This window comes from Vidua macroura, chromosome 3 (genome assembly GCF_024509145.1).
Source record: "Vidua macroura isolate BioBank_ID:100142 chromosome 3, ASM2450914v1, whole genome shotgun sequence".
NCBI lineage: Eukaryota > Metazoa > Chordata > Aves > Passeriformes > Viduidae > Vidua > Vidua macroura.
In genome coordinates this window covers 100,000,171-100,053,107 of record NC_071573.1, presented here as the reverse complement: position 1 = coordinate 100,053,107, position 52,937 = coordinate 100,000,171, and the positions used below count along the sequence as shown (strand labels likewise).

At 45.9% G+C, this 52,937-nt stretch overlaps 1 protein-coding gene across 3 annotated transcripts; it reads right to left on the bottom strand.

The window, feature by feature from the left end:
- Positions 1-11,761: 11,761 nt before the first annotated feature.
- Positions 11,762-52,101, bottom strand: GRHL1 (grainyhead like transcription factor 1). 3 transcript variants are annotated; one of them, XM_053974435.1, is made up of 16 exons: positions 52,018-52,101; positions 48,324-48,510; positions 45,249-45,319; positions 43,356-43,746; positions 42,508-42,584; positions 41,522-41,678; positions 40,945-41,056; positions 39,902-39,996; positions 27,430-27,588; positions 22,946-23,033; positions 20,602-20,741; positions 19,689-19,726; positions 19,501-19,589; positions 17,656-17,741; positions 16,026-16,090; positions 11,762-14,887 (listed from the first exon to the last, which is right to left on the bottom strand). In XM_053974435.1, the coding sequence occupies exons 1-16, from the start codon at positions 52,035-52,037 to the stop codon at positions 14,773-14,775; spliced, it is 1,890 nt and encodes a 629-aa protein (XP_053830410.1). In that variant the 5' UTR covers positions 52,038-52,101; the 3' UTR covers positions 11,762-14,772. The 3 variants fall into 3 exon arrangements, with proteins under 3 accessions (XP_053830410.1, XP_053830408.1, XP_053830409.1); XM_053974433.1 differs by lacking the exon at positions 52,018-52,101 and adding an exon at positions 51,508-51,580; XM_053974434.1 differs by lacking the exon at positions 52,018-52,101 and adding an exon at positions 51,508-51,580 and having other exon boundaries at positions 43,356-43,740.
- Between the last annotated feature and the right edge of the window lie 836 nt (positions 52,102-52,937).

Below are 52,937 nucleotides of genomic sequence, written 5' to 3'. Positions count from 1 at the left end.
GCCCGGCCACGGCACTGCTTTGCCGGATGAAGGATTTGGGATTACAAATAGCCCTAAACGCCCTCCCAAAATCCGTGAAGGGTAAGTGTTATGGATCATTGGATCCGTTGATTTTGGAAGGCCTCCCCTGGGCCAACCCAGCATGTAGCTCTTAAAAGCCTTCAAGTCACAACATATATTCTATTAAAAATGTGTGTTCTTCGGTTTTTCCTGTCCCCAGCCCTTGTTTTCATTTTCCAGTGGCAGCCGAAGTGTATTGGCCCTGTGATTCCCAGCAGGATTTGTGGTTGTACTGAGCAGCACCAAGAGCTGGCAGTGGCACCGAGCACAGCTAGGGCAGCTCTGCATCTCCGAGCCTGCGCTGGGACAGGAAGGACCTGGGTCCGCAGGGAGGGGTCAGACCTGTGTCCCCGGGGACAGGACAGGACAGGACGTGGGTCCTGCAGGCCTCCGGTGGCTGCTGGCTTTGCCAGCACTATCCCAACCCACTCTGCCCCTTCCCTTAGGCCTCCTTGACAGAGAATGAGGACAGCAAAAAGCATTTTATCCTGCTGAATTATCTCTATTTGTTCCTTCCCTGGTTTCTCAAGACGTTACAACCTCAAGTGTCCACACAGAGAATCGTCTTGAATCTCTGGGCACCTTCTGCTGTCAGCTTCATTTTGCCACTGGGGTTTATTTTTTCCATTATAGCTGTTCCAAATCCCCATCCTTCTCTGCTGTCCATGTAGTTTCTAAGCTTCAGTGCACTGTGCTCATCCCTGCTCTCCATTACTGCACATTACAGATCCTTCAGCTTTCCCAGCACTAGCACATCCCAGCCCATCAAAAAACAAGTTAAAAGGGTCTCCCTGGCCAGCTCTTTGTGCAATGCATAGGTTACCAGCAGTTTTCTCTCCGTATTTACGTGAGACTTGCTGTGCTGGAGCCCTGGCCTCTGCTGTGTGATGGTGAGGAAAATGCTGGTATTTTAAACTGCAAATCGAGTTCTAACATTAAAGAGTTTTGTTTGCAAAAGGGAATCAGTTGTGTGACAGAGAATGAAAAAAGTTTGTGAAAATGCCATTGGTGTCTAAAAAGCACAGTTGAGGCAGCACGGTGGGGACACGGGGTTTGTGCCTCTCAATTGCATGGATCCTTTTCAAGAAAAACCTTTAGGGAATTGTAAAACTAGGAAAATACTGTTCTATTTTGCATGTTTTCCAGTTCTGCTGTAGTTGGGAAGTGACTTGTGGTTTTCTCCTTACTGCTTGTTGTAACACATGCAGTTCCTGCTCAAAGCACTCGCACAGCCTTAGTCATTGACAGCAGAGACTTTTAATTGAGTAACAGCATCTGAAGGCAGCGCAGCAGCCTTGCCAGGGAAGAAGCAGTCACAGGGAACTAGAGTGGAATAATTTCTCCTGACTCCCAACAGGGTGTTTCCCATGTCACACACCACAGACTCTGCCTACGTGTTCCAAGTTCCCCTGGAGTCCTCGCTACAGCTCGGGGATGCAAGACCAGTTAAAGGAAGTGATGTTACAGGTCTGTACTCTGACTTGTGCTACAGGGAAAATGTGCTTGATTATGTTCGCCTTGCTGAGCTAAAAATGCCAACCAAAGTTTTTTAAATAAATCCGTGGAACGCTTACCAAAGTCACCTAGTTTGCCTTTCTGTGCTGCTGCCAGCTCAGCTGAGGCAGAGTTAGATGAGGAAGGAGCACTTTCATCCTCATGTAGAATATCAGGGGTCTGAACCCCACAGAGCCTGAGCTCCCAGCCCTGGCAGCCTTAGAGCTTCTCCCTCTCTCCCGACTCCTACTTCTCCCTGCTTTCTTTCCCTTCCCAAGGCTGCACCAAGATGAATAATAAAACAGTTAACATTATCCCGCTTCTTTATACTTGTACCTACACCCACTGATTCCCCATGTGTTTCACCCAGCAGTGCAGCTTCCTGAGCAACGCACAGGCGAGATCCTTGGAAACTGCTGGCTGCAGTTTCCCTCCTTGGAGGTAATAACCTGGAACAAAGCCCAGGTATCCTCAGTACTCCATTCCAAAGAGCTCAGAGCAGCCTACCCATGTCAGTGACTGTGGGATGCCAGCGTCCCTGCCCTGCCTGGCTGTGGCAAGGTGGTCTCCCTCCCAGCAGAGCCTTCCTGCAGCAGCGCCCCTCCTCCAGTGCTGCTGCTGCTGCTGCTGTATTCTCTGGATCGGGCTCTCCGAGGACCCTGTGGTTTTATAAAGGCCTGTTTAACTCAAATCCCTGGCAAACACTTCAGAGAAAAGCTTTCTTTGTTAGAGATAGACAATGCCTTTGTTCTGAGGTAGAATGGAGCAGATGTAAGTGGCTGCAGTGGAGGGTTCAGAAGGCTCTGCCTTTTGGCTGGGATGACAAGAAGGAGTCAAACATCCTGTGTGAGTAGCAGGGAAAATAATACTGGAGACAGAAAACAACAAAAGGTCATGCAGGCAGCTCTCCCCCATTCCCTTTTTGTAGCTAATTATGCCATAAACCGTTCAAAAGAGACTGAAGGGAGAATATTATGGGCTCAGACAGTTTTCCTAATATTTACCAGTAGTTAAAAATAGACCAAAGCAGTTGTCTGGGGTGCAGCTCTACAGTTACTGCATTTTGGCAGCAGCATCTGGTCTGGCTGCATACAGCAGCAGGCTACTTTAGCAAACACGCAGAGCCTAGCAAATGGCTAAATAAATATAGATATCTGTCTAAATAAATATAGATAATTACAATCAGAGCTGCCGTGCAGGGGCCGTGAGAAGATACATGGGAAGAAGTGAAAGACTGCAATAGGGTGCGTGTGGTGAGACATGTAAGGATGCATCTCTGTCCCCTCTCCCTCCTGTGTTGTGAAGGACAGAGCAGTCAGAGCTGCCACAACCCCAGATTGTCCCAAGCCACACTTGCTGGGCAAGGAGGAGAAATGGCACAGCAGGGTGGAAACTAAGGAGCTCTGCCAGGTGGTGTCCGTCACCAGCTGATGGAAACGACTGCAGCAGCCCCTGGCCAAGGGCAGGAGCAGGACATGGACCAGAGAGATTCATTCACCCAGGGGAACAGCAGAGATACAGAAGGTATTTATAGTCAGAGTTATATACAGAATATCTCTGAGAAATAGTGGGGCAAAGGGATATAAGGGGTAACTAGGAAGGATAGAGATGGGAAGAAAAAGAGAATAAAAGAAAGCAGGCCACCAACAAGGAATATTTATTGGTAGAATAATTTCAGAATGTAGAAGCGATGATAAATCCACGGGCTTTTACAAAGACCGGCCCAGCTGACATGCAGTGTGTGTGAGGGACGTTTTTGGGAGTTGCCTCTGCTGTGGAGCGGGCGGCTCCCGCCGGACGGGCCGGGCCGGGCCGGGCCGCTCGGGCCGCTCGGGCTCGGGCTGCTGGCGCTGTCCCGGTGCCCGGCGGCCCCGCGGGGCTGAAGGGACGGGGACACGCTCCCGACGTGCGGCGAGCCAAGGGCAGTGCCGGGCAGCGAGTCAGGGCCAAGGGCGGTGCAGACGTGCCGTCCCGCAGCCTGTCCCGCTGCGTGCGGGCCAGCTGCCCGAGGGACAGCTCGTCTGTGGCCGCGGGTATCGGGTAGCGCAGCGAGTCCCGCCGTCCGCCCGGCGAGCTGCCTACGTGTCTGCCAGCAGGGACAGCCTGCGCCGGCAGCCTCTGCCCAAAGGGAGGACAAAACCGCGGCCCTCACGTGCTGTCCCCCAGCTGGTTTGAGTCAAAAATCACATTCTTCCTCGCCTGCATCTTTCGGATTCGCTTTCAGAAGCAGATTGAGCTTCTGGTGCACGGGTAAGCATCCAAGCAGTGGGGAAGCAGCCAGCACAGCGTATGGAAACATAGCCGGGTCACAGCAAAAGGAAAAGCTTTAAGAGAAGAGCCACAAAAACTGTTTCCTGCTCTATTTTAGACCCCGTGTGCTGATAAGCACACGCTGCCATTTTTTTCTTCACTCCCAAAAATATGTTTCTACACACACACACACAAAAAAAAAAAAAAAAAAAAAAAAAAAAAAAAAAAAAAAAAAACCACAACAACAAAAACAAAAAAAACTACATCAAAGACTTTGTGAGCCCTGGCAGTACTACAGGGAGAAATCACCTCTCAAACAGATTTGTTATGCGTATGTGAAACATAGTGTTTACTGAACTAAAATAATCCAATCCACCAATATCGATTACAGGTGTGGACTGTCCACAGGTTCACTGTAATAGAAATAAAAAAGTGACAGTGATAAGTGTGACATACTACTGCACCATCTGCTTTTTCTACTGCTGCTATTTTGCCCTGATCTTATTTTAGTGGCACCAGAAGATGGATTAAAAAACCAGCAAAAATTAAAATTACATGCTATTTATTTATTTAATTGTTCTTATTGCTTAAGAGGATGTCTTCACTGTTTTCACTGTTCCCTTGACCTCAGCATTACTGTTAGCTAAGCCTACGCATATTTTCTGACACACAGTATATTAAAGCATGAGCAGTGCTGATGGATGTTCCCCTCTTTTGGTCATCTCAGGACTTGCTGGGGCAGGTATCAAGCCTATATGCAAACATGTGTTTCATCCTGAGTTGTCTTAACAGCCCTGCAGTGTTTTCAAGCAGCACTCAGGTGCTGGAAGACATCCTGTGTGACCAGAGACTGACTTCTGGACCATGGACATTGTTCCTGGGGGAGGGATTGGTACCACAGGGGCAGCAGTGGCCTGACATTGGCTCCCCAGTACCAGCACAGGCATCTCCCCTGGGACATTGTCCATGCCACCCAAGTGTTGTGCAGCACCAAGTACAGAATGGTGCTAAGCTCCAGGGAGGGCTCTCGGTGGTGGTGGGGATTGTGGCTGATCACAGGTGTCCTGCTGTCTGGTCATGTGTGTCACCTTTTTTGACATCAGATGGGGCTTGTTTAAGATCCTGCTTTTCCCCATTCATCACACTGGCTCTGGATAACCCAGCTGATATCAGAGGGGCTCTCTGCATGGCTCAGATGTACAACCTCTTGTTTGATAATGTGAGACACTACATCACTACTGAGCACCTTCAAAAGCTTCCCCCAACACCCCTTTCTGGGAATGGGCCCTTCTTATGTGCCTGGGAACGACTGAGACATCCCAGACCTGGTTGTCTGATGAAAGGTTGCTGCTGCTTGAGGTCACATCTCTAAGCAGACCCTAAAATAAGTCCATGTTCCTTCTGGTCTAGTGCCTTATCTGTATCCCTGCCACCATCCCCCTGCCCACTTCCAGGGTGACTCCTGACCCTGCACTTCCTGGGGAATTAATCACTCACATACCCCTGCTCCACATCATCCACTCTGCAGGTTTTCCATCTTGTCCTCCCTGGAGCTGCATCTCCTATGCTTTCCTATCCCAGCCCTGCAGAACAAGCCTCTCCCCCTCCCTTCTTGGCCTTCTCCTGGTAAAATATTAAGAATAAGGAACATCCCTGTAAAAATGTCACTATCAGGGGTTGCAGTTATTGACCATCACTGAAAGTCAGACAAATGACGGGACTGAGCAGGGGCAGGGGACCAGCCAGGGCTACCCTGAACAGAAGTAAACAAAAAGCTTGTGTGGAAGAGAATGAGACAGATGAGAAGGTGACTTTCAAACTACTGTCCTTGGCACCAAACATGCCTCTACTGCTGCTCTCCTGCATGTGGATGTCCTCATGGACACCAAGGCTCATCCCTGCTTGCCCCTGGATGTGTTCTAGCCAGGGGTGAAGAACCTGGCTATGGGGCCACCAGTGCAGTGGGAGCGTGGTCCACCCCTGCTTGCTGCCCACAGCTGCACAGGATCTGCAAGAGACGAGCAGGAGACAGAAGCAGAGGTGCCCCTGCTCTGCACGCTCAGCTTTGCTTGCTGCTTCCTACAACAGCGTACACAAATGCAATAATGTCAGAGCAAGTGCACTGTGAATTTTGCTGCACAAGGTGCTCCCCGTGTCAGCCAGCTGTCACACCACACACAAGTAAACAGAGATGTGATTGCTAACCCATCAGCAGGTTTATAAATAAACTCACCAGCCACTCTGGCTACCCCATCGCCTTCTTCCAGTTTCCTTGGGCTGGAGTGGGCTGTGCCCACTCCCATCTCTGCTCCTGGTTGCAGGGTCTGCATCCTGCTCACCTGACACCTTCCTTTGCCTCCCCAAACACTCCCAGTGGGCAGAACAGCTGTGCTCTTCCAGACGTGTTGTCTCCAGCTGAGTCAGCCTGTGCTCCCTCATGGGTGACAGGGTTTCTGTCTCCCTCTCCAATGCCACATCTGTCTCATTGGGCGTCACAATGCCACAGAAGAGCTGCAGCTGTCAGGACAGACACCAAATCTGGGGACAAGGACACGTCCCTGGTAAACAACAGCCAAAGCAAAGGAGGGCATGAGCTGAGGAGATGGCTTGTAAGGGTAATTTCCCCCCATAGTGCTTGCACTCAAACTATGTCATCAATGATTTTATACCCTGAGTAACCTCCTACATAAAATGCTGATTAACTATATATTGAAAGACACAGTCAAGAACAGGATTTTACTGCTGAAAAATACATTTTCCATTAATAGTTAAATAAATTAAAAAGACACGTTCCAAGCTGTTTTGGGGGGTAAGGTCAGTGGCAATTGAGTTGCTTAATAGTTTAAATCCCTATTCTAGTGTCTAAAGGGAGGTATCTCACCACAACAATGGCCACATCCCATCCCATCCCTGCCCCAGCTGAGGAGCTGGAAAACTGCAATCCCTGTTGTTGTGATACTTCCTTGGCAGCACTGCTAGTCATACATGACTCAGTCGGCTCCATTCACTCACTCATCCACAGAACAGACCCTGCCTGTTGTTTGGATCAAGTATCCAGCCAGCTTGATGCTTTTTCTCAGAACTAGTGCTTGCCTGGACTTACTCACTGCAACTCCCCTTGCACAGTGGAGATCCTAATACCTCCCTTCAAAAGCACTTTCCCACTTAGTTTTACACTATTTACTTAAAAAGGAAAAGGAGTCCCTAGTTTTTTTCCCAGCATGGGTAAATCCTTACATCAGCCTTGGCTGTGCACTTCCCCTTCACTACTGCAGTGCTTCAGGACATTAAGAGGTGCAACAAGATGACTAATGTGAAATAAACTCAGGTTCCAATTCTGTGCTACAGCTCTTCTGGTGCGTAGCCATGCTATTTCCCCTTCCTGAGTACAGGCAACACTGTTTGCACTCAGTTTCTTTCCCCTTGGGCATCCTTCCACAGTGCCAGCAGAGCAGAGAATTGAGCCAGCACCTCATCTTGCAGTGCTTTTCCAAGGGGTGGATATTGTCCAGGGATGCCCCCAACTGCACACCCCATTCTGGGCTGCTGCACTTCTCTTCCCCATGGCTGCAGCTCACCTGAAGCAGTCCCAAATCACCACTTCATCTCTGATCTTCTGGTATTATTTCCTCCAGGAGAGCCAGCACATACCTTCACAAGACAAAAGGCGTAAACCCAAACACAGGAGGAGTCTCAGAACATAAGGAAATACTTCACTGTGGGGGTAACCCACTAATGGGGTGCCCAGAAAGGCTGTGGAGTCTCTGTCCCTAGGGATATTGAAAAGCCCTCTGGACAGGGTGCTGGGCAGCTGACTGGGGGTGGCCCTGCTTGAGTAAAGGAGTAGGACCAGGTGCCCCCAGACATCTCTTTCAACCCCAACCATGCAGTGACCTGTGAAGAACAGTCTGAGGCTGATCATTCACAGTTCACAGTTCTGCTGGATGGGAAAAGCCCTGGACTAGGGAGAAACATTGCTTTTACCGCAAAACCTTCTTCACACAGCCAATACCTTCCAACCTTACAGTCAAGCTGAGCCCTGGCCACAGCTCCTTGTGCTCCACCACCCCTCCTTTCCTCCTGAGTGATTGACCCAAGTAAGCTGAGCTGTGAATACCCTGCCCGAATACCTTAAACTGACGGTTTGGGCTTCCATTCAGCGCCAAACACAGATTTGCCTGGCTGGCAGCTTACATTTTGCCCCAGCTCAGGGCAAGTCCTCCTTCTCCCTTCATCAGGGCATGAAATCCCAGTGCTACTGTGGCCAGCCAGGTCCCTGCTGGCCAGATTTCCACCTGCTATCTCTGCACTTTATGGCATTCACACGCTCTGTCACGCTGGATTACATCCGCCTGAGTGCTGTCATCAGGGAACTCAAATATGGTTCATAAAAGCCTCAAGATGTACCTTTAGAGCAAAATAACAGCAGGGTAATGGGTAGATGTAATGCAGCATGAAAAAAAAAAAAAAAGCCTTGAGGATCAGAGAGAGGTTTTCAAAGCAGGGTGATGGGGATAAATTCCTCCAAGAAATTAAATATTGCACAATTTGATGGTGTTGAAGAGCATCATTAACCCCCAGCGCTTAAGAACTGAAAGATGGACCTAAAGGAAAAAAAAAAAAAAAAAAAGCATGAAGGAAAGTGATTTAGGGTCAAAATAATCATAATTTTTCTTTCTCTTGAGGTATCTTTCAAATTTTCTTTTCAGTCCTGTAGGAGAGCTCAACATTTTCCTTTGAGAAAAACAGTGGAAGTCAGAACGGGGTCTTGGGGGTGCTGCTGGTCATTAATAGGGCAGTGTTGTGGTCTCTTGCCCTGCAGCATGTACAGAGGAGCAGGGACAAGCTGTGCCTCTACAGAGATGAGGTGGATTTGGGCCCTTCTCTCATCAAAACCCTCACCCTTGCTGAGGCCGGGTAGCCCAAGGCATGGCAGCAGCCCCACAGGCAGAGCTCAGCTGGCCCCAAGGCTGGGCTGGGGGTCACTCACAGGCAAAGCTCTGGACAGGACTGCCATGAGGTGCCAGCTCATTTGGGAATGGCCATGTAACACAGCAGGGGGTGATTCAGGCAGCAATGGATTTTTTTTTAGCTTGCCATCACTGATTTTATAACTGTCTCCTTCTGTCTCAGGCATTACCCTGACCTGAGGCTTTGTAGACAGCAAGTCTCAACCAGCCTCTTTGCCTGCAGCCTGAGCTCTTTTTTAAGCACACAAAGCAGAGGCAAGTGGGAGGGCAAGGGCTGGTTTAGGGCCCTTTAGGATATCCACATAATGGGGGACCCAGCACTGCTGCTCCCCAAAAACACTTGGTCAGCACTGGCTGACAGCCTCAAAGCATTTCAAGTGAGAAGGAGCTGTGGGAACATGGCCTGTGAAGCTGACCACTGTGTGATCACTTTTCCTTTATTTACTTATTAATTGCTCATGTAATTATTTAGGGAAAAAAAAAAAATCAAGCAAGCCTTATCATGACAAGATTAGAAGAATCATCAAACTAAGCACTGGCAACAACCCCTCCCTATGCCAACTGGCACCACTGCCTGGCAGAGCCAGTGCCAATCCCTGCACTCGTGTGCCCTTATCCCAGACACCTGACACCCCCTGAGCAGGGCTCAGCATTGCTCCCAGTGGTCCCTGCAGACAGCAGCTGCTCCAGCTGTGTCTCTCCAGGCCAGGGACTGGGCTCTGTCCAGGCATGTTTCAATGGCTGAAGCAGGCAGGTTGGCCCAGTCCAAACTCCTGGGCAGTGGCAGCAGGACAGTGCCCTACTCAACCCAAACCAGCAAGCTCAGAAGTTGGAAGAGCAGACTCAACAGGTTGGCATGGCCAGCACTGCCTGTCTGGGGCTCCATCCAGCTCTCCTCTCCTGCTGGACACTGAGGAATCAAGGGACTTGATTTCCCTGGTGCTTAGGAACCACAGGACTCCATTTGCTTTTCCCCATGTCACTTAACCTTCTCCAAATTTCACTCCAATTCCCACCGTCTTTTTCAGCCTGGTGGCAGCAGCCACCTGCACAGCATGCTCCATCATCCCTCACTGCTATAAACCCTGAACCAGGGCTGTCTCTCCTCCAGCTATCAAATCCCCAAGACATCCAAACACTTTTCCACTGTGCTCCCACTGATCAGAGCTGCTGCCAGGCTCAGCCATGCACCTTTCCTCTGCCTGCTGCTTCCCAAACTGCAGTGGTGGTGAGTGGCCAGCAGGCCAGCTCTAGGCTCGGGATGCCACACGAGGTGACTGGTTCTGCAGCAGGGACACACAAATTCAGTGCTGGTCACTGGTCACCAGCTGCTATTGGCACATGCATCTGCAGCCTGCAGGGTGGCTATGCTGGAGGCGTGACAAAATAAATCCTGCTTGAGCCAGAGGGCACACCAGCCGTCCAGAGCTGCATGCACGGGCACACAGATGGATGGGGCAGGGCAGCACTGCCCTGTGGGAATAAGAACCTGTGGGATGTGCCAAAAATCCTGCAACCACCCCAGCCACAGCAGCTACTGACACTAGCCAAGAGGGGAAAAAAGCCAAATAGTCCTTCTGCAGCATTGTGAACTATGCAAAGGTTTCCAGTGGTGTGGCAGGATAGTCGAAGGACAAAGCAGCTAAGCAAGTTCTGAGAACTCATATATTAGATCAATCTAAATATTGTCTAATATTTAATAATTTAATTGCAATAATGGCTCCAGTGATCTAAAATACAAACCAACTAGAGGCGTATCGAAGCTCCGTGCTCTTGCAAACCCTTGTTTGACAAAGTTCCATGAAGAAGCTGGAGGCTAATGCAGAATTCAGCTTTCCCATACAAAAAGAGGTCAGATCTTAGAAGCCTAACTAAATGTTTTCACTATTAGAGCCCCTAGTCATGCCCTAGGAAGAAGCACAGAGTTCCATGTAAGGCTCCCTACCTTGGGAGCTCAGAGCTGCATCTTTGGGGATTCACCTTCACATCCTCTGAACTCACTTGAATAGAAAAGGGCTGAGGGGTGTCAGGAGGAGGAGGGAGTGCTGGCACAGACACACACACACACACCATGTGAAGGCTGAGGAAAATAGTGGTACCACACAGTCAGGGAAGAGGGAGAGCAGCTGTTTCTCAGAGAGTGCTGCAGCAGATTCCGTATCATGCTGAGGTTTGCTGTGAGATGGCCACACACCAATTGTGTGGTATGGGGGCAGAACCCTGCCCAGTCTTCCAGCAAGCACAGACTCAGATGGAGATGAGACAGGGCACCCCCCAGCACTGGTGCATCCTCCAGTCATGACACTCTGCAGCATCTTCCTGCATCTGGGACAAACCCTGTTAGCAGACCCTGCACAAGAACTACAATTAAATAAGGAAAGAAGTTTTCCTGGCCTTTTCCTAGCCCAGAAATCTTCTGCCACCCACACTTCTCCCCACCCAGCCCAGCATGTTGACACAAGCCCGGTGATTGGGAAGATGCTGGCACAGGAGCTGCTCCAGGACAGCAACTGCTGCAGGGGCTGGGAGCCAGCTACAGCAAAAGCTTGTTGAGACATTTTCTAAGAGTGAAAAAGAGGAGGTGAACACCACTCCAGAAACCATGGCGCTAGGATTATCCTGGAGATGTTAGCGTGAATTTTGTTTTCAGATTGGGCAAGTCAATGCCTGCAGCTTCACTAGTCTCTCTACACACCTGACCTTACCCATGGATGTTCTGCTCTCATGTCAAAGGAAAAGGTCCTATGGAAGCAAATGCTGCAGCTTCTCCACACACTGAACTGAATGAGGTCAGCTGGAATAAAGCAGGGAATGAGAATGGAGCTGGCCATTTCTTATGTGGGAATAACAACAGCAAGACTGGCACTGGGATTATTTTCTTCTGCAAGGAGAAACTAGGAAACAATCACCAGGGTTTTACAGATTCCATGTCAGAGGAAAATGGAATGGATAAAAGCAGACGCATTTGTTATACAGAAGACTCATCATTAGAAATGAACATATAAAATTTAATAGCTTGGTTTAAAATACATTTTCAATTAAAAAACAGCAGGCAAAACAAACAAACAAAAAAAAAAACTCAGTTTCATAAAACATACATGACATTGCTGCTACTGTTATAAGACCCGTGTCCCAGAATATCTTATAGTGGAAAACAATCATCAGATTTAGTTCACATACTTCATTAAGCAGTAAAAAGAAATAACATTCATGTCAATCTTACCTCTATGGAGATTCTAAATCTACTTCCCTGACCCTAGACCAAGTTTCCGTAATAAAACTTCCACTTTCAATAAAAATGTGTAAATATATATATATATATGTATTCTATATATCAGGTTTTTAAAAAAATTCCCTTGCCATAGTAAAATGATTCCTGTGACTGCCAAAGGGAAGCCCAAGCAGGAGGCTGGTGTAGGCTGGGTACGAGTCCCATGGCTGCTCTGCCAGTGATGGATTCCTGTACAGGGTGGCAGGTGTTGGCCAAGTCTCTTCAGCATCGTGCTGCACATCAGCCTCTCCCCTTCGGCCTCGAGCCCATGTGTGTGTTCTGGCCACATGCCCACAGTCACAGATGCATCTCTGTGCAGTTTGCTCAAGGGGAGCATGCAGTGTCCAGAGCATCACCAACCCTCTGCTGGGGCCCATCAACAAAAGAGAAGGAAGGAGGGGGGAATAGAGGGGGGAATGGAATGAACCAGCTCAGGATTGATCCAAATACAAATTCCAAAATACTGTATTTTATATAAATCATTAAAAAATAATGTGAGGAGGGACTTCAAACGGTCACCTGGACTCACCACCAAGGGAGAATCAATTACACCTGTGACAGTCCAAAGATACCTTTGCTCAGCCTGGCTCTGAAGACCTTTGATGTCAAACCACTGCCTCTATGGGCAACCTGCTCTTGCTAGAGAAAACTGCCTCAACACCCAGCCTAAAATTCTGTGATTTACACCCACTACTCCCTGTGCTTGCCATGCATAGAGAGGGCATGTCCATGGGTCAGGAGGCTGCTCCATCAATCATCCCATCTGAACATGACCCCTCACCAGCCAGATCATGCAGGCCTTTCTCCCAGAAGCCATGAGCTTTGGCCAAAGGACCACGTGGTCCGTGCTCCAGTGGAGGCCTCGGCGGTGCCAAGCAGAGCCACAGGGGGCAGGTCTCCTATTTCTTGTAGGTCATGCTCCTGTTGATCAACTCAACGTGGCATTTGCCTCCCTCTTCCAAACAGCACCATGACAGAGCTAAACAATAGCAGGTTACAGTTTGTTAACCATTAAGTAGAAACATTAATAATTAAAGTAAAATCATATGCTACTTTTCTGGACTAATTCTCCAGTCTTTCCAGGTTGACCTTCATGTCCTAAGTGAGGTATGTGCAGCTTCATACTGTCTGAAAATATTACAAACCTCTTTCATTACCCAGATCCCTAACTAAAGCTATGACACTGGAGCTGGCACTCACTTTCATCTGCTCACTATGTAACTGAGGTTTTTGCCTTAGTGCTGCCCTTTAAGTGCTCCTCTTTCATTTGCTATTAACCAAAGAGTGCCTTTCCTTCATAAGCACATGCACACGAAGCGTAAATAGCACAGGGCAGTACTCTTTGGAGGTGTCTGGCACTCCCAGCTGGGGCTCAGGATGCCTGCTGTGCCCATTGGGTCTCTCCAGCTCAGCAGCAGGTCCGTGGTATGTACAAACACCAAGAAAGCATAACCTACTTGGAGGCCTTACTCCCTGCTAACATTTGGCCTGCTGAGCCATTTTGGCACCTTCCTCTCTCAAAAGCCTTGCCTGTGCATTTCCTGTTGTCGACATCCTAGGCCTTGGCAAGCTGGCTCCTCTAGCCCATGGGTTCATCCAGCCTGAGCTGCTGGTGTGGGCAGCATCCAGCTGAGCCTTAAGTACACTGGTACAGAAAAAACCTCACCCTCCAGGAGACCTCCTTCCTACCCCCAAACACGAGTCTGCAAGAGAACTGCATCGGCCCTGCTCCTCCTGTGAACCAGCTCTCAGACTTGGCTCTAATCAACTCCCACAACAGCAGTACCCAGCTGTTTAGTGGCAGTTCATGACAGAAACCAGGACTTGCATCACCTGCCTGTGCATGAGGATTTAGGAGAGAGCTGGTATCTTCTTCCTTCTATGTAGGAAGACCCATGTTTAACAAGCAGGTCTCTTGTGCCTTCTATGAATGTACAAATGTGTGCTCACCTTTGGTGCATGATAAGGGTTTGTCCATTTTTAAATATCTATGTTAAATATGTTTTCTCTGTATATGGCATCCTTTTAGATGGGCTTCATTGCATATATTCATGGTATATACAGAACACCATCTTTTATATATATTATATATTGCTTATATGTACACATTTACAAACCTTCAAAAAGATATTGCACTTATATACAATATAGCTTCATCTGATGAGAGTTCACACAGTTTTACTAAGGCGAGTTCTTCATAAGCTAGGCAGTTTTACATTCCCCCCAAATGACACAAGTGATTTCAACAGTCTGCCCTGGTCACAAGTAAACATTATAGACTTTTCTCCAACCTGCATGCAACTCCTACTAGTATCCATTAGTAGTTCTGCAGCTCTCCCTAGCAGAAAACAGTCCAGTAAAATGGTATTAGCTGATAACAGGCTCAAACATGGTTACTGAATAGATAAATAAGACATCACCAGTCTAAAAGGCCACCTTCCAGGAGATTTCCCCTCAAATACCTACTAGTGGTTTACACACTAGTAAAAATATATACATGCTCTCCACTTAATTGCCAATATCTTTGCTTGCCCATTTCAAGTGCAAATAAGATCATGAGCAAGAACACAAATACAAATGTATTAAGCAAAACCACTGCTCTGCTCCCCAGAACAAGTCAAACATCTGGCTTTCTTCTGGAGGTGATTAGTGTTTTGCTCAACATACTGAATAATGGGAAAAAGTTCACTTGAGACCTTTGTTTAAAATCTACAGTGATCTGTGACCTTAGATCTCAGTCAAAGTCAGCTTGTAAGATCCTCCAACCTCTTCAATCTGCAGCTGGAAGGTATCTTCATTAGAATAGTGTTTCACAATGTTATCATCCATGTTGACCAGAATTCTGGAAAAACAAAACAGATCAGGTATTTTACAGTTCTAAATGCCAAAGGCACTCTCAAACCTAAAAAAGCCTGGACTACCCAAGGGTAACACAAGATCCTGCTCATCTCTCTCTGATTTATTGCTTCCCATAGCAGGTCTGGCTGTTCATAGCCATCATGGCTGGCAGCCACACTTCTCAGGGTCTGAATGGAAGGATTAAATGTGGCTCCTAGACCAGGGAGGGAGAGAGCTCTTGGAACCAGGAGAACCCAGAAGCTGCAGGCACCTGGGGGTCTGAATAGGTTTGCTTGGCAGTTACAGACTATCAGCACAAAACCCTACAGAGCTTGCAGGGAAGAAACCACCCACACTTGGCCACTTCTTTCATTTGCCAGAAAGGTCAATACCTGTGTGTTTGTGTGCACACATGCACACAAAGCTCTGCTTAGCAGTGGTTTAGATAGCACAGATTTTAAACTTTTTGCAGCTGTTCTGGTGGGGTAATTCTGCTATGAAAGCACAACCCTGGAAGGATGTAATTTTCTGTCTAGAAGGAGAAGGGGCTGAGACACCAAACTGACAACCACTTATAGACAATCCAAGAAAATTACTGAGAAATTAAAATATAAAACAAAACCAGACAATGTTCAGAAACTCACTTATGCTACAAAATAAAAAGATGATGAAGTATGGCCTCTGGGAGAAACAGACACTTCACAACTAAGTTCTCTTCAATTTAGCCCACAAAAATGCAATCAGGGTTCAGTAATTGTAGCCAAATGCAGATATAGTGAGCTCAATCACCACTGGAACAATTTAACATGGGTTGAAGGAGATTCTTCATCATTGGGAGTCTTTTAACAAACTGAACTCTTCTTCCTCTGACATGATCAACTCTGGTTCAAATACCAATTAGCTCAGAGAGGTTCAGTGACTTGTATTTACCCAAAGAAGCCAGACTACATATTTCTATAGGACCCTTCCTATAGTCTTCAGCTCTGTGGATGATGTTGAAATGTGTGTACTTGTGTGCACACACACGTAACAGCAAATGGCATTCACATATCTGCAGTGCATGGAGGAATTCTACAGCAGATCTGCTGGTTTGAAAAAGGTGTTCATATTCTTAGGCTGTTACTGCACAGGTACATACTCACCCTTTTTTACATTTTTTGAAGATTTTTCCTATTTTATCAAAAGGAACATCATACTTGTCAGATATCTAGAACAAAAGAAAGCAATGATTGGTGAAGCAAGGAGACTACTGTCATTGTCTTTCACTTTCTATTTTACAAAAAGGAACAACCACAACACAAAGCCTGCAAATGAGGACAACTGCTCTGCCCTATAAAGGCAACACTAAATCCCAAACTGTAAGGTATACCTACAGATCAGAGCCCCTTCTCTGCATTTAGCTAACTTCTGTGCAAAATATTTAATCATGTTTGAATCTGGATACTTACTTCTCATAGAGCAACCTCCTGCCCCTACACTCAGAAGCCCACCCACTTAAAGCCCATGCCCTGACTCGCATTCTCTCTTGGCTCTCTGTTCTCTTAGCATACTGAAAACCATTTTTAAATTTAGTGTCAGAGGGATCAAGTGAAAACTAGTCATGACAGTGACTGAAAGAAGAAAATAGCAACAGAGAGAGGACCTCTGCTGCTAAGGGCATGACATGACCAGAAACATTCTCCTTCCCCAGCAGGGTGACATCAGTGTGGAGCCACAGCCACTGACCATGGCACTTCACTGCACAACCTCCAGAAAGTCATGAGGTCAGTAACCTAAGCCTGGTTTACTTTGGTAAACTGCTCTATCACACCGACAGTAAGTACCAAACCAATACACTGCTTTGACATGCAAATGTACAGGGAGTTTCCCCCAAGCTACAGCTGTGAGCACTTGGTTCCTTGCTTTAAGAAATCGAATGAAACAACAGAGGTGCAGGTTCACTTCAGGACCATGGGGTAAGGGAGGACTTCACAGCCTTCAATCCCTCTTCTCCATTAGACCTCTCCCTCCAGCTATCAAAGCCTCACAGCCAGGAAGAGAGAAAGATTCTGGTTACAGAGCTATCTCTGCAACCAAAAGTTAATGGCCAGACCTGCCTGTACATCTCCAAAGCCCCTGTTCTCTGAGCAGAAGTATTAGTCACAGAAAGAGACAGACAAATGTCAGTTCAGAGCTCATGCCAAACATTACACCATTCCTTGGACTTAGGCTCTGTACTTCCCTTGCTCTGCAGCAGCAGGCATAGTGGAAGGCTATTTTTGAAGTCAAGCAGCAGAGAGCAATTTCACACATGTGTGCTCAGATATATAAAAGTGTTCAGTAACACACAGAAGCTGGGACTTGGAGCTCTGCATTGCCAGCTTCTGAAAGGGCAGTGGTGGGCCCTAAACGTGGCTTTGAAAGGTTGAAACAAACCCAAGTCACTGGACACATTCTGAAAATCACTCCATCTCCTAACAGAAGTACCCTCTCTGACAAGAGGAACATCCAATCATCAAGTTTGACAGACCTGGATCTTCAGGAAGGCTTCTTACACCCAGGCCCCACAGGTGTGGGGTAAGTTACTTGAAAGACAAGCTTCCTGAATTCCCTTAACAATAAATTAAAGCATTATTTGTATTCATTTCCATGTTATTGAAAGGAAATCTTCCTTATTCTTCTTATCCAGAAGAGCAGAAACATGTGGACACAAGCTGTGACTGAAAGTCTGACTCCTGTGACTGGGTAGCCAGGGCTTTTTCTCAAGGACTACAAACCAACCTCATTACTTACCGCTTCCATTAGGCCTTTCAGAGATGGTGTCTTCAACATTAGTGCATCAAAGACTTCCTCTGACTCTTTTCGGACATACAGCAACACTGGAAAGCAATTTGGAGAGGAATTAACTGTGCAATTGCTCCTCAGGAAAAATTTGTATCCCGCAGTGGCTAAGCACACAGGGACATCCACTGAGGATCTTAAGAAATAGAGACACATACATTCAATATACACTTTAGACTGTAGCACAAACACCCACTGCTGGGTTAGCTCACAACTTCTTGCACATAGAACCACTGTATGCTCAAGCATCTTTATTGTCAAAATACTTCTATATTTTCTTTATTTTCTCTATTATTAGGAAAAAAGGTCATATTTTAAACAAATAAAGGAGGAACACAAAACACAAATCTTTGAGACTCTTGGGTTCCTCTATATCTTACAGTCATTTGCCATAAGACTTTCCACAATCAAATGCTTTGACAGATGCTATCACAGCAGGTGAAGCCATCCTGGCTACCTCATAATTTTTAAATAATTTATTTGTACAGTTCTGTGCTCTTCCTACGCTGTCTCATTTTTCTTCCTGCCCCTTGCTGTGTTTCAGTAATACACTTACCACCAGAGCTGACATACAATGCAGGCTTGGTCTCCTGCTAGCAGGGGAATGAAAGAGCAAGAACACCAATTAGGTGAGCATCCCCAGCATTCTCAAGCTAGCACAGATTCATTGCATGTAACATCAGCCTCATTAAAAACTGCATTAAGGCTGAGGAATAAACCAGGAGAGCAAGAAAGCTTGGACAACAGCTTTGCTGTCTTTAATCTGTCTTCTAATGATTAGGTATTGCAGCCTGAATTGTTTGCAAGGGTTCATCAGCCACAGCTTTGACACACCTGCAACATGAAACAATTACTGGCATTTCTGATGGAACAAAGTGAACTTAGGACAGCACAGCACCTTGACGCATTTCCCAATTTGCCTGTTAAAGGCAGTTTTAAAAACAGAGTGTAGCTTTGAAAAAGGAAGACAGGACGCACTCTCAGTTACAGCACAGGTCAGATGAGAGTCAGCCAAAGGAGAGAGAATCTCATAGGGCTTGTTTTATGGCATACAGCAACAAGGAAAAAAAAAAAAAAGTTTGATTTCCTTCTATAAAATTCATCCTTCTTTACTAGTTTATCCAGACTGCAGAAGTGCAGACCCGTTATGGTCAGGCTTGCTAGACTTAGCATTTGCTTCTTCATAGGTTTAATATTTCAAGCTTTGTTGCAGTCCTTCCAAACACAATTATTATCAATCAGGTACACCACACCTCCAACACCCCAAAGGAACCTCTCATCTCCTTCCACAACACCACAGCAACATGAAATTGCAAAGACTGAAACTCAGTTAAAAATCAGCAGAATATTCTCTTAGCTTGGATTTCAGAGGTGAACATCCCATTTCCTGGCACCATGAAAGATGCATCAGTTTTATATCCAGAACCAGTTCTTAGTGTTCATTGCTTGAAGTCCTGGAGGAGATTTCCAGAGTATTTTGTAGCAGATTACATGATGAATTCTCTGCCCCAGTCCATTAGGGGTACTGGTAATCTGCTCACCTTGTCTTGACCTTTTCCTTAAAGGTTTAGAACCCATTATTGTCTGATTTGACAGAAATCCCCAGAAATTCTCACAATATAAAATATTTGCACAGCCGAATCATATCTTGATATATGAACTGTCACTACTCAAAGCCAGAAAAATCAGTCTGAAGTAAACATCAATATGAATTTAAAAATTTTTTAACCGCAGATGCATCTCTCTATCATGATGGATAAATACTCCAAAAATTCAGTCTCTGAAAGAAGAAAATACCTCTTTTTGGCTCTTCTATTCTGGCCATCTTATTTGGAGTAGCAATAAAGTCCTCTTCACCAATGTAAGTTCCTCTCTTCAGGTTGGAGCTGCCATTGACAGGGCAAAAAGTTAGGACTGGTACAATTACAGGGACTTATCCCTCTATCTGAGGGCAAGATGTCAGGAGGTTGAAGGGCAGCTCTTACCTTTCACCCTCTAGTTCTTCTGAAGCAACAGGAAGAACCTTTAAAAATAAAGGGGAGATTTTGTGAGTATTTCATCCAGAACTAGAGTTAATTTTCTCTTATGATATTCCAAGGCTAAATCAAATGACACTTGGCTCCAAAAGCCAGTAAACATCTTCTTTACCTTTTTTCATAGAAAGTAATAAAAGATCTCAAATAAGAGACAGGAACAAAAAGCAGCTAACCAGCTTTTTTCCTCAACTGGTGTAGAATCTTCTGACAAAACTCAGCACTATGGCCTTTGTAGAAAAACATGCAAGAATGTCAGCCTTATGGATATAAGTTTATTCTCTATCCTTTGCTAGGAGTTCAGGCAATGCTCTTAAAAATTAAGGTTTATATTATGTTAGAGCACAGCAGAACTCTCAGCACAGCAAAGTTCAAGATTTTGAAACCTGGTTGCATGCTAGTTTTTTCCCTTCCAGTTTCTTGTAAGCTGGAACTTTCCAGGAACACTGAGGCAGGGTGCTCTGGCAGTCGATCACAGAGCTGACACACATGCCAGTTCCACAGGGTAGATTTTCACCCTGCAGCAGGCATCTGGAGGAGTCTGTGCTGTACAACAGCGCACCAGGATCCCAAGAGATGCTATGAGAGAAAACCACCCTGCATTTCATGCAATGGACAAATCCTTTCAAGTTCACAGAAACTGGACTTGATAGGAAAATAATTTGATGGTGAAACAGCCCCAGTTAACTTCAGCCAATGTATCTTGGAGAAACATTTCTTGCCCATATGAGATTCAGCCTGTATTTGATTACAGCACTGATGCAATCTGACATTTCCTATGTACCTACACACAACACAGCATCCCAGGCCTTTTGCAAATACATCTCAGAGCCTCTTCATCCCCACACCCATGAGCTTTACTCACGTGAGCCCCACGCTGCAGGTTTGCAAAGTGAACATCAGGGATGAACAGGACAGGCTGAGTGTCTAGGTCCATGAAGGGCTTGAAGACGGTGATGTCGGTACGTTTGTGTGAGGGAAGCATGGGCACTTTGACATCAGAAACTGCGGAGACAAAGATCAGGATAGAGGGTACTGAAGGCCCTGATGGGGCCCTACATCATTTGAAAGGTACATACCCTGCTGAATGAGGGTATTCTGCAGTCAGGGTCAAAGTGAAAAGCTTCTGTGGTAAAGGAGTTTGAACTTTGGTTGTCTCCCTCTCAGCTGAGGGCCTGGGCCCTGAGGGCTTGTTTCACAGAGTAGTCAAAGCTTTCTCCACCTCTCCAACTGAGCAACTCAACTTTGTTTAGATATTAATTAGGATGGACAGTAACACGGCACTCAGCCCAAGAGGGGAACCGAGGTCAGACATCCAAACAGAGGGCAAAAATCAGTCCCTGCCCCACCTTCTCCCTCTCCAGTCCCTCAAAAGCTTGCTGGTGTTCCTACCGGGAGGATACAAAGACGACAAAGGGACAACTTGTGTGTTCCCAATTGGGAGAGTCTTAAAGATACAGCACCACAATAGCACTATACTACAGAGGTAGTACAAATACTGGTTTGTGCAAGTTGTTACAGCTAAAGTTACATTTTGATTCCACACTTCCACGTGGCACATTTTAGTTCCTCCCATTGTTCATCCTGGTCACCTCAGGGTGCCAGCCCCTGGATCGTTCCCCCAGGATCACCAGGATCCATCTCCCACAGAGCCCTTTGGCTCTCACAATGTACCAGCTGATGTGACACAACCCACCAAGAGGACAGACTTCATCCACAAAGACCCTCTGAGGAGAAAGTGAGGCAGAAGGTGCCTTAAACCGCATTTCAGACACATTCATGTCAAACTATCACAGTTGAAGACTTTATTTTACCAAGTGGAAAATATCCATCTGAGGTTAAACCAATTGCAAACAAAATAAATGTTTTTCAAACAAAACCATTTCTCATGTCCTCAGTAGAAAAGACACTGTTTTCTCCTTGCAAAATGGATTTTTTTTAAAGATTGCTCAATTTCTGTAAAAATAACTTTGCCCAAAAGCCACCAACTGTTTCTGCTATTGAAGAGTTCATGTACACATGGCATTTATGACCCTGGATGTGAGTATAACAGCTTATGGCTTCAAGGAATCGAAAGCTTCCCACATAAGAACTTAAAAGTCAAAGATCGTACTTTCCAGGAAAATAAGGATCACATCAGGCTACGCCCAAGCCTAGAAAATTAACATTGGAAAGCAGATTTTGTCAAATCAGATCCTGGGAAATGCGTACTGAACCTGCCTTCCCGTTCCAGCCGAGATGCAAAGGGTTGCCCTGCAGTAATCTTCTGGGAGCTGTTGGGGCTGCTGCATCTGTGAAACGCCAACAGCGTGCTAAACCTGCCTCTTGTGACGTACTTCGAAAGAAACCAAAAACCCAGCCCTTTCTACAACTTCCCTTGAGCAAATGGGCTCCCTTCAGCATTATCTTCTGAAGCTGCTCCAGCAGCCTGTACCTGCTGCGTCAGGAAAAGCCTGCCCAGCAAGCTGAGAGGTGCGTGCTGGCTGAACCAGTCGGGCTGTTAACAGCAGAGCAAGCGAGAGCACGCGCCTGCCCCGTGCCCACAAAGAACAGGGAGATACATCTTCCTCTAAGCAGCTCTGCTGGTGAATAACCAGTCATCCAAACAGAGGATCTGTCATCTGCAGCAGCTAAAGGAAGATGATCAGCAGGAAAAAACTCCTCATCCTTTACATACTATGGTGCTGAGGTCTCCATTTACTTCACACATGCAGAAACTTTGAAATTACTTGCTAAGGACCACTTTGCTCTGGAAGAGTGAGCATAGGGCTGAGAGGCTGGAGGCTCAGCCTCAAGGCTGCCACGGCCTTGTTGAGGAGTTGCAAACATGTTTTTAATATAAGTTAAAACCTAAGTTTAGGATCAAGCTGAAAATATTTGGAACTGATCATTCTCACTGCCACCTGGATTGGGAGAGGCTCCAGCACTGGCCAAAAATCCCACCCCCACCCCACCACTTCAACTGCTACAATCCATACCTGACTGAATATACAGCAGGACCCTGTCTTGGACAGAAAGAAACTATACAGAATGAAGCCCTAAATGACCCAATGTGTTGCAAAATGCAATGACTGTTCCATAAGGAATTGCTTAAAACAAGCACTGGTCCACAGAGGATAAAAATTGACTTGAGAGTACTACTGCACAAGCTATTTGTAGCCAAAATTAAATCCAATATTTAAAATACTGATGGAATAAGTTCTACTTACAGGCATTCAACTGAGAGCTGGGATCAGTGCACTTCCCTTTTCTTTTGCTTTGCTTTCGCTCTTCATCCCTGATCTTCCTCTCTGCTCCCTGTCAGACAAGAGATTAAGGGAAAGCAATGGGGGAGTGAAGAAAAAGAGGGGGAGAGAGAAAGAGAAGGTATTTTTAATTTTTTGATGTTTTTTTCAGCTACAGAGGCAGGAACACCAATTCTTCCAGAGCTATGTTTGTGGAGGTCAGATCTACTGTAGCCAAGCTGCAGGTTTGCCAGAGTGTGCCAGCTTTGAGATCTGCTTACTTTTGAGTCCTATCATCTAATGAAATCCAACAACCATACCCAAGACGCAAACACTTGCTTTTCTTGCAAGTCAGATGGAGATACAGTGACAAAAGACACCCGCATCTATAATGATTGTATAAAGCATTAGATAAAAGTATAGTTTAAGTGTTTAAAACAATAAAGAATTGCAGGTTCCCCCAGTTTAGGAGTTCCCTTGATTGTCATTAGAATCTACAGAAGTCACACCACACTTGAATCACCAAGTGCAAGATACCTCCTGCACATTTCACAGAGAGCCTGCAGCAGTTGTACCAGCCTTCACTGAGCTCAAGCTGCAGACATGCACTGCTTTGAAGCAGGGATTATTTCTTCTCTTTTTATCACGGCCAGGCCATGGTGGAATCCACAGATTCCCTAACTGGGTTCATGCTTGCATTGCTCCTGGCCTTCCAAACCAAGCAGCCTTCCAAACCAAGCAACAGTGCCATATTGCCATTTTTTCTGCAAGGTGCAGACAGCTATGATGAAGAAAGCAAAGGAAGAAAGAAGCTTTGGAATAGTGTTCATTCCTCCAGCTCTGCCCAGACCTCACATGTGACTGTGTGTTAAATCAGGGATGTCATATTGCCAGCTGCATGAAGTGATAAGCCCACAGGAGATAGCCAACACTCAGAGTCCTGGTGCTACCACCAGGTCACCAAAACTGGTAAACTCAAGTTCTACTGGGTCTCCCAGTATCCTCCTGCAAAGCAGGGCTAAAGGTAACTGTTACCTGGCCACACCAAGCCATTTTTTCTCATTGCCTCTCCTTCAAAGCTGCCAAAACACACCCACATCCTGGCATGGTCCTGGAGGAAGACTTGATTAGCTACAGCAAATGAGGTGTCAAAACTCCTGTGGCCACGGGGTAGGAATCTGTGCCTAATGGTGCATGGGAGAAGGGGAACAGCCCTCCTTACTTCCCAGTAAATCGATGTTCTATAGATGCCAGGCTGCCTATGCCTGCTGGTAGCACTGGGCTTATCTGCACCAGCAATAAGAATGAAAATTGGCCAAGATATTTGATACACATTAACACATATCATCTTTTCTTCCACCCAATGAGAGGGGAAAAAAGCAGCTTCAGGGAGCTGTGGTGAGAGAGAAAAAATTACACATGAAGACGCAGGCATTGCCAGCTTTGCTTGGCCCAATAAAGCTGATATAGCCCACTACAGTGAAGACATCCCACCTAAACCTCAGCACAGCTGGACCTGAACCACTCTGTGTCATCCCTTACCAAAGCAGTCACATCTCAGCTTGACAGCAGAAAGATTAGATTTGGTTCCAGATCTGATTTTTACCTTTCATGTAGAAATAAAGTCGTGCTACTCAAACACTCTGCTACAGAACAGCATCTGCCTCCTCGTGGAGAACATGCTGATTCAACAAGAGCACACATTTTGAGAAAATCTCTGCCGTCCCATTCCCTGCTTGAAAGTCAACTTGATGCAGGCTACTGGGGCCCAGGTAAATATGTCTCAAATCCCACATTAAAAAAAGAAAGTTATGTCTTGATAACAGGCTTTTCTGCCCTGCCAGCAGAGCTTAGGGAACTGTCCTGAAAGAGGACAGTTTTACACTGGACATAAGGAGAAAACTTTTTCTGATGAGGGTGGCAAGGCACCCTCAGCTTGGCCAGAGAAGCTGTGGATGCTCCATCCCTGGAAGGGTTCAAGGCCAGGCTGGATGGGGCTTTGAGTAAGCTGGCCTAGTGCAATGTATTGCTGACCATGGCAGAGATCTAGACTAGATCACCTTTAAAGGTGCTTTGCAACCCAAACCATTCTGTGATCATGCAACTGAAAGAACAGTTTCCATGTTGCTGCCCATTCACATCAATGCTCCAGCAGCCTTGCACCTGCTCTTTCCTTCCAACAGCATCTCACTCATTTGTTCCTACCATCCATGAAAGCCTTCCCACAGCACTGCCCATCGCTACCAGAGTAACAGCAGATCCCGGAGGGCAACACAAGCTCTAGTCAGTGAAACCCTGTATTTAATTCTCCTCATGTGGATGCATAGCTGAGGCACCATTCAGAATAGAGGAGGTCTTCCTCCGGGACAGGACAGCCTCATCCCTGCTCAGCCCAAATATTGCTGAGCCAAGCCTGAAGGAAGCTTGTGCCATAACATTCTACAGGATGACACCATTATACCCATGCTGCTTTACTCAGGTCCTGAAACCACACAGGAGTAGATGAAAGCCAAACATCCCAGGAGGAAGGAGCATCAGAGATGTGTGAAGAACTGACCACAGCCCCCATTCCCCCATTGCAGGGGACAAGGAAAAGAATTAGGGAGTGAAGTTGAGCCTGAAAAGAAGGGAAAGGTTAAAGAAAGGTACTTGTAAAATTCAGTTTTATTTTTTATTATCCTGTTCTGATTTTGATTTACATTTCTCCTTCCTTTCTTCCCTCCTCTTTTAATTCAGGTGCAATTTGCAAAGTATCTGGAGGAATAAATCAGGAGAGTAAGTCAAAATCCCAAATGGAAATAAAAGATGCACTGGCATTACTATATTATTAGGTTTGCTGAAATTTCTGCCATAGCTTGAAGGAAGCCATTGGAGTCTATATGCTGACTACACATCTGCCTTTTTATTAACCAATTTGTCTTATTAGCAGTGGTACAAGCCTGTCAGTCATTTTAGCATTGTGTCAGTAATTTATTGGACAATTTAGGAGTAAAAGATCCCCCCTACCCTGTATAAAGTCTGTCTTCTCTGTATTGTAGAGAAAACAGGTTGACAGCACACCCGACTCCCAGATTACTCTGGTGAAAAAACCAGAGTCTGTGTCAGATGACACAGTTGCTTCAATCTCATCTTGAAACAGGAAAAAGAAAACAGAAAAAGGAAAAATAAAGGAAGAAATCTCATGAGACCCAAGCCTCTTAGGCATACTGGCAAGTCTTAAAATGGCTCTGGAGAGCTTTTGCTGAGTCCCTGTAAATTCTCTGCAGAAAGTATCACAACAGGAACGGCTACAGGCAGCTCTCCCACCTGTGCAGGAATGCAGAGGGACCCATTTAAAAGCCTATGGATGGACAACAGAATGTGGCAGGGGGAGTTAATGGGATGCTACAGCAGCAGCACAGTGCAGAGGCACCGTATATTTTGGGAGGTAAGCAGAGACAGAATAATGGTGTATGAGATGAATCTTTGTGCACTGTCCTAAGGAACACCAGGCAAGACCACACAGTGGTCTGGCAAAGCCAGCACAGGACCGGAGAGGGAGGTTACAGACCTGCCTCAGCCCTGCAGCTGCACGGAGAAGCATTTGAGCTATCACCTGAAAGAGTCTGCCCTATGAAGACAGAGTCTGGATTAAAAGAATAAGAGGCCCAAATCAAGCAGGATATCAGCAAAATAGGAAGTCAACATGGTTCACAGCAATCTGAAGGACTGGGGAAGTCCAGGAAGCATTTATCATGGCCTAGAACACTTGGTCACTCTGGAAATAGTAACACTACACATTACTTGCCCTGGACCTTCAAAAGACTGCTCAGGTTATGAAAATTGGGAAATTGCCTTTCTTTGCAAACTCAGTTAAGCTTTTACAGCTGCTTTCAGCTCAGCTTTTGCTGTTTCTTTCACAGCTTCTGTTGAATACTGGCTTTGGGATAGGCATTAATTCTGTGTGCTAAATTCGTTAAGGCAGAGCAGTCTAATTACAGCACCCATCCAGCTTGTAAATGGGCTTTTTTATGCTGCTGTATGCCACGGTGGTACATCTTTTGTTCACAAGCTCTGCAAGTTACTGGTTTGGGGTTTTTGTAACAAATGCAGTATGAAAACATGAAGAAATTTAAAAGGACCAACACAACAGACCTTGGGCAAAAAGACAAGCCTCTACTTGCTCCAGTCAATGGCAATGATTTCTCCTGCTGAAGGCTCTTCCCAGTGTCAGTATGCCACTGGCTGACCTTTCTCTAAAGTCAATGCTCAGGAACACTTATCACTCCAGCACTTTGGGAGCAGCAAATTTATTTGAGGTCATCATAACATATATGAGCCAAGTAGAAGGGGTTGAAATTTTTTAAACACAGACAGGACTTTTCAGTGAGTCAAAATAGCAAGTGACACAATTAGGAAAAAAAAAAAAGGCTGCTAAGCTGTGGAGCAGCCTTTCTAAAACAGTCACTGGCACATTGATTCAACCTTACCTTGTCACAGAAGACTTTAATTTGGCAGTAGGCTCTGTGGACAGGTTTGTTACTCCTGTTATTGTAGCTGTAAGTGTCAATCTGAAGATTCAGGGGGAGGCCTTTAACTCCCTTCTGAGAGGAAAAATCTGTGCTGAGGCAGTTCACAGAAATGAAAACCTGCAGAAGAGGAAAGCAGCAGCTGTCAGTAGTGACACACGGAGTCCTGGCTGACCACTGAGCAAGGGATACTCGGGGAACGCTAAGGCCCAAATGCTGGTCCTTGCCACTACAAGCAGCACCTTCTTTCTTCTAAGACACCAGGTAAAATCCCCAAGAAGCAACATAACATTCTTAAGTTTTTACACAAGCCATTGAAGGAGACAAAGCCATTTCGTCCAAAACAGATTTCAACAGACCATCCAAACTTTAGGAAGACTCCACCTATCTTCCCACCCAAGAACTCTCAAATGTCACCATCAAACTTTTAGCAAAGGGAATGCTCCTACAATCAATTCTCACTGCTCAGCATTTATTATTATCTTGGTAAGAACACAACCATGTTCCAAAAAATTCATGTTACTCTGGGTAAGTGAAATCTTTCCATGAGTTCTACATGAGCACAGCTTATACTTGAAAGTACTTGGTTGAGTTTTTTATTCTAAAGGCTATTAAAAGCTTTTAAAAAATATTAGGCAATATGTAATCTTTAAACACAGAAATAACACCATTATTCCAGTGAAGGTTTCTGGGCTTTACACTAAGTTGAACATTACTTTGAATATTCCTTAGTAAGACATTCAATACTCTGTTAACATTCAGCTGGAAAGGGTAAGAGAAACATTTCCATTATTCTTACAAAAATTAATAACAGGGAAAATTAACTGCATGTTGGAACATATCTAATTTCATTTTCATAACTGCTTGAAAAAAGAACAAAAAAACCCTCTCAAAAACACAAATCACACACAACCAGACAACAAGTCCAAGGCTGCTTAACAGAATAAAGAAATATTCTTAAGTGGATTTGAGCAGATAGAGCAGAGTACTTTGTATCTAGATAATGGGCTTGCAGTGTGCCAGGCTTTTCAATAGACACAATGCCTATTACTGGCACATCTCAGAAGCTGTAAGGATTAATTACCAGGAATTTACGAGCCACCAAGACCTGCAACAGCTTCTCTCCTCTCTGCCTGAAGAATAAAGGCTGGGAACGCACTGCTTTAAAAAATAACCAAAGCCTCGGGAGCCAGAAGCACCTTCCCAGAGATTTTGCAGGAGCACCATCCCAGGACCCAATCGCTCACTTAGGTGGTGCTTCCACCAGCACCACTTGAGCAGCGAGCTGGTGCCACCTCCCGGAGCTGCAGGGGCTCACACAGGCTTGGGAAAGCTACAGGCTTTGGCTTTGCTAAGGGCTGCTTATCAAGGTCCAAGGTCCTCTTCACACAAGTTCTGCAACATCCTTTACCAGTTTCAACAAAGATGGGAGACAGAAATGTAAAACCCTGATCTGGTGATAGTTTATAACCATTGATTTTTCCCCACCATGGATATATCTGTATAAAAAGCCAGGGCAGGGAGGAAAAACAATGCAGGTGAGGGACTTCTCTCATAGTAATCTGTCTGAATACTGGGGATTCATATGCCACTTCCTGCAGCCCCTGTGCCCTGAGAGGGCAGTGCAGTTGCTCAGCAAACAGCCCCCCTATTCCCTCCTGTGCACACACCATCCCAGAGATTCCAATTCCAAAGTCCCCACCAAGGCCTGCTGTGCCAAGGGACATGGAATGTGTGAACCACCACCCAACCCAGGCCAGCACAGCACGTCAGCAGAGCCCCGGACCCACACTGCTGCCTCTGCGGGGATTCAAGCCAGGAACACGCGCAGGACGCCAGGTGAGCTGGTGCTCAATGCCTGCTCACCCTCCAGCCTGTGCCCCAGCACCCCTAACTCGCACTGTTCCAAGACAACTTTTTGTGAAAGCATTAAATGCACAAATTGCAGTCAGGAAAATTATTTTAAAATAAGCTGTGCACAGTCTTCCCCAGACTAACCCAAATGATGGCTTTGCCCGCTTTTATCCACCCCGCTTCCCTTCTTGCTACCTTTGGCTTTACAAGGACATTTTGCCTGCAGTGCTGGTACACCCTGGGGGAAAAGCTTCAAGGAGTTTGAAAAGCTGCTCTCACCAGCTTAGGAGCTTGGTAATCAGATGCACACCCTGAATAATTGTGTTCCCTGAGCAGGGGTTTTGTTTTTTAAAAGACCCTCAACTCTGGTGTTTGCATATTTTTACATTTTAAATTTTAATTTTAAATTTACCTATACTGAATATTCACTCAACTCATTTCTGTATGAAAAAATGACTACATTCTTTAAGAAAAACATGCCCAAGAAGCCACATCAGCAGGTCCACCACTGTCTCGAAATTTCTGTGAAATCCCACAAATGAGTTTCACACCACTGGACACCAGAAGATTCAGTGCGCCGCATCAGTCAGCAGTTCTTTAGCACACGGTGTCATTTCTCTTCTGAGACTTCAAGTTCATGTTTTCAGTTTTTATGGCTTACCAGCCACACAAAGCCCACTAGGCTGAAGGTAGAAGAGTTGGTCTCAGCACAAAAGACATGTTACTATAGCAGAGCTGCTCAGGTATCCCATGGGAATTTAGGATTGCCTGTCAGATGTCAAAGATTATCCTCCTACTTTAGAGTCTCCTCATTTGATTAGCTTTGGTTTTAAGCAGCTGACTTCATTTTCATGCCATTCAAATCTTCAGGACTCTAGGCAGGAGATGACAACTAAAACCTAATCACATCTCTGAAGCAACAGAGCGCCAGCCTGTCTTCTCCTGTTTGTAATAAACAATTTCAGCTCAAAAGGAGCATCTACTTCTCCCTACCCATCCTGTAACTTCTATTTTTGAGCAACTTCAGGTTGCCTCAAGTTTCACAAAACAGAATTTTAGCAAACAGCTTTTCCAGTTTGGGCTAAGACAGTTTCAGCCAGGTTCCTAATGTACAGGAGTATTTGATTTACACTAGAAATTAAATGTAAGGCCAAGTGACTGCATCAGCTACATCCCCACCCAAAAATTGCCAGAAGAAAGAAAAACGTAACCGCAGAAGTTGCTCTGCGTCTTCAGCCTGCTGAGCAAGATTCCTTTTCATGTGTCCAACCTATTTTTCTAAGGGCAGTTCCGCATTCTCAGCTATATTAAGATTTGTTGTTACTTTTAAAAAAAACATTTTCATCTCACCTCCCAAGATTCAACATAAAGACAGCACTTAAAAATAGAGCACTGTCAAGCCTGGGCACTTATACACATGAGTCAAGCCCTCAAAAGTTACGCAGATTTTCTTTAAAACTAAGATTTGTAAAGGGATTAGAAACCTGTTCTTGAGTTATTTTGCTTGCTTGCCAGTTGAGCCTCTATATTTGACTACATATATCTAGGCTATCACATATCCAGGCTTTTCTCTCTAACCCAAGGCATGCTTTATCTATTCCCCTTTTTTCCTGTTGATTTTTTCCATGCTTTTTCCAACTCCTTTTAAAAAAAGCTGAGATACTCATTGAGGCAAATGGCTCCACAATGGTGGCATATCAGATAAAATCAAGCAGCATGAAAACTGTGAGCTGCTATAAACTGCTAACCTCCCACACCTGGCATTCACCCCAACACTCTAGAGCCTCCTTTCTCCAACACCATGCTGGGTTTTCTGCAGCCTTTGGGGCAGCCCAGCTGCACACAACAAAAGACTGAAGGCAGAAGGATTAAAGCACCTCCTCTAGGATCTTGCTGGAAGTTAGTGTGGGAAGAAGTCAGACTTCGTGACTTCTCTGTCTGCTTTAACCATCCGACCCCTCATGCCCCTCCTCACCTAAGGTGGGAGGAACACACCGTGCCTACATTCAAATCCACGAGAAACAATCTTCCATTTTAATAATGCAGAAAAAAAATTAATCCAACAGCTCTGCCGTGTGCCCTCAAGGAAGGGCAGCAGAGACAGCCAAGTTCTTTCCACACAGCACCTTTTTTTAACAAGATCTGCCTTTCAAACAAACCAGGAAAAACAGACATAATTAAAGGGCAATCAAAGTGCTGCAGGAACCTCTCTGTCAGCGAGATGAAAGATGCCTTTTTTAAATGAAGGCTTGCATACCCAGATCTCTTCTCCTCAGTTTATCTTGGACACTGTACTCTGCTGTCACACAAAAAGCACTAGCAATTCTGATGAGGCCAAAGGCTACATATGCAGCAGCTTTAGATGAAATGTCACCTTGCGCAGGCTCATCTGCCCAGTTGGAAAGGAGCATGTAGGTTCTCACCTGGGGCTGCCACAGGCAATGGAGAGCAACTTGTGTTAGCACACCATGAACTCTGACCAGTCAGAGCAAACACAGGCATGGGCAGCACTAGCCTGCAAAGTCCTGTACATCCTTCTGGATAAGGACCTACACAGGCAGGCTTGGGACTTTTCCAGGCTGATCACCTTGCTCCACGTTTATTTCGTTTCAAGAGAAGGCAGGAAAATGGTATTATCTCCTTCTATTTATGATCCTTTATATTTCTGAGTCCAAAGGATTAAGACATTACTCAACAATCCAAGTCCATTGGATATTTTTTTCTCCATTGAGAATTCAGATAAAAACCTTAGCTCTTTTCTCACACTAGTACACAAAAGCCTCTCATTTTAACCACAGAACAGTTTGGGTTGGAAGGGCCCTTAAAGAGCATGTAGTCCAGCCCCCTATGTTATGGGCAGGGACACCCTTCACCAGACCAGAAGGCTCAAAATCCCAAACCTGGCCTTAAACACTTCCAGGAATGAGGCATTCACAGCTTCTCTGGGCAGCCTGTTACAGTGCCTTAGCACGCTCACAGTGAAGAATTTCCTCCTAATACCTGATCTGGATATGTCAGTTTGAAGCCATTCACCCTTGTTCCATATCACTGTAAGCCCCTGTAAAAAGTCCCCCTCCAGCTTTCTTTTAGGCCTCCTTTTGGTTCTGGAAGATGTTCTAAGGTCTCTCCAGAGCCATCTCTTCTTCAGGCTGTACAACCCCAGCTCTTCAGCCTGTCTTCATAGAAGATGTTCCAGGCTATGTTATATTCAGTCCATGTTATATTCAACTTAAAATTGTCAGGATGTTTTTGACCTTGGATGACTGTGTTTGTACAGAATACAGAGTTTGGAGCCTACAACACAACCACCAGAGACAGGTTAAACTGCAATGAGCTTCTTTCCAGGGAATGCAGCTGCTTTTCTTAGCCTTGGCTAAACAGATTCAATGTTATGCCCAAAATACAGTAGGCAAAGGGATTCTAGGGGGTCTAGAGACCATTTTCCTGACACAAAGGCAGTGTCTCCCCCTTGCATAAAAAAAAAAGTTAACCAGAAGCTCAAAGTTTGTAATTTCAATGCTGATAGCTGAAATCGTATGGTTTCTCTAAAGGCTTGGACAAATATAAACAGTAAAGAGAAAAAAAACCCAGAGTTATTTTCTAAAGATTTGTCCCCATATGTTTCCTCTATGCCGCAAGCTGGTTGGATTCAAAACATCTCCTGTCCAAAAGCCTTATGAAGTACACCAGCAGAATTCCAAGCCCTTCCAAGAGGCAGAGCCATCAACCTGGGCACTACCTTGTGCCAATGTAGCTACGTGGCTTCCAAGATCTGGGTGAGAGCCAAGCAGCTTCGAGTGCAGGCAGGGCAAGCACAGGTCTGCCTGCACACATCCACTAAGGCATGTCCTAAGAAAGCAGTGCTGGGAAGACTTCTGTATTTAAAAGAAAAAAAAAAAAACAAACCCACACTTTGGTAAGATCACCTGAGAGGTGGCTAATCTTACTGCTCTCACATTCGTTTCTTCACCTCCCACACACACCACAGGTTTTGCATCAGCAGGAGGTGAGCCAGTAAAGAGATAAAAAATTGGGCAATTCATGCACCTGTGGGCTCCTCAGCCACCTCCTGCTTTTGGGATCGGATGCTCCAAAAAAGGCTTGTCTGGCAGATGGGTGAGAGGGCTGCATCCGCTCCAGCTCTGCTCAGGCAGACCCAGCACCATCCTGCTTGCAGCCCAGGAGAGTGAGTTTGCATTCAAACCTACCAATCCCAATTTGAGTGACTGACACAGAGGCCATCATGGGTCCCACACCATGTCAAGGAATGTCAAGGGGGAAATACGATCCACCTCCAGATAAAGAACATCCTCCTAGCAAGTCTACTCCAACAAAACAAAAAGGAATGGTAATGAAAGGAAAATGCATATTCCTGCTCACAAAGAGCAATGCTGATTGTTATTCCATCCTGTTCTGAGGGCAGGAAATATAGGACTGTCTCTGCTCACAACACCTGGGAAACCTGGGGATAATGGTTCCCAGTCCTACCAATGCTTCCTCCCACCCGAGGCTTTGATAAGATAAAGATGCTGGGCCAGGTTTTGTTAGGTTGGTTGGAAAGAAAGTAAAAACAGCAGTTTGGCAAAAACACTGACAACACGTTGAAAAAAAACCCCACAAAAACCCCCTAATGCACCTCCCCACATCAACAACAACAACACAAGTCTCCAAAAACAATGACAAAAGCTGAAGCACAACAACAAAACAGAGAATTAAGTCTATAAAGGCACAAAAATGGCTGAAAAGAAAGAGTTGCATCAGGTAAAAAATTAATAGAGAAAAGGGAAAAGAAAACCAAGAAATCACCTCCTAGTTTTCTATATAGAAAAGCTAATGTCAAGAGATTTTCCATTCAGCTTTGGGAAACACCCTGTGAGCTCATACATGGAAGACCAGACCATGGCTGAGGCTTGGGACACAAAGTTCAGATAAAATACCGGGTTGAAAACTTGCTTCTAGTTGGCAATGCTGAAAATCAAAGGCAGCATAAGCTTGTTTTCCAGAACAGCCAGGACAGAGCAGGGAGAGGTCAGTGTTAAGAGGCAGGTAAGCAATACTTGCTATGACTTTCCTATGTCACTGCTCCAAAGGCTCTGTGTACTTGCCTCAAAGTATTTGTGGTCTGCAGCCTTGGCTTCACACCAATCTCTTTCCTTTAAGTATGTTTGACTCATCACATTTCATAGTTTCATTTCCAACTAGTCAAACCTGTACCTCCTCAATGCTGCTGAAGGTGGCAACACCTTCTTTAATGAGGCATATGACTGCTGCTTCATTACAATGGCATCCATATAAATGTATGCAATATTCATCAATCAAAAAAGTTTAAATTCTTCCTATAGTGAACACCAAGGGAGGATTACGCTAGAATAAGCTCTTAAAATAAATCAGTAGTGTACCACCCAGCCTCACTTCAAGTTGTAGCAAGAGATCCACCCTCTCCGAAAACTGAACTCCTCTAAACAAAATAATCTTGCCAACACATGGGAGGATCTGCCAAGAAGACCACCCTTATTGCCTAATTTTCTATTTCAAAAGGCTATCCCAAATTAGATGCAAATTACCATAATATTAGGACCATTCCACTCTTCTTGGACAAAAAAAAAAAAGTAATAAAAAAGTGCTTTTTTAATTTAAAAGTTTAATTGCTCTGTCATTCAGGGCATCAATTAAGAGACGCTACAGCATCTTCCCTTTGGTGAAAGGGCAGCAAAAAGCTCTGTCATGATATTCTTGAGCTCAAAATGCCTGTTACACTCTGTACATGTATTCCCTTTTAGTAGAAAGAGTCTTTTTACACAGCATCTGGCTTACAATGCCTTTTTTTTTTTGTTTTGTTTTGGAGGGAAGGAGTAGGAGGACAATAGAACCCTTAACGTGCAGTGACATCATTTTTGGCTACAGTCTCATTACCCAGCCTATAACAAGCCAGACCAAAGACCTCCATCGGGGCCCTTCTCTAGGAGCTGCTGGAAGCAATGGTGCTTTTCAGAAGGGGCCCATTGGGAAGCACAGAAGGGGTGCCCCAGCACAACGGCAGGATCCTTGCCCTGTCACAGCTATAGAAATGGGCAAGGGAGGCTCTTGCAGTTGCTGTGCAGACAGCAACTTGCCCTATTCAGACAAGAGGCCCTAACCCTCCTGCTCCACAGGGCAAGAACTCCGACAGGATCTGAGCAAAGCAGGATCCAGTAAAGCCAGTTAACCCTGGGGAAACCAATCTGTCCAGATTGTTCAACTCCCACTGACCTGAGAGCAGGCCATGTCCCCAGGCCAGAGCTAAGGGACAGAATTTGCTTCACAGCCTAACGGGTAACATAACAGAGATAACAGGACAACAGCCAACATTATGAAGAGCAGTATGAAATGTGCATTTAACTGTACACATAGTGGCAATCTTCATCAAAAGACCTTTATTGAGTTCCAACCAATAAAAGGAGAGCCTGGAATGTTCTACAGACCTGGGAAGAGATGGATCCCAGCCTCAAAAACCCATGACCTGAACCTACAACCATTTATTCTAACTGACATGGGGGACAAAGACACAAAAAGGGCTGCAAGGATTCCTGTTCCTTACTTCTAACATTCCCACATTTCAAAGACAGCCAAGCCTGCTCAGTCAACAAGAAGGGGCAGACACCTCTAGAGGAAGCTGCATCCCAGCTCTAGACACCCTGTCCCTAATGAAGTCATAGACGCAGAAGATGACGAGCTTCTGTTCAGACATCTAAAAGCTTCTTTGCAGGAGAAGAACCCCACCTTGACTGTCTGCCCACAGCAGACATCCATCATGGGGTGGGAAACTGTTTGAAGTCTCCACAAGCCTCAGGGTAACTCCAGCATTACCTGCTGCATGCAAGTGAGTATCAGCTACACATCTCATCAGACTCATCAGATCATGCTTCCACTCAACCAGAATGGCTCCTGATTGAGTAGCTACACTGGCTTTCTTAAATACCCCATTCAACAATCCACCAGTTCATCAAATAATTTTCTAGTCCACCCTCTTCCCTTTTCTTCTCACAAAGCATGATTGTCTCCCCACTCAACTATTCCCTTCCCCTGCTCTGTCAGGTGATGGGATCAGATCTCATCTCTAATACAGACATCTGAAAGCCCACCTGAATCACTGCTTCCCCACTTTGCAGTGTCTCCTGACAATCCTTCTAATCCCAACCTCACTCTCCTTCAACTCTCAATGGCACCACTTCAGGGCAGGTTGCCTCTTTCAAAGTCTGGCCTTCTTCCCCACCCCTTGTTCCCTTCACTGTCTCACAGCAAGGAGGTTTTGGATCATGGCTCCTTTTCCAGCTTGAACACACTCTTGCAAAGGTCAGAGAATACTTAAACCAGCCTCTGCTGTGAAGCGGCTGCTTTCAGCAGCTCCTGTGATGTCCCAAAACAACAGAAGAGGGCAGATAGGAGCTGCCAGAGAGAAGCACATTTGCTCTGAAATCCGTGGACAAGGTCTGGTCCCAGAGTGGGAAGTGTCTGTCATGCATGAAATACCCCTGGTTTCTACACCCAAGGGCTCATGAACAGCACAGCAATGCAGGCAGATGTGGGACAATTCCAGCTGTGCAGAGCCAGGCCTGTCCAACGCGTCCAGCAACTAGAGCCCCGGCCTTGCTCTCAGCTCTCCCAGCACAATGCAACTGGGAAATGGGTAATACTTGTTACTGAGGGCATCTTAAACATCCTTTTTCCATCCCACAAATCCACAGCTGTGAAATCCACAGAATTTTCCTTGCTACAGAAGGAGCACATGACTTGTATTGTATGAAAAGAGCATTTCTTCACCAGAAAGGGGCAGTTTACTAAACCCCCTTAGTGCCCCAAGGGCACTGGCAAAGCACTCTCAGGCAGTGACACCTCCTGAACAGACCCAGCGGCAGAGGTGCAATATTCCTGTACATTCCCACAAGAAGGTAAGTACATAGTCCCAGAGCTGCTAAGGGCAACTCCTTGTGACAATACGCTATTTCTGCCTTAAATCTGACTTACACCCTGCGTGTCCAAATGAGTAACTATATCAGAAAGCCCAGACACAGACCCTCATCACCTCCCATCTGACATAGCTGCAAAATCATTTCCACAGCAAACTGGAAGCAAAAGCAAGAGGAAAATGGGAGAAGCAACAAGCCCAGAAGAATCACCTGGCTCTGGTCCAGGTAACTCCAGGGCTCAGGAAGCAAATGTTTAATGATCAAGGCTTGCTGGCTGGTTAAATACACTGTCTATGCAGCACTTCTGCTGTCATTAAATATAAACACTGTATTTATTACTGTGAAGGAATTTCTGTATCATCAGAAACTAAGCTCTATCTATTCCTTGCTTTCTTCATATACTTTAAGACTGCTGTCAGGGGTTGGGGGGCAGGGAGGGAAAGGAAAAGAGAGAGCAAGAGCATACAAGGTAAACGAACCATGCAATAAAAATTGTTGAAATTGGCTCAGACATCTCCTGATAAGATCACAGAAGGAGAGAAAGAACTGCAGCTCTTCTGGTGAGAAATTCAGTCACTGACAAAACACATCCACTCAGGGAAAAAATGAAGTTAAACAGACACTTAAGCACATGGAGCCCGTGCCAAAAAAGCCGATTTTTTAAATACTGAAATTGAGGGTATTTTTGTATTATTAAGATTCTGATCCCAAGAGTCAAGGCTTGCACATTTGGTATCAACAGTCCCCTCTGAAAGTTCATAAAACCAGGACTCACAGTGTATGGATCTCACACACTAAGACTGTGAATCTGGAGGCAAATTTACTTCTGTAGCTAAAAAAATCAGTCTGTCTCACAGCATGAAGTTCAGCCCCAAGGTGAAATATTACCATGAGTGTCCTTAGATATTTTCAAGATGCTATTGGCAATTTCATTATAGACTAAACTATTCATTCAGGGGTCTGTAGAGTAGCTTGGCAACAGCCACCTCGTAGGAAGGGATGGCTTTCCTTGGAGCAGCCACAAACTCCTCAGCACCAGCTGTGAGCCCTGCTCCTGAGTTAATGGCTCATCCCTACGGCTGCAGAGTGGCTCAGCCAGCAGAGAGGCAGCTGCAGAAAGCACTTGCATCTCCTTGAGGACTTACATTGTTCTGTCTGCATGATCCACCCCTGTGTGCAAATCCTAATCCTTTGCATACCTCATAGACACTGACTACCTGGGTTTGTTAAATGTTTGACTGGCTATGGCAGCAGGATAATAGTTACTGACTCCTTTTGACAGCTCTTCTTTTTGTGCACAAAGTGAAGTGCTTCATGTTTTAGGAATCATGTCAGCCTTTTAGCATCCTCCAGCAGATAAGGCTCTCCCTGCCAAGCCCTCTCAACCTGGCTGAAGCCAAATCTGGTGAAAAGGGAATCCTGGCACCCAACACCAGCCTCAAAAGTAATGTCCTACACACTGCAAAGCAGCACTTTCAGCAGCAGCACACACAAGCTCCTCACTGCTGTGTGCTAAGCATTCCAAACTTCTCCCACAGAGCTGAAACCCAACAGCAGTCCCCATACAACGTTTTCTCCACAGCCCTTGTGCAGGACAGAGCACAGTTTGTGGTGACAGCAAGCTCTGTGCAGCGACACCAGCCTTTTCTCCTCCTGCAGAGCAGGAGCACACACAGCTCCAGAGAAGGAGCTCTGTTCTTTGCTCATAGTTCTCCCACGTCCACCCAAGCCAGACTCTCCCTAGACATGGCACTCTGCAGCCATCAGTGTTTTTCCCCATGATGCTGGTGACTACTCGTACTGCTTGCTGGTACCAGTTACTAGTACTGCCAAGGAAATAGGCAGTCTCCAAAAATGAACAGAAACCATTCCCATTTTTTAAAGAAAACCCAGTAATGACATTCTCAAAGAAAACTCCTTCACTTTGACTCCAGCAACTAACCAGTGAGAAATGCCTTTAGAACTGAGTTGGCTCCACGCTTTCACTGGTTTCCTTGAACCTAGAAGACACTCAAGCCTTTTCCAGAAGCCAGAGTGGCTCAAACAGCTGTAGTTAGCTACTAGCTAGGGAAGCTTCCTGTACCTACACACCTACAAAAGCACCCACAGTTCTGAGGAAAGATCAAACCAGAGTTCACCAGGAGGTTGTTCTAGTTTGAAACAGGTCACTGGGTGTTGGGATCTGCGGTTTAAGCAACGCATGCTTTGGGAGCTCAGAGGCCGCAGCTGCTCCCTCTCTGGTGGAAGGCAAGCCCATGGCTAGAGCCTCAGCTCCCAGCAGCTGCCCCCGCCTCCCGCGGGGATCCTCGGGGAGGCCGCGCTCGGTGCCAAGCCCAGCTACGCTCCATCACACCTCCCGCACCACTTCATCTGCTCGGGAAACGCTCCGCGCTTCCTTCTGTCAGTACTTGTCTCTCAGGCAGGCACTCCTGCCAAGAACCCTAAAGCAGTTGCAAAGCTCTCCTCCCAGCTGCACATGCAAACCCTCTTAAGAAACAGCCAGAAGGTTTTGCCTAATGTAAGAGCGTAAACAAACTTGTTACACACTAATCACCAGGTAGGCCACACACCCTTCCCTTCCCCCAGCCCCTGAATCTGCTAAAAGGACAGGAAATACAATCGTGGTCACATACCTTTGCTTCCTCGTTGATGTCCCAGGTGAAGGATATGGCGTTGTACGCAATCTCCTCAATGTTGCTGATGGTGTTGAAGCTCTCCTTGTAGTCAGCTGTTAGAAAGAAGGGTTCATGAGGGAGAGGAAGAGGAGATATTACCTGAGTCCTTAAGCACACGAAGCAGCCAGAAACTGTAACTCTTCAGCAGCCCCTTGGGGGGCAAAAAAAACCAAACTGTACCTTAGGAATGGATCTTTGAAGAGTCTGGAAATGGTTCTCACACACAAAAAATCCTCAACAAACAGGAGGAAAGAGCAAAATGGGACTTGCAAAAAATTGAAACTAGAAACTCCATTGACAAAGGCACATCCTAAATAAGAGGTGTTCTGTGCTATGTGCGGGAAACACTACCCTGTATGGCAAGGACATAAGCTCTCAATAAAACTCCTTCAATAACAAACAAAGATTTGCATGCACGTCTGCTTTAAGTGCCAGGTGATTAATCCCTGCTTTGATTCACAGAAGGAAGGGACAAGGAGTACAGCCCAACCTTCAGCCAGAGAAGGCTGGAACCCAGCCAGCCTCAGCCTTGTCTGGAGGCAAGTGGAAATTTGCAGTGTTTTCTTTTTTAACATGTACCAAAGATGAGTTGTGAGCAAAGCTGTGGGAAGGAGGATCATTAGTCTTGAAGTACTTCTACAAGGATCTTGTCCTTTGAAGAAACACTACATTTAGGACAGCCACTGAGACTACAAGCTATGATTTAGCTACAAGCACCAGGATATTCTAAAAAAACCTGTTGTCTGGAGGGGATTGTCAGATCTCCCAATACAAAACCCTAAACCCCACCAATCAAAATCCTCCAAAAAAATCAACCTCTTTAATGAGTCCTAAAAACTACAGCATTAGCTCCAAACACAAACTTTGCTTTCAGCAAAGTTATGGAGAGCAGAGAGAGGGATCCAGAAGTTCCTTAAAAATAACAAAGCTTTAGCAGAAAACTGAACCTTGCCAAGGAATTATGTCTTAAGTCTGACATCAGCAATGAGAGTGATCCATACCTATGTCAATGCATCTTTGTTTGGCTGTGTGCTGTCTTGAGTGCCAGTATTTCCAGTGCCTGAGCTGATCTTCCCTTGTTTTGTCTTCAGCAAACACAACCATAATGACACTCTGAAAGGAGAGAGGGAAAGATTAAAAAAAAAAAAAGCAAACAAAAACATGAAAGAGCAATAGAGAAAAGGCCAGAGAGTACATTTGGTTTGGAGCTTTAGGCTTTTCCACTTTGAGGCACTACAGTATACCTGGCACACCGCTGCCAAACAGGAAGGCAGACAACAGCACTTTCTGGGTCATAAACAGAGATGAGCAGAACTGCTCTCCTAACTAGAATTCTGGGATCTCATTCCAGGTGTTGCATCACCTTTACACAAGTGCTGACACTGCTTCTTAACAGTCTGAGCCAGGATGGGCTGGTCTGGCAGTAGGTGGACAGCAGAGGAACGAACACTGATGTAAGAGCACAGCTAAGCTGGCCTTTGTGCTGATGCTCTGGTCTAGATTGCTGCACTTTGGAGAGTTTAAGGTTACCATTGTACACTCCCTCCCTCCCAAGAAACCACAAGGGCTGCCACTCACTCGGACTTTACTGATGGGGTGATGGATTCCTTCAGTGCTGCTGACTTCTTTCAGTGTGATTGGGTAAAATTGACCTTTATTCAGGTAAGTCATTGTGCTGTCCCCAGGCTTCTGTCGGAGGGACTTGGAGGCTTCCAGAGTGTATTCAAAGTTATTCCTATAGAGTGAAGAGGGTAGTGATTGCTAAGGCATTTTCCTGGAAAGCTGATTAAACGTTCCACATTTAATTTGGAGAAATTCCAAAGTCGTTAGCTGACTCACTAAGCCATCAACAGGCAAAGAAGTTGGAAAACAGGATGAGCCCCTTTTTCAACCATTTCCTTCATGAATGAACATTTAAGAGAAGTTCTTGGCAAGTTAAATCCCAAGAAACATCAGCAGACAAGACTGAAAGGTCCCTATTCAGGCTGAGAGCAGCAAGCTGCCCTCACCAAAGAGAAAAGCATCTATTAGAATTTAATTAAATTCACAAGCTAATAAGCTACTCGGTGGCTATCATCCTCTTGGCCATCTGCAAGTATCAAACAACTAATTTGCTCCCCTCCTCTGGAGTTTAGGTGAGTTTTATTTCTCCTATTTTTGCTGTAGATTTCCAGCAGATTGAGAGCAAGACAAGCACACCAGGGAGAGGGGCACAGCTGGAAGCTGCCCCTGTTCCCAGACCACTCCCAGAGAGTACTGCTCATTCTCATGGGAAACAGATTTGGTGCAAGGACCATAACTGAAGATGGGTGGTATTTCCAGTCCTCCAGGTAGTTTTCCTTAAATTATTTGTTTTCTTTAAAGATACAATAGTATCTTTACAGCTACAATTTTCAACTGTGAAATTCAAATTAGCAGACATAATTGTGGGTTTGAGACCCACAGGCCCCCCCACCCCCAAATCCAACTGTGACTCAGTGCAAATTGGCATGAGTTATACTGCTTGCTCATGGACAACTAAGAGAATAGGAGGATACAGGCAAATGGGAGCCTTAAATCATTACCCAGAAATGCTGTCAAAAACATAATCTTCTGAATTCATGTTGGCCATTCGGAGATTCAGTTCAGTAGGAAAGAAAACCTGGAGTAGACAAAACAACGATTAGCAGCAGCAAAACAACAATTAACAGCAGCAAAAAGAGAAGTCAATATTAAATAGATACTCCTTACCACAGAAGTTCTGTCAGGCAAATTGTTCACAAGATAACAACTGATTTTTTGTTTCAACAAACAGGACACTTGAATAGTGTTTTAATCCAAAACTTTCGGGTGTCAACTAAGCAAGCCTTAAGCTTCCAAGTCAGCTGAAGGCAAAATTTTAACGCTTCCTCAAATCTCAAAGGGCATAGCTACACAGCTCCTTGAGGTTTGGCTTAAAAATCAAAACATGGTTACGGTGCTATTTTCAGTCGGTATCATAAAAACAAAACCCACAGATTTTCTCACTCAAGGGCCCTATATGATCCAACTATTTTCTATGGATGCACACCACACCTAGAAACTGGCAGTAAGGAAGCTTACATACAGTCACTTCACTTTGGTACCTGCAAAGGCACCACAGAGCGCCGAACTCTTGCAAAACATGGCCCTATGGATCGAGATAACTATTTCCACACTCTGCAAGCCAAAGCCTCTGTCACTAGTAAGATTAGTCATTAGCTTTTGATAATGATTTCATGCTGTGAAGGTTTTATTTACTAAGTTTTAGTTATGCACTTTTCTGGGAAAGCCTTCTATTTCTAAGCCACTGGACAGATTTCTGGCTCATGTAACAAAAACAGTTAAAGACAGAACTGGATCTCTCCATCCAGATCAAGACACACACACACAGAGCAGCTGCCTCTCCTGGTACCTCTTGCACACCCTCCTTGAAAGTCTCCGAGAAGGTGGAGTCTGGCGTTCGCCTCTGGGAGTTCTGAGGCTGGGTGTTGGAGCTGAACTGGTCGGGATTGAGGTTCCTGTCGAAGACCACCACCCGCTCGGGCGGCTCGGGGTGGTACACGCTTGGTGGGATGCCCACGGCAAAGCCATGGGGCTGCGTCTCCGTCTTGATGGAATGGGTGGGCATCGTGGCAATTGAAACGGTGACCGTTGTGTCCGGGGTTGTGAGGTGGCCTCGCTTGTCCATGCCCATCTGGGGGGTATGTGGAAGTACAATATTGAAAGGCACATTTTTCAGAACCTGGACCCTGTTTTCTCCAGCAGAAATGAGCGACTGTTCTGTCACGTTTGGGATGCTGTTCCTCAAAAGGGCAAAAAGAAATCAGGCATAAATTATACAGTTTATTTTCTCATTAAACAAGAGCTATAAAAGATTTTCAACTTTTTGGACAAGGACAGCTGACACAAACTCTCCTACCTGTGCAGAACAGCTCAATCCTAACCTGAAAAGCTGAGAAACTCACTTAAAAAAACCCCATTAACTCCTCTCCCACTGTTAATCACCCAACCCTGGAGAGTAATTACCCTGGAGCAAAGGGTGAGGGTTCACATCCCAGATCCTCACAGCTTGGAAAACAGCAGTCCAAAACTCAGCACTTCCCACCACACACTGGCACACGCAGGCTCCACGAAGCTGCTCTTTGACAGAGGGAGAAGGACTGACAGCAAGGCTGCTGCTCCTCTGCCCCAGCACTGTGCACCATCTGGGCAGCACTAATAGGGAAATTACACCTCTCCTTTCATGCACATCCCCCCAAAGAAAATCTGCACCGAGACTCCTGGGAGTTGTTTGCATAACTTGCCACTCTCCACCCCACCACATTCATTTCTGCCAGGACAACACAGATCTGTGGCTGAGCTGACCTCATAGCTAGTAACCACTAAGTCAGCCTGCCCTCTCTTTCTCCCTCCCCACAAAGTGGTCCTGCCCCCTCCTTTACACCAATTCAGACATTCCCTTGCCTCCTTGGTGAGCCAGTTCAGCTTGCCTGGCTGGCAGAAAACTAGCCACCTTTTCTTTCCCTGTTTGGTGATGGATCAGTGTGAGACCCAATCTGGTTCAAGAAGAGCAGTGGGAACACATGGCTGGGAACCAGCCTGCTCTTCTTGACAACGAGTCACTCAATCAGCTCAGCCAGACCATAAAAATCTCATCTCAAATCCTTAAAGCATTCTAGTCTTTCCAAAGGAAGAGTATGGTAGGAGTGGACGCATGGCTTGAGTGAACCTTCCATTTGTTATGATCACCTAATCAGTATCATCTGCTTAGAAGGCACAAGAGAGGGAAGGCAGGTAGGGGAAGCAAGACAGAAGTTCCACAGGATACAAAGGAAGTCCCCAGACAATACAAAACCAAACCACAGGCACTTTGAAGTCCATTCCAACTGGCTCATGCATGACACAGCAATGTTGCTGGTACCTGAGAACAAAAATCAGCAGACAGCAACTGAAGTAACTGCATGAAAAATGGAAAGTGTCACCAGTGACCGCAGCCTGGGGGGGTGCCTGCGCTACCAGGGTGCCTAATGTTAGAGAGCAGCTTTTGCTAGGCTGACTATATGACATCAGCACACCAAAAGCAGATAGATGGCATTGAGCAGCAGTTTGAGCCTCGACTCTCCACACCATGGCTCAATCCCTGTCCTGTTCCTGGGGCAACACAGGAATCTGAGGCACAGAGTAAAAGCTAACAATTTCTCTCTTCCAGCACATCACCACAGTGCAGCAAGTTACTTTCTTTCAGCAGCTCTTATGGTCTAGGAGGGAAGGGAGGAAACAGAGAAGCAATAATAAAAAATAATACCTTTTGCTATGGTCTTGTTCAGGATGTTCTACCTCAGGCTTAGCTGTTGAAGATCTCCTCTCTCTTGGAACCTGAGAAATTTAAGACATACTATAATTCAATTCTTCCTCCCATACAAAAAAATAGCTCCTTAAAATTTGGTCAAATTAAGGAAGTCTTGCTTTGGATGCCAGTCAATATTTGCATTACAGCTTAACCCATGCTCACATGGCTTTGGGACGCCAGGGCAGCCCCAGGAGATGCCCCATGGATCCCTATGTAGCCAACTCAGTCACCTGTGTCAGCCCTGAGCTCTTGCCAGTAGCAGGTGGTGAGAACACCACTGCAGAAAACGATCCATCCATGGCTGGAGCACCAGTCCTGGGGAGAGCAGGACCAAGAGGAGATTTCCCAAGGTTTGCTGGCAGTGCAGGTTCTCACCTCTGCAGGCTGGCAGAGTTCACCTTGCTGGATGAGCTCAAAGCTTGTGAAAGAATGCTGTTCCACAGCCACTTTCAAGGACATGTGCTCTCTAGGCCATTCTCTCAAAAACCACTTGAGGCTCTCCTTTCTCCTCAGCGATCAGGGAATTTGGGGAGCACCATGTCCAAGAAGCATATTGAGATACTACAGCTCATATTCGTGCATGGCCACACAAAACACACTGGCCCAAACTATATCAAACCTTTTATAAACAAAATGTAACCAGCACTCTAGATTTAAGACAGCTCAGTATTGCTTCTTGTATTTTATGCCACGGACAGGATTTGCCCTGAAAACACAAAGTCAATCAAACAAGTCACCTTGCCCAGACATCTGCCATTTTCCTGGCTGTACTGCAAGGCCAAGGCATACAGGAGAAGGTGAACTCTTGGAGGCTCAATTCCTTGTGTGGAGCACATAAGCAGCACCCCAGCAACCCAAACAGCTCTTGCAGCTGCTGGCACAAGCCCGTGGTGCTCAGGTCCCCTCAGCCACATTTCAAGTCCACACAAGCTCTCCTGCCAACCCACATGTAAGGCCCAGGACTTCTGTCACCCTCATCACACCTCCTGAACGAGCAAAGCAAACATCTTCTGGTGTATGTATGGAGGATTGAACTCCCACCACTCTCGTTCACCAAAGCCTGTTCAGATCTTGCCTCCATTTGCCAGTCTGGGTCCAGGGTGGGGAACCAGCAGTGGGGAACTGCTTCAGCACGAAGGCACGCTGGCACCAACAGCGTTCTTCTCTACACAGCCCTGACTGAAAACTATGTCCTCATTCTTACACATAACCTGGAATCCCCAGAAACACCAGAACTGTTCAATTTCCCACAGTAACCAGGAAAATTTGGAGAACTTCTAGCTGGAGACTGCTGGGAGGCCAACACTAACTAGTCACTGAAAAAGAAGAGTTTTCCAAGCTGCATTTGGCCAACACTCTCAAAAGAATTTTAATCAAAAATTTGTTTCCTATAAGGCCTTATTAACCACAGTTGAGCAAGCCCAGTAGTTAAATGGAAGGAAACAAAAGTTTTCTGGTTTTACTGTTTTGTTTTTTATAGGAAGGTGATCTCATCAGCCCCATATACAGAGGGGGCGTGTTACAAATGCCTAAACGTCATCCCTCTATAACATTACTCCGTAACAGCCCTCAATAAATCTTTCAACCTCCAGCCATTCTGCTTTACCCAAGTGTGCAACATACCTGTTTTCTTCCACCATTTTTTTCTGTACACCCACTGATACGCAAACATAAGAGGAAACCCTGAATTAGGCATTAATGTACAGTAAATCCCTTCTGCTTTGCCAAGCATGAAGGATCAACATCAACATTCTTTTTGTAATCTACAGGTTTAGAAATCAAAATTTAATCTTGTGGATTAAAATTGTTCTGGTGAAAGCATGTTGTTGTTCATTTTTTTTTCCCCCAAAAGCATAAGCACAAGCACAAAGCAGAGAGGCAGTTTTCTCACAAAACTAGCTGAATAACATCCACATCAGTGAGTCTGTGGCATTTGTTGTGTGTGTGGAGTGTTAATCTCCATATTAAGCATTACAAGAATATTTTGATATGCAAGACATATTCAACTCTTAAAAGGGCAGGCAAGGGTTTTGCCTGCGCCAGGCAATCTCTCCTAGTGCTTGAGGAACATAACTGAGGCTGGCAACTGCAATCACTCCTGTTAAAAGACACAAGCCAAAGTGCCAGGCAGGAGAGACAAGTCAGCCTCCTGGCCTTCCTGCATGCTCAGCAAAGAAGAAACAGGCATCTCCACCTGGTGAGCCAGGCCACCATAACACAGGCATCTCAACACAAGCAGGACCCCTCCCTGCCTGGAAATGCCTGCTGGTCTCCGCTGACCTGGCTAGAGATAACTACCCTAGCTTATTCTTTTGGTATTCGGGAAAGAAAGCTCAGCAAAATGCACCCCATGCAGACCAGAATGTTCTCTGACTCCTCAGTTCAGCTGCAAGCACCTAGGAAGGCACAAATCTCTGAGAAGACCATGAACACTGGGGAACACAATCACTGCTATCAAAGGATTAACAGACTACAGCAGCTGAAGCTCTCTGAGGGGTGGAGTGATGCAGACAGCAACTCTTTCAGGCAGACACTTCAGCCCCACATAGCACCAAAAACTTGTAATTGTATCCTGGTATCAGCTCAGTCTAAAGTAACACAACAAAGGCCCAGCAAAAGTCAAAGGTCCACCAGAATATGGATCATCTGAGCAAAAGAAGTTTCTTTTTCCATGCATATTTATATTCAGACAGGGATATGGTCCTGAAGTGTCACTCTTTGTGACTATTTTTATAACGCATTGCCCTCTTGCAGAACCTGGGGTCAACAGAAAAAGTGCTATTCAAATTCAAACCTAGTAATGTGCTACTAAACTTTTACATCAAGATCTAGGGAATCTTATTTTACAAAGCTAAAAATAAAACAAATTTTCAGAAAGAGAGACATAGGGTTTTTTCAATTTAAAACCCACACTGTTTGAAGTCCTTGTGACCTGTTCACAGCTTCTGTAAAATCCTCTAGCAAATGACACCTTTTCCAGAGGTGGAACATGAGCTCTGCTGCTACCAGAGAAAAGGCAGGCCAATCTACCTTGTAGTAATCATAGAGCAGTCCGAGGGCAGCTGCACTGTCTTCATCCCCATTGATGCTCATCATAGCTTTGGTAGCTGCTGTGAGGGGATTTTCAAGAAAAGTTTTCCAGGCCTCATCTTCATTGGTGTAAGGACGTCTCTGAGAGTAGAGAGAGTCATTCTGAAGAACCAACACGGGTCTTTTACTTGAATCATAAGAAAAGAAGAAATAAAAAAAGCCACCTGTTAGAACACATGAGAAACATTCCAATAGTTGTTCAAAATCAGCTGCCCCAGTTTCATAGGGTTCATATTCTGATTCAGTATACTGCAAGGATTAGCCAACACAAAAAGCCCAGAAACTTAATTCTGATCTCACTCATGCTCAGAGTAAATCAGGATTAATTTGATCAAACTCAGATGGATTACACCAGCCTCTACAAAAAGACAAAGCCATGTAAGAGCACAACTGACCTGCTCATGCTCTGAAGCCAACCCAGAAAGAGTGACACACTTTCTAGCCAACCACCTTCAAAGCCTCCAGCACGCCCTATGTAAAACTGCCAAGCTACAACCTGATCCAGTCCCCACGTGGAACTAGAAAATGTGCATTAACGAAACAGCTCTTGTCTCCAGTGCTTTCAAGTGTTTTCACTCTCAGAACATATCTAAATACACCACCTAGAAGCTACTGGTAAGGTACAGATGACATAAGGAAATTAGTAAAGGGGAGTTCAAATCAATTTGGCAGTGTTTTTTTAGTGACAAGGAGAAAAAAAAACCCCACAACTTACTGCCTGCTTAATGTTGAAATAATCCAGCACACTAGTTTGAAACACACTCAGATGAGTGAAGAAAAAGGAAAAATCTGAGTTATTCCCATTGTGCTATAGTGTATATATATAAAAAATTCTATTTACTCTGAACATTTGGAGATTGCTGGGAACCAACAAACTCCAAAATTACTTGGACATTCTGCCCACAGATAAAAGCAAGAGGTGTAGAAAATGTTATCCTGCCAGCCTAGAAAAAAAAAAACTTAATATTTCGGTTCTATTGGTAAAACATATGCTTCATCTTTTAAGTCAGCTCAAGCTAATTTTTAAATCTGACCTTTAAACTAGTTCAGTTTTCTTTCCAGTGCAAGTTTAACATTAGTTTACTGTGGATGGGCTGGGGCAGAAGGGGAAGCTTTTTTACTTTCCTTAATAATCCCAAACTTGACATTTTTAGTGAATTGGCCATAGTTAAAACAGAAAAGTAGTTATTTAAAAACAACTAACCCCACAAAAAGCTCCCCACCACCTTCACATCCTTTTCATAGTAGGGAATCTTTCTTTTCATCTATTTACCCAGATATATTCAGAGACTGAAATACACTACAAATACAAAAAGTTGTGAAATAGAAAGTTGTGAAATACTCTAATCACTATAATCAGCTTAGCAGTATCCTACATTTATCACCACCTTCTACCAAAAAGATTGCAAAGCAAATTATGCATTCGACGCTTTATCAGTTACACAAATCACCCTGCTGAGCTGCCATCGGACAGCTTGGCTGAGCTGAAGGCACTGAAAGCAAGTGGGAGTTTCCAGGACTTGTAAGAGCACTTTGTGGCTATAAATCAGTATTATGTAGTTGGAAGAAGAGCAAACAAAAATGACAAAAGAGACAAGTTCTTGCACCAAGCCCTTTCTTTAGGTCTTCATTTGTGTACACACTGACACAGACACCCAAACGCAGAGGACAGCTACTTTCCATCAGCGTGAGATGACCCACAGAACACAAAGCAGAATTTTCTTTGGGGACATTGTACAAGCTCCTGTTCTTATACAATATGATAAAAGAATCCTCAAATATCCATAGGAAATGGGAAAGTCCTCTAGTTATACTCACACAGAAACAGGCAACTGAAGTAACCTGGGTGCAGTTCCCTTGATCCATCCCCAGCAAGCTGAAGGGCTAAGTCAGCTTTGCTGAACTCACAAGACCACTATGCTGATTCCCTCCAGGAACACAATACTCACATAGGAAGGGAAAATCATCAGAAAACCAAAAATACTGAGAACAAAAGCCTCAACTAACCAGAAGTCTAGTGAATGCAAGACCTATGTATTTTTGTGTGATTTCTTTGTCACTGAAACTCCGAAATTCAATGCACATTGCCCTAAAGGTAACCCACCCACCTAAAAAAGCACAGAAAAAGTTATCTGCAGAATTATCAAGAAACGCACAGTGTTTGGCAGGAACTTCCTCCTTTAGGAGAACCACAGCTTCTTTCAGGAAAATGAGAACATATTGATAAGAGAAGGCAAACACATCTTTTTTTCCTAAGTTTTAGAACATAACTGCCATGCTGATCTGCTCACAGAGTAGTAGAAGTCCAGCAGAGGCAGAAAATTAAGCTTCATACAGCAGTTCTAATAATTTCCCAATTTTACTTTCCACTTGACCACAGTGGAAGCAGAGAATTACTACAAAAAGCAGAGACTCTTTGCCTGCAAGGCTTCCCCAGCCTGCGATGTTCTGTGTTCAGACCACAGAATCTTTTCCTCCTTCCTTCACTGATCCAGAACCAGCCGTCCTGTCCCTCACCCTGTGACATTCAGAGCTGCGCAGCCACGCTGTGCCTGCTCCTGCACGGAGCACACCTCTAATGCTGAGGCAATACCGAGGATTTCTGTCATTGGCATCTACGTGCCAGAAAAGCAAAGCACATGTACCCAAATTGCTACGACCTCACCTATTAAGTGTTACTGGAAATAAAAACACCTATGAAAAATCCTAATCAGAGACATGAGTTAGTGAGCTGCTGCATTGGAGTCCTCTTCCTAGAAAGTAGCATGTTGAAGCAAAAGGCTGGATTACAAATCCTACACATTCCCTAGGAAAGGAGTGCATTTGAGTCACCAATTATTCAAAGTATAGAAATTTTAAAATCTGTTCCTGAAATCAAATTATTTCAGAGCTACCCCATTTTCCGGCACTTAGGTGTCCACTGTCAGCAGATGGACACGGTGACAAGTGCAGCAACAGACCCGAGTCCTTAAACACAGCCTGGATCCGCTCGAAGACGACGTCTCGTATTCAACGCCACGAAGTTACAGAATAAACACACCTCGAGCTCAGTTTAACTCTTTCAGGACCCAACTTCGGCTACTCCGGGGTCGCCGCAGCGGAGCTCGCCGGGAGCCGCCCTTACCTGCCGAAGTCCACCTTGCCGGAGGGATGCGCCTCGTAGAAGTCCATGGGGGCCGCTGCGGCCGCCGGGCAGCGGCGCGGGGGCTCAGCCCGGCTCCCTCAGCCCGGCAGCTCCTCCCGACGGCGGGGCCGCCGCCGCCGCCGCCCGCATTTAAGGCGCGGCCCGGCGGGGCGGGGGGCGGCCCCACGCCTCGCTGCGGGTGTCGGGTTTCAAAGCCGGCCCAGCCCCGGCGCTCGCCCCGCGGGGCGGGGTGGCCGCCGGGGTCCCCTCGTTGCGCCGCCGGCTTCCCCCCGGGGCTCAGCCCCCGCGCCCCCCCCGCCATTCCGCACCGCCCCGCCGCAGCCTCCGGGCGCTCCTCCGGGAGAGAGGAGCGAGGGGGGCGGACCCCGCGAGAGCGGCTTCTCCGGCCCGGCCCCCGGGCGGCGAGCCCCTCTCGCCGCAGCCCCCCGGCGGGGCGGCAGCACCGGTCGGACCGGACGCGGTACTTCTTCCCCCGCCCGGCTCACTCACTTGTCGTAGTCCTGTGTCATGTCTGGCGGAGGCAGCGGGCGGCAGGACTGGCCGGGCGGGTCGGGAGGAGCAGCACCGCGCACCCGCCGCTCCCACGGGTTTTGTCGGCTCCTCTCGCCCGCTCAGGTGCTCCCGCAGCCGCAGGTGGACGCGCGCCGCGCCGCGCCTCCTATTGGCTGCCGCGGCCCCAGGGGCGGGGCTGCCGCGCCCCCATTGGTCGGGCGCGCTCGGGGGCGGGGCCGGCGGTATGAGGGCTCCGCGAGCCGGGGCGGCGGCGGGACGGGGCCCCGAGCGAGCGAGGGACAGGCCGGGAGCGGCCTGGCATCCTTCCCGCGCTAGAAACGGGATTCCCTTCTCCCTCTCTCCCCTCCTATGCGATTTTATTTCTTTTTCATGTACTACACCCACTTTTGGGAAAATCTAAACTCGCCACAATCATATGAATTGTCTTTATTATAGTCTTAATCTGTGCCACGGAAGGTTTACACTGGACATTAGGAGGAATTTCTTTGCAGAAGGAGCGATTAGATATTGAAATGGGGTGCCCCGGGAGGTGGTGACCTTGTGCTGGCGGTTTTTAAGGAAAGACAGGATGTGGCACTCAATGCTCTGGTCTGACAGGGTGGTGTTTGGTCAGAGGTTGGACTCGATGATCTCAGGTATCTTTTCCAACCTGATTGGTGCTGTGAATTTGCACAAGCACTGCACCAGCTCCTAAAGGGCAGCAGATCCGTGTGTTATTTGTTGCCTCTCGGATGAACTTGGGTTTGGGGAGCAAGGGACACTTACAATGTGGTTAATGCTGAAACTCTATCAAAATGCTCCAGTGTAACACCACCAGCAGCATCACAAACATCAGATTTATCCAAACTGGCATGCATGAAGTTAAATCAGAAAGATCTTGAGTTTCTCCTTGAGAA

Excerpts from the sequence above, each read along its gene's own strand:
- GRHL1 (XM_053974433.1), bottom strand. The coding sequence starts at position 51,554 with ATGGACTTCTACGAGGCGCATCCCTCCGGCAAGGTGGACTTCGGCAG. Across the intron at positions 42,585-43,355 it reads TCAAGGAGGGTGTGCAAGAG|GTTTTCTTTCCTACTGAACT; the intron begins GTACCAGGAGAG and ends TGTCTACTCCAG. Across the intron at positions 14,888-16,025 it reads TTCAAAAAATGTAAAAAAGG|AATTCTGGTCAACATGGATG; the intron begins GTGAGTATGTAC and ends TTGTTTTTCCAG.